This window comes from Oncorhynchus kisutch, linkage group LG14 (genome assembly GCF_002021735.2).
Source record: "Oncorhynchus kisutch isolate 150728-3 linkage group LG14, Okis_V2, whole genome shotgun sequence".
In the NCBI taxonomy this organism is placed as follows: Eukaryota; Metazoa; Chordata; class Actinopteri; order Salmoniformes; family Salmonidae; genus Oncorhynchus; species Oncorhynchus kisutch.
Window position 1 is genome coordinate 74,971,514 of NC_034187.2, and position 60,948 is coordinate 75,032,461.

The following is a 60,948-nucleotide window of genomic DNA, read 5'->3' on the forward strand; positions in this document are numbered from 1 at the left end:
ACGTTCTCATGAAACATGTCTAGAACATTAGTATCTTACCTTCTGAGAACAACCACACTTAACCACATTCTGGGTAAGTTTTATTTGACATTAAGGGAAGGATCTCTTGGAAACATTCCTTTCACATCACGGGAACATTTCTATGAAAATGTTAATTAATGACCTTATCTACAGATGTGGGAACGTTTGTTGTTAGCTGGCGTAGGCCTAGGTACCAACCTTGTCATGCCAAATTGGTGGTGCATCCCTGAAGTGTTGTGAAGAACAGTTTGAGTGAGTAAAGGCCTATTTGTTAAGGAACCATTAAGTCAGCGAATTACTCAATCATCCAATGGCGTGTCTCTGGGGCTACATTGTGCATACACATATGGTGTAAACATGCAGAAATAAAATATTGGTCCGTTAAACTCTAGCTTAATATCCATATAGCTCTATTAGGTGAGGGAAATTGTTATGTGCCAGTCTGAGTTGACTCACATCAACAAACGCTATAGTTAGGCTACAACCTGTTTAGATCCACCTGAATAAAATAACCGGTGACAATTGAAGAGGCACCCCCACTCCCTCATGTCACCAGCTCTGAGCAGCCGGGCCCTTCTCCCTCCTCCCCCCTCCCTCTCCCGTAGGCCCGGTATAAAAGCCCTCTCCCGTGCACCGTAAATAATGTTGATAAAGACGCCACCGAAAACGACTTTCACACATCGCCCGATTGATTTAACGTGACCTCCGTTTCCAAATGATATTGGAAGCCTATTTAAACAGATGAAGGCTTAAATTGTCTTGCTTGTATGTGGTTTAATTCCCCATTCATCATCATTACTCAGTGATTGGTCCATCCACGCCTCCCCTAGCCAGCCCCGCGCGCTATGACAAGGGCCTGTAAATTAGAATGTAATACAATTTAAACAGCAGCCGCAGCAGCCTCCGATAGAATGACTGTTTTTTTTCTCTCTCCAGTGGACAGCTGCTCCGCACCTCCCCTATCAAGAAGCTTTGTGCTAGTCAGGGATCCGACGAGCCCGGAGCCAATTCTCACTAATAACATCTTATAAGACCGATGTAATTGCTGTTATGTCCGCAATATAGCAGCCGTTCGGTCGTAGTCTATACTGTCTTCCAGCGATTAAATTGCGTGTTGATGGTGGATTAGTCCATTGAGTATTCAACTGTAGTGAGGGAGAGCTGGGGATCCATATGAGTTGTTGGTTAAATGTGGTTGTAATTTGTATCACTTTTATGTGTCTTTCCGGCAATGTGACGCGCGTTTGAAAATATGATCATATGGTGGGGGTGGCTGCTACTGTATGGGATAACCAAAATAAGATCCTGGCTGCTGCCCATAACTCACACTGTCACTGTCCAATGGGACACCATTTTGAAATGGCCGATGCATTTGAATATGTATTTCGTTTACATTTTATTTTACATTATTATTTTATTATGCAAACCAAAACTATTTTCGTTTCCGTCCTGCAACCTCCATATCAGGCTAAAATATGGCGTGATAGCTTACATAAATCTGCCTTGTGGTTTCGCCCGACCCGGGCTGTTTAAACGGTGTATTATTCCAAACATATGCATTTTAATCAGCTCGGTCACACTTACAAGAACTCCACTTAATAAGGCGATCAATCACACCTTCGCGCGTGGGGTGGAGGGTATATCAGGGGGGAGGGGGCTCGCGGGCGCGGTCTGATTAGGACGAACCTTTTACCTCGTGACACACGGATATGACCGCGGAATGGGAGAATCTAACGAGTAATTAGCCTACACATAATTTTTCTACAGATACAAAAATAGGTATGTGCTAATATATTTTAGAAGAGTGTGGTTATTGGAAAGGGAAAGGAAGGGTTTGGGCCGCAGGTACCCGAGCTGTTAAGCGCGGTTGGCCAGTAACCGAAAGGTCGCTGGTTCGAATCCCCATGCAGACTAGGTAGAACATCTGTCAATGTGCCCTTGAGCAAGGTGCTTAATCCTAATTGTTCTGGATAACAGCATCTGCTAAAACCTCATCTGTATCTCTATAATAAGGCCATAGACTATTTCTTCCTAAAATGGTAGGCTAAGTAAAACCAACCGTAGTGTAATCTTGTCTGGTTTATTCGTTAGATAACGATTGGAAATTAGTTAATTGGAGAACGATCATGACTTAATTAGTCTTATTTTAGCCTCATTGCATAGTTATAGGGAAAATGTATTGTTACTGCGTTTTACACGACATAGTCTATTGGAATGCTTTATCCACCTTCACTTAAATGTCACATTTTCAATTTTCATTTGCTGAAATAACTTCTAATCTACCCTTTCGACGATGTAAACGCCTATTAGAACCCTATTTGAGCTCGTGGTACTAGTCTTTTCCAAATGTGTCCCATTATATCCAGGAAGCTCTCGCTTACATTGAGCGCGCGCCTCAATTTACAAGTCAAATGCAGCCAATTAAGCTCGGACTGATTGGTGGGTCCGGTTGGATCATCGATCTTTTGCATTCCAATATCTTTTCGAGACAACTAATTCTGCTGTTGTCTATTAACCGGTGGAGGAATTATGACGGGCGTTAACGGAGCCCGGGGACCACTTAGCTGCCACACAATCTGCGCGCACATCACAAGACGAGGCCCAGCATCTCTGTTTTGACACCGGCCACTTCAGTTAGTTATATTACTTTAGGCCTTACAATGAGCTATGAATTCGTTCCATATCAAGAGAATAGGAATAACCTTTTGGGAGAATATTTTCATTTGATTTAGAGTAGGATTCTACATGCAGGTCTTCCTTTGATTCAAAATAGTAGGCCTATAATGAGTCATAAAATAAAACATTCGATAGATGTTGTTGTTTGAAATGCTGTTTATTGCAAATTTGAAGTCCAGAACAATCCAACAATTTATTCAGCAAAAATTACCAGAGTTCAGCACCTATATGAATTCGCTCTCTTGAGCCTTTTTACAGTACTACCCATAAAACATGACAGGGTTATTTCGATGAAATACTATGTCAGTAACAGTGCAAAGCGAGAAATTGACATAAAGAAATAATAGCAATTTCCCCAAAATATTTTAGAATGAGTAGGCTAATAAATATAAGGCTTATCTTTCAGAATCAGTCGTTATAAATGCATTAATCCAAGCATTCGGTATTATGAACATTGGCTGATGGTGAAGTAGGATGCAGAAGAATTGGGGAGGCAGGGGGAGAGAGGTGGCAAGTGTTCAGTCGAGGGTATATGGGTGAGATCAGCAGCTCGAGCAAACGAACTCGGCCTAATTTGCCTGGAGTGATTGTCCAATGGCTTCTCTCTTCCCTTTCCCTTCTATATCCTCCTCTCCGTTTCTCCCTCGTCCTCTTCTCAGACTCCCGTCACCTCTCCTCCTCTTCCCCGTCAAGCCAGCGCGAGCTAATCCGTTCCCCTGACGCCTTGTTACGGTTTGGCAGCAACGAACCCTCCACGGCCCCGCGCGCGCCGGTATTATCATTTATTCAACACTCAAAACCCATCCACCACTTACGTATAGGCCTACATCACTTACTAATTTTACCAGCATCTGCACATTTCGGCCCCAACACGTCAAAAAGGGAGGCTCGGGTAAGGGAGATGGAGAGCCATAATGAGACGGTGCAGTCTGTTAACACATCCCCTTGTTAAAAAGGAAGTTGGAATAGACCATTCTAGTGAAATTTACAAAACAGGTCCATTTGGAAATCTGAAGAGACTATAGATAGGCCTAAAGATAAATCGTTAACGCCATCCATCACGGAGATAAACGGTTGTCTGTAATTCCCAGTCCACCCGGGCTCTCTCTTTCCTCGCACCAAATTAATCTTCAATAAATCAAATGTGTTTTTTGTCCGATCTCATAATGTTTCATAGTCTGCATGGGGTTTTACAACTGAAATTATTATTTTTCAGTGGATAGACTGTCATGATGTGTGATATGATGTTGGTGCTAGAAAACATATAGCTTAAAAACAAGGTAGGCAAATTGTTTGCGCCTGAGCGCGTTCATCTCTCCTTTTTGAAGTAGCAGGTGTATGTAACAGCGCGCACTGCGGTATCTGTCGTTTATGCTGCTGCTTGTATGGAGTATGCTCCACGTGATCGTTGTATTCATGCTGTTTGGGTCATGTTCATGTTTTTTTTCTCTAAGTTTGATAAAAGATTATGGCCCTCTTCTGCTCTTGTTTGACCCAGTCCAATGAAAACATGTGGATGTGCTCTCTTCGTTTTATCTGTTCAATGGCACCTCCTCTCTCTGGTCCAAAGTCCCCGGTGAGGACTTGCTCAGCACCGACGGAGTAAACGTCAAAAACGCGTCAGTCCTGCTCGTTGGGGAGCACGGGAAATCTGACCCGGTAGGCCTCTGTTGAAGGCCGTTTGATTGAGCGGAGTGACAGGCGAGGCAGGAGCAGGGGCTCCCCCCGGGACCGAGGCCGTGGGCCGGGCTGGGGTACAGGGGCGGGTGCCTGAACGAACACAGAAGCTCCGGCCTCTGGTAGGGGTGAGACAACATCCGGAAACTGTCAAGGGACCTGAGGGGGTTGGAGAATGGGGTGGCGGAGGAGGCCGAGCCGGCTCCGACCCCAAGGTGGGAGTAATACGGTAATGGTAGGTGGGACGGGAAGGGGTAACCCAGGTTCCCGGTGGCGGCCGCGTGACTCATCATGTAGGTGTAGAATGCGGGGTCGGCAGGGTGAGGCCACGTCATGGCCAGACGCTGCCGCTTGTCCTTCATCCGGCGGTTCTGGAACCACACCTATGGAACACAGACATACAGACAGACAGGCGGGGTAAAATATTAACCTACATCAGTCTGTGACGAGACAGACAAGGGATTTACAGTTGTTTTTGCACTTTACGCAGGGTTCCAAATGGCCTTACAGTTGGCGAGTAGTGGCCAGACCAATAGGCATATGCAAATTCCAATTAATGAGTCAATACTTAAGCTCGACCCTTAAATGTTTTCGGTTTAATCATTAACAAAATGAATCAGCGTTTCATTTGGGTAAATGTTGCCTGCATCTACCTGCATTTACTGCATTGTTTTGAGAACACACATAAATAAAGTCTGAGTAGCCTAGGCCTCGATTTGTCTGATATGATTTCAAGCGAACATACATTGTTTTCTTTTTAGATTCGCAATTAAACTATGTCCTTTATATGGCCATATGTTCTATGGACAATAATATAGGTTTAGATGTAGTCGAGAAATTGTATTATGTTGTTGTAATATTGTTGTTATTATAGACCCTAATCTCACCTTGATAGTGGTTTCTGGTAAATTTAGTGAAGCCGCCAGTTCGCATCTCCTCGGCCTGGACACGTAATTCTCCCGGTAGAATTCCTTCTCCAAACGTCCGATTTGCTCCCGAGTAAAGGCTGTCCGGTACCGGCGCATCGCGTCAGCCCCGTAGGACAGCGAAACCTGGCCCAAACCCATCTTACCAGGATCCATACCGCTGTCACTGGGGTGGATGGGGGAATCACCGTTTCGACCTGGAATGGGTGCAAAACATCAATCTGATTGTTTGTTATCGAAAAGACTCAAATAAAGATACATTTGATTATACAATAGTATCCTACAATTGTACAGCGGTTTCTTTTGTTCGTTTTGTTTTTGTATAATTGACACTGCAGCCTGTATTTTTCGTTTGATTGAGGTTGACAGAAATCGAAAGCAGAGCACCATAACTAGCCAAAATGCATCTGATGCTAAATTAGGCCTATATACAGTAAACTAAACCATCCATATCGATGAATATTATACCTGCAAAAGGGACAATTATATTAATTCATAATTGTGATAATTGTTTACTTGATATCAGCACGATATTTTCATGAAATAAATGTGAAGAGATTAGCATAGGCCTATGATTGACTTGCCTAATTTAAATGCAGGTAAAATACATACAAATACATGTATAATAATCCGTCCAACATGTACTCTACTTTTTCCCATTCATTTGAAAACACATCCTCAAAATACATATGTTAATAAGCATTAGACAATTATTTTGGGGCCTATTTTTCATAAAGACATGACCAGTTTGATGTCAGTTCTCCAGGGGTTTGGTCCCCAGACAAATCCAATCAGTCTACCAACCAATTCATATAAACGTTTTTTTTTGGTCTACCATTTTTATTTGTGGTTTGTTTAGTACTTAAAATCTCTACTAGTAGCCTAGTTCGTGCAAATTGGTTAATTTGTCTGGCGCCGGGTGTACTCGTTTTAAAAAAGTGACACTGTGGTTAAAACCCTAGCTAAGGGGGTGTAACACTAAGAGAGATCTCTCATGGGTGTGGATGTAACAATGCATGAGTTCAGCTATAGTGAAATTCATTCATGTGACATTCATTCCAAATGAACGTTGTTATAAAAACATAACAATTACGTTCCGTAAGTCGTTGTCACTCCCTTTCCATAATACAATCATATAGAATTTCTTGCATATGTTACCCGATAATTTACTTATTCATTCTGGATGCTGCATGCACATAAATGGGCTACTGGCGATGTTTACACCGTGACATCTATTGCATTCATTCATTTACGTTGTCCAAAATCCCATCCATGCAATGTGTTGAAGAAAACGAAAAGAAGAGTTCCACGCCGTTCCATGCATTACCTTTCCGGTTGGGGTAGTCCATGCTTTCTGGCGTGCAGCTCACATCAATTTCTTCATAGAAGTCAGACTCTGTGTCCGAGCTGCTAGCTTCTTTGTTGGTGTGATCTAATCGATGTCTCTCGGTTGAAGAGGACATGCCAACCGACCTTATATCGGCGCACACGCGTCCCCGTGCGCTCTTCACCTCCTCGTCCGATCTGTCTCGCGAGTAGGGCGCAGAACCGGGGCTGGTGTAGTTCCTGTGGACCGTTTTGCCTTGTGATTCTCGCGCGGGGCTTCCAACTGCTTCCGACAAATTAGAGCCAGTCTTGCCAACTGCCGTGCCAAGTTGACCTCCTTCCTCCGGGAGCATCACCATCTCTTTTCTGTTTTCCATTACCGACGAACGAACAAACGAAAGCGCGTGGAATAAACCAGCGCCAAATCGCTACTTTGGAAATAGCACAATCTGGCTGGGACACTACGGGTGGCGAAGGGATTCAGTCGTGAGAGTGGAGAAAAGAGAAGAGGAATGGATTGAAATGAGAGAAGAGAAGAGAGGGGGATGTACGTTCTGACCCTGCGAGGCGAGCGCTCCAGAGTGCGGCACGAGCTCTGGGAGGGATCACCATTGCCCTCGCTTTCTCTCGAGCTGTCATTCTTAATAGGGCAGTCGTCATGATGGCACCCCTGATGACGCCCCGCATCGATTGGATGTGGATAAAACAGAGAACGTGCCATAGAATTAGGAATTAGAAATAGGATTTCTCTATGGAACGAGCAATCATGACAGTGTGTTTGGGGGGGGGGGGGGGGGGGGGGGGGTCGAGGGCTAATAGGGAAGACAAGCAGCTTTGGAACCGGAGTGTAGAAGCACATCACCACACGGCATGAGTTAACGAGCAAATTATTTTGTGCCGGAATCATGAGTATATAGCAGGCCCACTGAACATCTATGTTCTCAAATCCTCAATTTCCACAAGGAAACAAAATCATTATGATACATTCTGACAAATCTGCATGCATGCTTTCAAAAAATTCATTTGAAAGGTTCTACATGTAATTTTTAGGTGGTACACAATTATTAAGATGATGAACAAGATTGATATGTAAATTATGAAGATCAATAATTGACTAATAACTTGGACACCAGGTTATGTAGCCTAATCTGTAATGTAGTAATCCATATTATTAAACCAACTATTTCCATTTTTAACAAGGGACAAATTATCTGTGTTGTTAGTTGTGACGTGGTCAGCAAATAGCCTACAAATATATATATTTTTGGAAATATCAATATTCTTGAGGAAATATGATGTATGTTTTGTCTAAAACAAGTTATTTAAAATGTCTAATGTGAAGAAGAATGCATGATAATATTACATTATTCAATGCAAGCGTTTCAATCAAAAGCATCATGGCCTCCAATGCATATCTGACATCAAAATAATAATGTTGTTTTAGTACAACGTCCATGAGACCGCAATTCTAAACGGAAGTGAAAGCAGGTTCCATTACCAGTGAGGAGTAATAGAGCCGTTTAAAACATGTTCCATTTGGAACAACATGCTTCATGAGCGCCACGAAGCGCCTAATGAAATGAAATTGAGATGTTCGCTCAATAGTGCTCTGTCCAAGTGTCAATAGAACGCTGCGTAATTGGAACAGAACACGCAATCTTCGTCACATTTCAATGCCCCTATCCCTCTCCCTCCCCCTCCCCCTCCCCCTCCCCCTCCCCCTCCCCCTACCCAATCCCCCCCCCCCCTTCTAAAGTGGTGTCAAGTAAAGTGCTCAGAGGTCAAGTCCTGGTGGCCAGAGAGAGTTACGATTACTGACTTGTGATTACATTTAGGCTATATTAGTTTAGAAAACCAAGAACATGGGCTACAGGATAATGTGACAAGGTTTTTATCACAACTAAGGCCTATAATTTATGAAGCATTGTTTTACTGTAATTGTTTCTGTTTTTTCCAGCTATACTATAGCCTGCATTAAGGCTATGGCATATTTGAACAGGGAAAAACTTCATAAGCATAATATGTTTGTCACAAAAAGGTATATTAGAAGGCTACACATTACTGGAAAAGTCAACCATTTGATTATTGTGAAATTTAAACAAAACCATTTCTGACATTCTCTGTGCACAGGCGCCTGTGTTCTATGGGTGATTACGCACGCGCAGATAAAGGCGAGGCCGTGCATGTGCGGTGAATGTTTTCAGGGTGGGGGCCGTCTGTCTCCTAAACTCCCTTTGATGTATGTACTCTAGCGCAGTAAAAAGTCACTAAACACAGCGATAAAGGGCAAGGCTTTTAAGGCTATGGCCTTTGGGGGAGGTTGAACTTGATATTACCACTTTAAAGATTTCACGGTGTTTTAAGTTGAGCCCTGGAATCGTATTGGGGCCTGTTACAACTCTCTTTCTGTTTGTTTTCTGCTTACCCATTACGCATCCTCAGTAGATTATTCTGTCTATGAAGGATAGGCTATATAAGCATCCAGACCAAGCCGTTATTAGCTAATTGACGGAGATTAAGTATACAAGGTTGTGTGCGTCCCGATTTTCCACCCTTCTCCCAATGTGTACTTGCACAAAGGTTCTATCGGTTGCTTCATAAATGGAACCTTTAAAAGTTCTATATAAAACCCTCTGATCAGAACCCTGGGGGTTCTTCACTGAATCGAAATTGGCTCCATACAGAGCCCTGCATTTATTAATTATGGCTACTAATAAATATAAATATGTATATCTAAGAATATAATGTACTGAACAAAAATATAAACGCAACATGCAACAATTTCATTGATTTACTGAGTTACAGTTCATATGAGGAAATCAGTCAAATTTAAATAAATTCATTCTGAAATCTATAGATTTCACATGACTGGGAATACAGATATGCATCTGTTGGACACAGATACCTTGAAAAAAATGGGCCTCACAATGTGCCTCAGGATCTCACCACGGTATTTTTGTGCATTCAAATTGCCATTGATAAAATGCAATTGTGTTCGATGTCCGTAGCTAATGCCTGCCAATACCATAACCCCACCGCCATTATGGTGCACTCTGTCAACAGCGTTGACATCAGCTCACCCACACGTGGCCTGCGGTTGTGAGGCCGGTGGGACACATTGCCAAATTCACTAAAATACTTTGGAGGCAGCTTCTGGTAGAGAAATTAACATTACATTCTCTGGCAGCAGCTCTGGCGGATATTCCTGCAGTCAGCATGCCGATTGCATGCTCCCTCAAAATTTGAGACATCTATGGCATTGTGTTGTGTGACAAAACTGCACATTTTAGAGTGGCCTTTCATTGTACCCAGCACAAGGTGCACCTGTGTAATGCTCCTGCTGTTTAATCAGCTTCTTGATATGCCACACCTGTCAGGTGAATGGATTATCTTGGCAAAGGAGAAATGCTCACTAACATATGAATGTAAACAAATATGTGCACAAAATGTGAGAGAAATAAGCTTTTTGCACGTATGGAAAATTCCTGGGATCTTTTATTTCAGCCCACGAAACATACGACTAACACTTTTCATGTTGTATTTACATTTTTGTTCAATATATTTTCTTCTAAAAAAATAACCGCCAGTCAGAAGCATGCAGACAGCTGAAGAGGTAGCCTACGCTTAGATAAGCAGAAAAATAATATATATATATATATTTAACATAGAATTAAGCATAATGATTATGGCTCTAGATTGCAGGAAAAAGCTGTTTCAGGTGTTTGAAAGTCAGGGGCCCTAGCCCCACTCCAGACCACTCCTCAGCCATCCTCAGATTTTTGGGGTGCATACCACCCCTAACCAGGAGTACTTGCTACTGTGATTCCTGAAATGCAGGTTACTGGCCCAAAGCTCTAACCGCTATGCTACCTAATAAATTGTTTATAATAAGTCTTGGTGATTCAATAGCCTAGTTAATCATTAAATTACTTTTAAAACACTATCTACATTTGGCTCAGAGTCTGGCAGTAACTCAGCTATCAGAGGCAGAGGATCTCTCTTTCGGGCTGCTGCTGACAACAACTTCATGTCAGTTGTTATTCTACAACATAATAATTATGTCTGCATAGCATTTTGTCTTCATTTTGGCAGATGAACTCATATTGATTTCGAATGATTAACTCGTGTTTTTGCTCATTTTTTCTTGTCCTCAGGAACCAGCCAGGCAATATCAACACAACATGTAAAGTGTTGGTCCCATTTTTCATGAGCTGAAATAAAAGATCCCAGAAATGTTCCATGCACAAAAGCTTATTCCTATAAATTCTGTGCACACATTTTTTTTACATCCCTGTTAGTGAGCATTTATACTTTACCAAGATAATCCATCTGTCTGACAGGTGTGACATGTCAAGAAGCAGATTAAACAGCATGATCATTACACAGGTGCACCTTGTGCTGGAGACAATACAATGGCACTCTAAAATGTGCAGTTTGAATGTTAATTTCTCTATCATAAGCTGCCTCCAATGTCATTTTAGAGAATTTGGCAGTACATCCATCTGGCCTTACAACTGCAGACCACATGGTTATTTGTAACTGTAACTCAGTAAAATCTTTGAAAATGTTGCATATTGCGTTTATATTTTTGTTCAGTATATACATGCTTCTCATCTTGAAGATAACAGTGCTCACTGTTTCCCATAGTGGCCTTTTCCACATCATCTCCTATATTCCTCAGTCATGGATGGACATCAAATGCTGACTTGTATCACAGATGACCTGCCTGGGCATGTCAGCTAAAGTAGTTAGACCCTCTAGCTACTCTAACTGATTGGTAGCCTGAAATGACTTATTGGTAGTTAGTTATGAGGTTGGCAGATTGGGAACCTATCTGGCTAGTCTATTACAGAGAAACAACAACAAAAAATCGAAATATTTGTTTTATTTTTGAACAGGGCTAATCTGAGGGGGCATGTATGTGGCCCTGTGGGCATTACTCCACTACTCCTGGTGCACTCTTCAATTATTTCACTGTTGAAGCATTTCCTTTTGAAAGAAAACTCTCAGTTTTTTGACATAACCCTCGGTAGCTTTCATACAGTCTAAACATGAGATTGTCCAACGTGTGGGACTTGAAGACAGTTGCTATCCATTGGAGCACTTTGCCCAAAATTCTAGGTCTTAGCTGGGCTAAGATGACTGTCAAATTGATGGCTGGTGGCACCTTCAAAAAATGTATCTAAGAGTGTTAACTATGATTTTATTAAACACACCATTTCTTCTTGCTTCTAGCTAGCATTTAGTTTGCAACAGCAGAGGTTTGTATGAATCTTGCTGTTTGCCACTGACCTCGGCAACAATGTTGCGAAATATGAATTTGATCTCCCTCTGCTCGTGTCGGGAGAGACAGCTAGACATTTTTCTGAGCAGGGAAAATCATGCAGCAGCACCATTAATATGAATATAAATGTCATTGCAGAGTTTGACATGACTGTGTTATCTTTTATTAGCTGTTGTTGTCTAAAATCCACATTATGCTCTGGGGTAGGGATAGAACCCTGTTGGTTCTTTGCCTTCAGTAGGTAGTATTATAGTATAATATAACCTTTTTTAATTAATCTCTTCCATATAACCAAAAGGCTCTATGTAGAACGCCAAATAACCATTGTTTTTAAGAGTGTACCCATCATGGATTAAACAATGTAAACACCAATTAAATGCTTTTGAATCCATGATGGGGGTGTGCAAGTGCACACTTTAGGGGAAGGTTGGAGAATCGGGATGCAGCCATTGTGACAGTCGTCTTTCCCCACTCTTTATTGGGCTATCCAGTTCTTGGGTCCTCTGATTTCCACTGCTAGATTGAGCAGGTTTGGGATGTCGCATCGCATCAGACATGTCCACAGTTCAGATACATTACTGGGGACTAAGATGACATCAGGGGTCGTCGTGAGAAGGTGTGACACCGGGGATGCCGCCAGGCATTCTCGCGCAGCCATCGCTGTCCTCGTGCGCCCTCGCCTGTTGAAAAAGAGGACGACACACACGAGCCCTCCCGGATCGTCACAGCGACTCTGACTGAGTGAAATTCCTGCGCATACACTCTCTCGCAGTGCACACAGGTCCACCTTCTCCTTATCCTTCCGTTTATTTTTATTCTCTAGCTTTCCCTCGCTCTACTCTCACCTTACAATGACAGTTCTAAGGATATTAGATGCCGTCTTGTATCTCCTGATTCTCTGTATCGCTCTGAAACACACTACAGTATACTGTTAAAACTATACACGTTTTGGATGGATTGTGCTTTGATTCTATAGTATAAATAGACTAGCTATATTACTCAATAGGCCCTATTTGTATTAGAGTTGGTTAGAAATGGTTGTTTTCTTTATCTCCCATCTGACGATATTTTTGCACAATAGTTTCGACTCTTTACTACCAGCGTAGTGTACAAAAAGCGATTATATATTTTAGATGTCTTATTCTGTCTATCTTTGAAGTTTTTAAGAAATGTAGGCATACATCATTTAATCACTTTTAAGTCCTATTAGGCTACCGTACAATTCTTCCACTTGTGTTATAAAATTGAACCCTAACCCTAACCCTCCATGAGAACGTTGATGCTGTTAATTGAAATAGTCCAGGTCAAGACAAGCTCGGGAGACATTTATGATGTGTCCAAACCATCGAGTCACAATCGGAACCACAGTAATAGAATGTATCATTAGAACCTAACTAATATTTCACAGCAGACACAATTCCAAAGAGAGGGAAATTATTTCGGTAAGACATGACCGTTTCCTTAAGCCTATGTCCAGAAGACCTGCAACACAACAAGCTCTCTGGATCAGCCAACACTCCTGACAGAGTACGTTCCTCGATATTTTTAAGTTTGAGTTACCAACAAGACCTAGCATTCTATGTTTTCAAACTATCGTGAGTGGTTTGACAAACTTTTTGCAATTCTGGATTTTTGGTAACACTTTACAGTGTTGCGGTTTACTGTGTAACGTTCTACGTAACATGTAGGCCAATGAAATGACTTCACTGACACCATCCATGTTTGAGTGAACAATAGTTGGAGTCTATGGGAAGAAAAAAATCAATAATAGGTTCAAAATCAAATCAAATCAAATGTATTAATATAACCCTTCTTACATCAGCTGATGTCACAAAGTGCTGTATAGAAACCCAGCCTAAAACCCCAAACAGCAAGCAATGCAGATGTAGAAGCACGGTTGCGAGTGTAGGCATACTGTAAAAGCCTACCATGTTTCCCAATATGATGTTATTGATCATCGATAGCCTATATTATTGCGTGTTACTGTTTTCTGTTGTCCTAATGTTGCATTATTGACAGCAAAATGCCCTTGATATTTCTTCATACTATCTTGTGTGGTTTGAGAAACTTTGCATATTGTGGATTTAGGTACCACTTTGCAACGATGCCAGTTCTTATTTGTGTTCTTCTTAACATGTTGGGTCATCACAATACTTGTTACGCATGACTTAAACCATCCATGTTGGGTCATCACAATACTTGTTACGCATGACTTAAACCATCCATGTTGGGTCATCACAATACTTGTTACGCATGACTTAAACCATCCATGTTGGATCATCACAATACTTGTTACGCATGACTTAAACCATCCATGTTGGGTCATCACAATACTTGTTACGCATGACTTAAACCATCCATGTTGGGTCATCACAATACTTGTTACGCATGACTTAAACCATCCATGTTGGGTCATCACAATACTTGTTACGCATGACTTAAACCATCCATGTTGGGTCATCACAATACTTGTTACGCATGACTTAAACCATCCATGTTGGGTCATCACAATACTTGTTACGCATGACTTAAACCATCCATGTTGGGTCATCACAATACTTGTTACGCATGACTTAAACCATCCATGTTGGGTCATCACAATACTTGTTACGCATGACTTAAACCATCCATGTTGGATCATCACAATACTTGTTACGCATGACTTAAACCATCCATGTTGGGTCATCACAATACTTGTTACGCACGACTTAAACCATCCATGTTGGGTCATCACAATACTTGTTACGCATGACTTAAACCATCCATGTTGGGTCATCACAATACTTGTTACGCATGACTTAAACCATCCATGTTGAGTCATCACAATACTTGTTACGCATGACTTAAACCATCCATGTTGGGTCATCACAATACTTGTTACGCATGACTTAAACCATCCATGTTGGGTCATCACAATACTTGTTACGCATGACTTAAACCATCCATGTTGGGTCATCACAATACTTGTTACGCATGACTTAAACCATCCATGTTGGATCATCACAATACTTGTTACGCATGACTTAAACCATCCATGTTGGGTCATCACAATACTTGTTACGCATGACTTAAACCATGCATGTTGGGTCATCACAATACTTGTTACGCATGACTTAAACCATCCATGTTGGGTCATCACAATACTTGTTACGCATGACTTAAACCATCCATGTTGGGTCATCACAATACTTGTTACGCATGGCTTAAACCATCCATGTTGGGTCATCACAATACTTGTTACGCATGACTTAAACCATCCATGTTGGATCATCACAATACTTGTTACGCATGACTTAAACCATCCATGTTGGGTCATCACAATACTTGTTACACATGACTTAAACCATCCATGTTGGGTCATCACAATACTTGTTACGCATGACTTAAACCATCCATGTTGGGTCATCACAATACTTGTTACGCATGACTTAAACCATCCATGTTGGGTCATCACAATACTTGTTACGCATGACTTAAACCATCCATGTTGGGTCATCACAATACTTGTTACGCATGACTTAAACCATCCATGTTGGGTCATCACAATACTTGTTACGCATGACTTAAACCATCCATGTTGGGTCATCACAATACTTGTTACGCATGACTTAAACCATCCATGTTGGGTCATCACAATACTTGTTACGCATGACTTAAACCATCCATGTTGGGTCATCACAATACTTGTTAAGCATGACTTAAACCATCCATGTTGGGTCATCACAATACTTGTTACGCATGACTTAAACCATCCATGTTGGGTCATCACAATACTTGTTACGCATGACTTAAACCATCCATGTTGAGTCATCACAATACTTGTTACGCATGACTTAAACCATCCATGTTGGGTCATCACAATACTTGTTACGCATGACTTAAACCATCCATGTTGGGATGAATGTTAGGATTCGTCTGCCGTAAGTATGCAGTGTAACAATGAGTAATTACAATACTAAGGCTGTCATCTAAACTACGGGAGGATTTGTCTAATTTTTTGTTTTTCCCAAAATATTATTGAGTATGTATTCATTGGGTGTTTATAACTAGTGATTAACTGTTGTGTTCACAATATCGGATGAATTGATCTTTTGAAACGAATTGCATTTGATACTGTGTAAACCGAGCGTTCCATATTTCCCTTCCAAAAACCTCTCCTACTATGTTCCACTCTCTCTCAACTGTTTTTCTTCCATTCATCTGGGTTCATGGAAATGTATCGACTGGTCTGAGAACTCTGAAACTGATTTATAGCCCAAGGCTAAATATTTGTACAGTAGTATAATACCCACAATCACAGCCAAATGTACACACTCTGTTTTGGCAGAAAATGAAAGGATCCTTTTCTCCATAGGCCTAGCTATATACAGCATGTCTTAGTTATCAATTGTGCTATTCTGTCTCTCTGATCGGCTGATACTTTGTGGCATAAGCAGTACTTTATACACAATAGCTGGCTCTTTACCAACTCAGTTTGAAAACAGCTATTATATCTTTTCCATGTCTATTTCTGCCCGTCGACACTGTACAAATAAATATGGATCAGTAGAATACATATTTTGTCAATCCTTTGTGATGGATGAAATAAATAGAAAATAAGGAAACTGTTCTATTTGAAGGCAATTTCCAATTTCCTTGGTCTATAATTGTTTCTTAACGCTATACCAAGTAGACAGACATTTCGTGATATTCATGTTTGTTTGCAATATTTCGTGTACATCACACCCTTCCATTTCGTGTACATTTGGCTGCAAATGTTTAAGTTAATTTTCTCCATAGAATCGGGTATAAAAAAATAGAAGGTAGGGAATCCTTGAAAATAATATTTAAGTTGATGTCACACGCGCTTAAATGAATAGTTGTATGTTTTTTGTTCAATCAGTCCCTATAGGCTATGCTATTTTTCATATAGGCCCAATCTCATGACCTCTTGAGATATCCTTGTGTTTCACTCTATCCTTGTGCTACAGGATACACATAAGGATGGACTATAGAAGCCCTGGTGTTTCACTTGTGAGGAGTTATGCAGCGTACCAGTCATGACACATAGGCCTACTATCTTGTGATCTGTCAGCAGATAAGCCAACACTTACAATGCTCTTTTGCGCAATTCAAGGATGACCGTGTTCGTTTACAGTAGTGGCACTTTATTGTATGTGTTTTAGATTTGGTACTCGGAGGACACCAGATGGGGTAGGGTGACTCGCTCATTGTTGATAGTACTTTCACTCTGGTTTTCACTCAAAGTAGATTTCTAGTTGTGTTTTAACGGTTTGACCCACAAACGTCTGTTCTCCGTAGGCTATGTGTGGGCATAAGTGCAAGAACCGAAAGGCAGACGGACCGCAGTGTGTTATGATTTTGCTCTAGTCTTTGCAAGTGTCTAGTACACCGGTCGAACAAAGAGGGAAGCGGCCCCCTCAGCAGACCTTGCAGATTGTGCCGTTTGGGTTTTACTAGTGGGCACAACTTGAACTTGACCATGGAGTCTGCGCAGGGCTCGATGCAACCCCCAACTATAGGCTAGGCCATATGTCTCAGTATTTTAGTTTTGAACAAGAGTGGGCTATTCCATGAATGCCCACCATGGCAAAAAAATTAAACCACGTTCAATTTCACATGGAATGGTTTTGCTTATAGAATTGTCAGTAAGAAGGATACGCCAATGGAATAATATATTTGATGCTATACTAGCCCCTCCCCTCTCCTCTGCCACAACTTGGCCTCGAAACTGGATGACGCAGTCACCAGAGCTTTAATTGCGTTGACCTTGGAACGCGCCCGTAAATATGTCTAGAGAATGCGAGGTGACTTGGGCTGCCTGCAGATATCTTCTGTTGTTAAGTTCCCCTTTATCGCTCCTTGCGTCTCTCTATATGTTACTGCTAACCGTGCTTCTCACTAACGGAGGTCTTACCTAGGCACTGACACCTACATCACCCCATTAAACCAAAAACACCATTTGGTAGCCGTATAGGTTTTACCACAATGTCAACAATAGCGTAGCAAACCAAGACACCCAGCACTCACCTGGCGCGAACCTTTTAAACGCTGTTTTAATTTGGAGCATTATAACTTGGCTGGCCTTTTCATTTTAAAAGGACAGTATAAACGCAATCTCCATTGGAAGATGTACAGTTCGTTTCGAGTGTATCTTTCACCTTCTACCGCTATTCCTGTGTATAGTACAACAGTACATTCGTTCAAGGCCATATTTCTAAATCTGATATTTCATGTTTTTTTTTATTTTTCCTTTGTTTAACTAAGTAAGTTAAGTTAAGAACAAAGTCTTACTTGACGGCCTGGGTGGGTTAACGGCCGTATTCAGGGGCAGAACGACAGATACCCTCCTTTGTCAGCTCCGGGCTTGGATCTTCCAACCTTTCGGTTACTAGTCCAACGCTCTAACCACCAGGCTATCTGCCGCACCTCATATTGAGGTGTGCATGTGATATTGAGAGTGATGTTGTGTCGACAACATTTTTTTTGTCATTTAGCGGACGCTCTTATCCAGAGCAACTTACAGGAGCAATTAGGGTCATCAGGGATTCGAACCAGCGACTTTTCTGTGAATGGCTCGATGCTCTTAACTGCTAGGCTACCTGCCGCCCCATTGTAACCTCTTGACAGGATAAAATGTCTTGAACGTTTTGAATGACCAACTGAATGTGACATTGTGCAACGCTTTTTTTTTTTTAAGTAAACATTATTTGGTTTATGTGAAATCGAAGCTTGTTGTATAGGCTAATGTGACTTCTATGAAAAGGCATAATTTTCGTTAGCATATTAAACAAATGTGTTTGGTAATTTCAGAGTAAAATGTTATATTATATTATATCTAGGATACATGCAAATCGAGCATTGCGTGTAACCAGTGCATCATTGATGGCAGGAATTTCCTTTATATAAAAATATATATTTTCCTTTCGAATAATGAAATATGTAAGTAAATCACGAAGGGTTAGGGGTATTTCTTAACCGAGGACAACACAGGCTATACGTCACTAATAAAATGGAATTTCAAGTTCACTGGAAAAAAATGTCTATGTAGTATAATCATGTTTTACATTAACGTTAATAACGTCAATATAATATGGATTCGAAGTGGTTTTGCGCAAATTATGTTTATCGTTTTAAACCATGAGATGTAAAGTCTAAAAATGTTGGCTCTATGTTTAGGCGAATTGGCGTTATTGTTGAACTCTTATAGGTTATAAGCTATTTTGTTGGTGTTTAGCCTAATTGTAAACACTTTGACGTTCATTTATGTGTGTTGCTATACAGAGCTTTTTAGGAACCTTATTTTATGTTAATGCTAGTTTGAAATTATGCTTTTACTGTCGAGTTGTTTTGTTTATTGTTAATGACGAATCGTTTTGGCCTTACAAAAACGCAAGTGGCTATAGTGAAACATTTGTCCATAAGTGGTAAAGTCATCAGGAAGTCGGTGGACGAACATGTTGCCGAGTTTCCTGATGATTCGATCTGAGTCAACTTGATGGTTAGTGAGTGACTGGATATTCCCTATATAGCCTACTGCCGCCGTCTTGATAACATTTGTGTTGAACATAATGCATTTTCCTTTCTATGTTAACTTTAAAAAGTTCCACGGCCTCGTCCTTGGGATAATAATGTTTAGGAAGAGTTCATGTCACCAGAAAGATAGTTATCCTACGGGAGCTGGCTGGCTAGCCTAATCCGTCCACTCATTGAAGACTGGTAACATTCGAACATACAACAGATGTGGACATGGATCGTGGCTGAAGTTGAACTGCAATTATCTGTAGGCCCATATATTTACTGGGATTCCATTGTGCCAATAAATGATTTAACATGTAGCTTACATAGCTATAGTTTTATCAGCCCGTTAACAAAATGTTTAAGACTTCTACTTTGTGACACTTAGACTCAAAGCAAATGTATAAGAGAGCTGTCAGTCAGGGGCGATTCAAGAGCCACCCTGTTGACTCATTTTCCAATTTCCTTTTTATTTTATTCTTTAGTGCCACATCACGTTGCAGTCCGGAGAACATGGAAAAGTCATGTGCCAGGCCGCCCTTGTGGTTCACTGGCTCGACCGCAGAAACATATTTCTATTCCTCTGGCTATAGTTTTTCTACCACAGTTTAGTTTCACATCACACCATAACAAATGGATAAGGCACATATTGGTTTCACGTTAGGGCTTGAATAAAATATACGGATTGGAATTGTCCCCCATCTTTGCAACGTATTGTAATAGTCATTGTTATTTGAAAATAGTAATATGATAGTTCATAGCTTAACAAATGGTTTGGATTTTTCTTTAATGCGTTTAGACTTCTTTTTGTAGGCCCATTGTTACGTCGTATACAATTAAAATTGTTTTATTTGCCGCGCAATGACAATGCCAGTCGAAGGAAGCTAAGCATTTCCATGCTCTTGGTAATGACCTCACAGACGGGTCTCCCTAGCCAGTAGAATGTCTGGGCCAGGTTCATATGGGGCATGGCGGTGGTCTGTTCCTCGCTAGGATGTCTGGTCTGGTCAGACCACTGGCTCAAAGCAGACCGCATATGCGCGCGCCGCTGTCTCGGTGACAGCTCCTCATTTGTTTTGATTGCAGGCCCGGCGCTGGAAAACCAGGGTTTGAGAATGAACCTCGCTTTAGATGGCTATTTATTTGACTAGTTCGTGTAAATATTGAATCTACTATACTACAATTTCTAAAAGTTTGATTTTGGGACATCTTGGTGGATCTTTAACCCACACCAATGTGAGCAAAAAGAGAAAGTAATAGCGTTGGAGCGTGATGACTCACACCTGATTCACAAAGCCGTTATATTTGTATCATAGCTTCTTTGTTATCGGTTAATTAGTCCTCGTACACATGATGCCTATTGAACGTATTAAAACTATCTCTTATGTAAAATATATTTGATAACACTGAGTCGTGTCGTTTCACGATATGAATCGAGTAGCATTTTCAAATGGTGAAATACCAACTTATTTGATCACATAGATTCTCGGAATGTGAATTTGATCAAACATATAGAATAATCTTAAAATACCTCGCCAAATGGGAGGATAATTAATAGTTCCTTATCGTTTTAGAACAAAGCCTGTGGGATAGCTTTATGCTGTAGCACATATAAGCCTCACATATAATTATTAGTCAACGGGTTGATAAAAATAAAAAAAACTAATTTCAATATCGCAATAATAGATTGTCGTTTCACAACAAACCGGTAGGCTACAACGCCATCAATCTGTATCTATGTCTGACGAATTAAGGCTGGGGATGTCTTTTTAGTTTAATCAGGAAGATATAAGTGGCCTACTTTTTAAAGTAGGGGCCGTTAGACAAACCTAACATTTTGATTATTTTGGAACTGTTAAGCTGCTGAGACAGACTATCCGAACAGCCTGAGGGAGCCTATTAATGCGTTTTAAGATGAATTTTGAGTCCCGTTACCGCATCGCAGGGTAAACAAAATCTGAGTGGGCGACCAATTGCGTAACATAAAGCTACAAATAATATCTGTTGTCTCTCGTTTTAGCTGACGTCTGATAGGGTACGACAGTTTATTTAACTATTCTCAAAGTTCCTCATCAATCCAGAATATTCAAATAATAGGCAACAAAGAAAGAACTGGTCTGACTTGATAATTAATATGTCTACGTTTGTTATTAGGCCTACTGTTTAATGGATAATGTGGACTCTGCACGCGATCTAGCTTTAATATCGAATAGGCCTACTCAATGGTAGTATTTTAGCTGTGGCTGAGGGCTGAGGCATTGTTTGATTTTATTAATATTATTATGACGTGATAATAGGTAAGAATACCTACAGAAAATGTTTTCCTGAATTCTATATGAGTGCATCACAATAACAGTATTATGACGCGATAATCGGCAAGAATGCCTATGGAAAAATTATCAATTCTATAGGAATTAATCATTGCGCACTTTATTTTTGGTCCATTTGTAGTCTGAAACTAACTTTGACATTTGACTACTTGCATAATTTAATTTAGGCTTATCTGTGATACACCGCTGAAGTTCACAAACTACAACCAATTGACCATATTGTTTCTTGCGTTATACTGCAGCGGAGAAAATATGCTGTAGGCTTGTGTATTTTCTCCCGACGCAATATAATTGGAAAGAGAGCCCCTGGCCGTAAACACCACCAAGCAGACAAGCCAACAACACGTCTATCCTTCTTCTGAGAGATCACATCATTTTTCACAAGTCTTCGCTAAAACTCTCCAAAACACGAGATTGGCTTGCAAATGCAACATTCCGGTTACTTTTCCAATGCGAGACACATGATGCCTAAAACGGTTTCCTTAGACACAAAGAGAAAAACGTTTGCGAAAACAAAATGATAGTAAAAGTTTATACCCTCCAAAGCTTTCATTCGGCCAGGAATTCTCACCCCTCTTCTGCCCTTTTCAAGAACAGACCGGTCCTTCAAAGACTGAATAACCCAACAGACTCGTCCGCTAGACATCAACTTTCAACTTGACCTTGGCCTCTAGCCGCGTCTACCCAGTAGGCCATGTAAAAACCAACTGCGCCAAACTTGATAGCTATGTTCTGTCTTTGCATATTGTAAAGCGAGGGGTATGGTATTTGCAGTGCAAACTGACGTTCCGAATTCTCAATAATGTATTGAATGCTCGAACCTGTATCCATCCCTCTCACTTGAGTGATAAGAAAACGGGGCGTTTTGATTGAATCACCCATGGATTTGAGCCAATATATCTTTAGTTGCAAAATGAGATGGACGTTTTCCAAGTCTATATTTTGTTGTTGTTTTAATAAAGCCTTGTTCATTTTAATTCTCATCGTGTCTTTTGGATGAGTCATCAGTTTTCCCCACAGTGGTTCGGTCTGTTCAAACACTGTTAGCATTAGTAGTTCATCTCCATCGTCTTTTAAGGGATACTAGGAAACGTGTCCTTGGCGAATCATTCCTTATGCTATGTACTACTAGTCGAATTATGTGAGCTGTATTAGGGTTTGAATGGATTATACTTTGTGGAATTAATACAGGCCCACAATCTTCAAAATAATCAGCAATGACATTGTGTCATAGACATGATTACACGTACTTCCTTTATGTGCGTAAAAGCAACGTGTTTGGATGATTTTAAGTAGGTGAATCACCGCAGTCGTTTGAAGCAGTCTGGACAACTAAGTTCTTTTTATTTGGCTTTCCAATTATAAAAGAGGAACCTTTTCAAACAAATGTGTCCGTCACACAGTTAGGTTTGAAGTGTAACCTTTATATAGGAGTCATAGGAGAGGATATTTGTTGTTTGTTTTAGATTTACTCACGAAACCCTCTCGTTTTTGAGCGGCAAAAAGACAAGCCAAATCCCTTGATAGGTATGGTCATCTGACAACACCGCATTTTTCTACATTTAATTATCTGCACTGGGAGATGTTTATCGTGCTCTTTGCATATCACGTGGGCCCTTCTTGGCCAATGAAGGCGCGACCTTGGTTGAACCAGGGCACGTCAGAGTGGTTCACTCTCTCGGAATCAGTATCTCCTTTTTTCAGTCTCTGTGCTTTTTTAAAAAGAGCCAGAAGCCTCAATGTTGGATGTCGTGCTATGACAACGTCACTGCTCCTCCGTCCTCGCTGGGTCGACCCGTCGGTGATGTTCCTCTACGACAACGTTTCCGATGAAGTGAGCAAGAACATGGACGCTAGCGGTGGTGGTTTTGCGGGAGGCAACTTTGCGGCGAACCAATGCAGAAATCTGATGGCGCACCCCGCGTCCCTCGCTCCGAGCACCGCGTACTCGTCAAGTGAGGTCCCCATCTCCGGTATGGGTGAGCCAGCCAAGCAGTGCAGCCCTTGCTCGGCTGCGCAAAGCTCCTCCAGCGCGTCCCTGCCCTATGGATACTTCGGTAGCGGCTACTACCCGTGCAGAATGTCTCACCACAGTAGCATAAAGTCGTGCGGTACGCAGCCCCCCTCTGCATACGGGGAGAAGTACATGGACACGTCCGCCTCGGGCGATGACTTCACCTCGCGGGCCAAGGAGTTCGCCTTCTATCCGAGCTATGCGTCGGGGCCATACCAGCCCGTTCCCAGTTACCTGGACGTCCCCGTGGTACCAACTATGAGCGGGCCAGCAGAACCCAGACACGAGCCCCTGCTGCCCATGGAGAGCTATCAGCCGTGGGCTCTGACTACAAACGGGTGGAACGGACAAGTTTACTGCACCAAGGAGCAACCTCAGCCCGGACACATGTGGAAATCCTCCATACCAGGTACAACACAAGGAGCTAGCCCTCAGGTTTTTACGCAATAAACCAGACAGTCTTTTCAGTGTGTTTTTATAGTTATATGTACGAAATATTTTGTCCTTTATGTAATGCCTAATGTAACAACATTTTCGAAACGATGCATTTTTTTGTAAAACTGTCTTGTATGATAGCATTATGGCTAGGCTACTATTGTAACCTTCTTATACCATATCTATTTTGTTTTCCTTTTTTCTCCACCAGACGCAATGTCTCACATAGGAGGGGACGTGAGCTCCTTCAGACGTGGAAGAAAGAAGCGCGTGCCATACACCAAGGTGCAACTGAAGGAACTTGAGCGCGAGTACGCGGCCAATAAATTCATAACGAAGGACAAACGAAGGAGGATATCGGCCCAGACGAATCTATCTGAGCGACAGGTCACTATCTGGTTTCAGAACAGACGCGTAAAGGAAAAGAAGGTGGTCGTCAAAGTGAAGAGCATCAGCTAGTTCTGAACGATGGGAATTGAGTACACACACACACACACACATAAACACACAAACACACACACACTCAAAATGCTCTTCACGGTTTTTGGTTGGAACAGTTGACTCATTATATCCCACCGATCATGATTCACAAATGTAGGCCTATTTTGCCAAATGCGTTCCGGGACCTTTTTGGAACGAATATGCATAAAAACTCTGGACCTTCCACCTTTACTCCATGATGTAAAATATTGTTCGCGGTGAATGGATCCCAAAGCAGAAAGGGGCGTGTAATCTTTGCGACTGACATGCAGTACAGGAAAACAGACACCCTTCAGAGGTGTGTGTTTTAGTTTCTCATTTTATCTGCAACTTCACCGTGTGGAGGAAAAAAACATTTGGAAATCCACAGGAAGTGACGGCATTTAGGATTATAGCTTCCACGGTTAAATATTAATCCGTTCCATTTCCCCTTCAACACACCACTTATCATGTGCATCTTAATTTAAAGTTAAGCTTTTTCAAATGGTTCTCATGCTCTCACTCATAACGACTCCATGGTGCATTCCCTCTAGTAATGCATAGCTAATGGTTTGTGTGCCCATATGAACCATAGGTTTTATATTGTGTGTGTATTCATGTGGTTGTATAAGTAAACTATGCAGACAAAACTATAAAATTTCAAGGCATCTGTGTGTGTCTGTAAAACATGTCGGTGTAGAAGGATTGACATGAAAATCCGGCCCAATAAAATATGGACATTGTTGAATCAATCATATATATCCACGACTTCTGTTTTGAACATCCATCCAGTATATTACAGAGAAATGGTTCAGTTTTTGGTGACATTTTGATGTCAATTGTGTCATTTTGTCATAGCTATTCAAATGTGAAAGGATCAGTCATAGGTTGGTTGAAGTTATGCTTAGATTCAGAGGCAGTGTAAGAGGCTCGAGTAGGTCTGTTTACGGTGTGTAAGGAACATGTCGGACCGCGGTGATTTATGCGTCACTGCGGAAGGTCCTCGTTTAGCCATACTGGGTTACTCTGGGCTGTCGTTTTTTGTACGTTAATTCCATGTGTCGCCTGGTTGTGATGGTATTACGAAGAGTCTGAATCTATCTATTGAGTGCATCAAAAATGTCTATTTCTGGAGAAAGATCAAATAATGGAAGTTGGTTTTGAGTGTATGTGCAGGACTATAATGCCAACATCGCCATCTACTGATGAAATCGTCTCAAGCGCTACAGTTGACTGTAGCCAGACTGGCATATGAATAGATTCTACCCTACTTAGCCACATCAACTAGGCTATAATAATAATAATAATAATAATAATAATAATATAGTTACATTTATATGAGATCAATATGGAAATATGTAGCAACAATACCTGGACAAACAGCCTATTCGAAGCGATACTTGCTCCAAATGTTCTCTATTTGTTTGTCCTGTTGTGTTTACTGTTACATGTGTAGATCTCAGTTGTGAATGTTCCGTTATTTCAATTATTCTCATTATTTTACATGCTTTCACAGGCATTTTTGTCAATTTTCACGTCATAACACTATTACTGTGATGCAATCATATAGAGAATGCAGGAAGCATTTCTTCGATAGGAATTCCTACTTATTATTACGTCATAATAATATTAGTGAAAACGTCAATTCGATGCACTGTGTCTCAGCCACAGTTCAAATATCAGAATTTCAAAGGTGTATTTAACCGCTTCTGCGTCACAGAGGTGAGCATTTTGGATTTTGAACATTAGTAGGCCCCCCCATGTGCTGCAGAAAACACCCACGCGTGGTTTAGGCTATTGTTGTTTTCGATTTCCTTGAGGTCTTGCACTAACCTGCAATAATATTTTCAATTATGTATTCAATGATCTCGTCATCCCAACGACAAAGTCTGTATGAAAATGTTTAGCATTTTGACATTTCTTAATCCCCTATATGACTGATCATCTTTTGTTGTAACAGGTGAGCGTCTCGCGTTCATGTCTGCTGATAATATCCATATCACACCAAATCACAAAATGAGAAGCGATTTCAAATGCGGGATATTATTGCTGCAGGTCTAGATTGTGATGCAGGTCTACATGTTTAATTCTAAGATAGTTTGGATTGAAAAGGTGCATGGGTGGCACATTATATTAACCGCAGTACTAGTCTAATCCGTGAAGGAACTTTATAATGAGCTAGAAGCCTATACAATACCATTTTAGCTCAAACGTTTTTAAGATTTTCTTGGAAAATAGACTTAACAATAAAGATGTTGGTATTTAAGACACCTGATACTTATACATTGTTATTACATTATGCACATCTGTATGCAGGCTAATATGAAGTGCTAACCCGTGAATTTAACATCGAGAGAAAAGGCCGCAGCCTTTTGATTCGCTGATGCTGCACTATCACGCCACCAGCCGTAGCCTACAACTATCCTATTATTCCCATTCAGAAGTGGTTGAAAATGTAGAATTTATAATAGAGCGCTTTCTTAAATAATATTCTGATTTGCACCATGTACTACTCTGGTGACTCAAGATAAAAATGTATGTTTCTCGTTGACAGGCCTACCACTTTGGTTCTATTACCGTATTAGTGGAATCATATCCGTTAAGTCTCAGTGTACTAGGCTTAGGACTGTATCATACATTTTTTACTGTGGCACAGGCCACTCTTCAAATAAGAGAAGAACGCGGACATGAAACTAGCAAAGCAAACAAACATGGTGATTATATAGGGGAAAGGTTTTGCACTTACAGAACCCGTAGCAATGACTTGTGTTTTTATTGTTGGATGAAGTTCAAAAGCTCCTTGTCATTATCTTCGTGAATGCCAGGCTATGAACATTTACCACAAGCATTTCACGATCAAATAGAAACTTATTATAATTGTCAAATAATTACGCTAATGTATCCTGTGGTAACCGAATTCTGCAAGAAAATAGAAAAACATACTGCTCCCACGAATCAGAATGCAGAGGCCTTGGCATGTTTGGCTACATATTTCTGTTTGTTTTCTGAATAAATATGCTGAGTGTAGGCTATGTTGCATTGCAAAATCAGTCTTCAACGCGGGAAGCAGCAGAGCAAACTCATATCGTCTATACAGGTAAACATACCAGAATATTCAATGTTTTCACCCTCTACTACTTTAAGTTATCCATATATCGTAAATATATTGATTCAGTTGCTGCAGGAAAATATATATAATTTTTCTGGCCTTCTCCGTGGCACAGGGAAATAACAAGACACATTATGCTTCTAGGCTGTGCCATTGTCTTTTGCTATTTTTAATCAGTGATCTCGCACACCTGTGGTGCATGGTATTTTTCTAGCAACATCCGGAATCACACATTAATACATTTGAAATTGAAACGGTCGCGTCCTAATGTTTTTGCTGTTTCAAAAAGTTGCTTCTATAATGCTAACGATTAAACACCGTTGTAGATGTTATGTTCATAGTCTATAGGCTGTCATGAAGGCAGTATAAATGTGCTATCACATCAAAATATAACATTATAACATATCTAACCTAAATAAGGCTAGAATGTCTCTTGATTATAAACAAGTTATCGAAATAAATTGTTTTACTATAGTACTTTTGTATTACTTTTATATTAGTAATACATGCATGGTTTATGATGTATAATAAATTGTGATTTGCAGTTTAAAACAGTTTTTTAATTAGTAACAAAACATGTAGACCTAATCATGTAATAACTATTTAAGCAGCATAAAGAGCTGAATTTCAAATTAAGTGTTGTCAGTAATTCGTAAATAATTATAATGTAAAATTATGCAAATGATATATAATGACTTTTAACTTCTTAGTTTCTCAAAACGATTATTTATTAGGCATTACACTAAATCCTCTGGCAGACAAATTGAATTCAGGGTCAAGTATGTCTTAACCGAGAGCACCGTCTGCGTGCAATGTCTCCGTCCTTGCGTACACGGTTCCGACGCAAACACACGCGAACGCGCACGCCACCCATGGAGAGAGATATTCAAACTGTGGCTGGTAAATAGAGCATGGCAGGCTGGACTGGATTCTAAATCTGGCACACGCCCAGCGCTCACTGCAGCATTGCTGGAGTCTTGCTGCCACCCAAAGGCAAAGCCAGACATGACAGCTCCTAAGTAATCCAGGCAGAAATTCAATTTGGCATTCCCTGTTGCATAAAATGAATGATATACATACAGGTTCAGAGAGCTCAACATAATTCACTGTCTTACTGATTCGCGCTTAATGGCAAACGGGCTAAGTGAAGTAAGAAGTACATGATCGTCTGTAAATCTTTTTTGCTGCGCTATCAAATAGTCCAGACGTTTTAAGGGCTATAGAATTTCACTATTCCATTTCCATTTCATATCTGCACTGAAATATCTGCTTTTATTGAAACGTCCACAAAAGGTCATATCTTGTTTTTTGCCTTTCTCTATGGAGAATACATTTTTGCATCAGTTTTAATGGCTGTTGGCGGTCAATCCTAACAGAAAAAAACACAAATACAAAAAAGCTTTCAAACTTAACAAAGAAAAAAAAAGTAGGCCTATTGTAGTAACCGTATTGTTGTCTGGCGGAGGAGCAGCCTATGGTATGGGACCTATATCTGAATAACACAATTAAATCAATATTGCATGTGTATGATTTAGGCCTGTTTGTTGCACTGTGTTCTGCGTGATAGTTATTTAGGCTAGAAGATTAACGGAAAATATTTATTATTATTTATTTATTTATTTTACCTTTATTTAACTAGGCAAGTCAGTTAAGAACAAATTCTTGTTTTTTTTTATTCTTAAATATAGCTCATATACAACTCAATGTGGACAACTAGGGATCTTAACATGAACCTGCGCCCCGTTCACACTGCGCCCCGCTCTCCCAACTCTGTCATGCGGGGAGGAGGCCGGGGCTAGTGTTGTGCTCTTTACTTTGACCTTCGCTGTCTACCCGGGTAATGGAGAGAGACTATGAAGAAGGCTGCAATCTTCAACTGGCTGGCCGAGATATACTGATGGTGTTTTCCAGAGGCCTACCCCGCTAGCCAGGGTAGCGCATACAGATGTGGTTTAAGCTCACGCAGTATAGCCTGCTAAAATACCTTAGCCCGGTAGACACAGTGGGATACGGTCGTTTTAACAGCGGTCAAGCAGAGGCACTTGACCGAGGATATGTGCGTCACACCTCCGTAGGCTGCGCTCTCGTGCCCTGGCCTATGCGTTTACTAGTTCAAGTAAGTCGGTGGTATTTTTTCTTCGGCCCATACAATTCAGTAGGTCTATTCTCAATTTCTACGAGGAAGGTGTATTGACACCAATGATTTTGTAGCCCAATCCAAAATTAACCTTGTGTGCGGGCAAAGGAGTCCGGCTGCAGTGTAGTATGCTATCTTTTTCTTCTTCGGTAGGCCTAATTATGTCTTAGTTACACACTTTTTTTCGTTATTTGTCTGTTTTTATACGATGCTATTGTGCTCCGATTTGCGTTTACAGAAAAGGAATAGGCCTATAGACGGTGTGCCTTGTTATTTTGAACGGCGTGACATAGGCATCCTTATAACGGAAAGATTCATGAGATTTCCATCTGAAATTAAATGGAAAAAGATGAAAATATTGTACAGTGTTATTTCGTTTTTATAGATTCAAGAACACATTCTATTTGTTCTAATATAGACTATTGTCTCATCATATAAAACTTCAGTAAACCTACCATTATAAGGCCACGTGGTGCATTTTGGTTTCATACCGTTCCCTATATATTTCATTTGTACTCTGAAGTTCAAAACATTACAGTAAAACAAAGTATCACTTTTGCATTTGAGATTCAGGATTTTAGTTTAGTCTAAAGCCTACTATATGTTAGGTTCATGTTTAGTTCCCTAGTTGTCCACATTGAGTTGTATATGAGCTATATTTTCCGTTAATATTCTAGCCTAAATAACTATCACACAGAGCACAGTGCAACAAACAGGCCTAAACAATACATACACATGCAAATTTCCTTTCATTGTTTTATTCAGATATAGGTCCCATACCTAGAACCGGAGAAAAATATCCTGTCATCGTCGACAAATCAAAATCCTCCCTCACCCGACTCATAAACAAACAAAAATATATGTTATAGCCTGTATTTAAATATTCTTATTGGGGAAAATACTATGAGATGATTTTTTATTGAGTAAATTTCTATGATGAGTCCTTTAATTTAAATTTTACCTTCATTTAACCAGGCAAGTCAGGTAAGAACAAATTCTTATTTTCAATGACGGCCTAGGAACAGTGGGTTAACTGCCTGTTCAGGGGCAGAACGAAAGATTTGTACCTTGTCAGCTCGGGGCTTTGAACCCGCAACCTTCCGGTCACTAGTCCAACGCTCCAACCACTAGGCTACCCTGCCGCCCCAGGGTAGAAATAATCTATCTTCTGACTGAGCTAAATGTAGAATTGATCCAAGTAACACAGTGTACTCGTAGTCTTTACACTGTTATCACAGCTTTATATGGTTAACTAATTTTTGTATTTAAGCGAGCGACGTCCATAAGAAAATCAAGTTCAAAAGCACGAGATGCGTCAAGAAAAAGTAGGCCTGTTTTCGTTGCTGTGTTTCCGTCGTCCTACGGTATATAGGAAAATGATTTGGATAAGCATAGGGTGCTGATATTGGTGGGTCTACTTCACACTATATTACATGCCCAACACTTCCGTGACTCCTATAGAAGGCTATAAAATGGAGAGAGAAAAAAACGCAGTTTTGTTTCACAATTTATTAAGCTATTGCCATTGCAACATTATGTACACAAGTCAAAGGTCCTGGTGAAATTTTTTGAAATGTGTCTTTTGCATTATGAAGTTATTTTCTCGCCAATGTTTAGCTACATCGGGAATGATTATAATCCATATTCCATGCAACACACGGTTAGTTGCTATGTTGTTGCGGTTGTCCACTCCGTCGCTGAGGTCATTTTACTCGTTTTGTGTCACTCTGTCATTGGGAGTTCAATGCGAGACTGATGTCAGTCGTTTCCCTTGAATTGATGCAATAGATAGTAAGGCTAAAGACACGTCCTCCCATTGACCAGGGAGTTGAATAGGGTTCCCACTATGGGCTCTGTTTTTCCTTGTGGTCCCTCCTCGGTTCCTCTCTCGTCCGCCGTCGCCCTCTCCTCACATTTCTGTCACCTGTGGATAAATAAACAGTTCTTTACTGATTAAAAAAAGCTGGTATCTTCGTGTTTGTTCATTCGTATTAAAGTATATGTCAGGGCTTTTTGGTCATGTTTCATATGACTATATCTGTGTGGTAGTAATCGCCCTCGTCCGCGCCCTCTTCGCTTATAGACTTGATTACCGCCTACAACTTAATAACAGCCAAGATGAGATATCATTAAAGTTCAAAAACACACGTTTTTTTCACAACTGTGCATAAAATAATCGCAAGATAAATGTTTAGTTCTAGTCTACTTTTGACGAATCAAAATATGGAAATGAAGCACATGTTTTGTGTGGAAATGCAGAGCAGTCTCGTCAATCGTAAAGGCGATGCGTTTCGTGTTGGGTCTTTGCGTAATTGAGTATAAGTCTGCAATTTAGCATCACTTTTCGTGGAATACACACGCGTTAGCAAGATTACATTAAATGTTTATTGAACATGAATCGATATGTATTTATTTTGTATATTGGAGGTTTTACAGCAGACCTAATGCTTTTTTTCTGGCTTGGGGTTAGAATGAATTGTAACGTGAGAATAGGTGGCTATGCAATAGGCCTATATAGCCCCATTCATGTTTATGTTGAACATGTATATACCAATTCAGTTGACATTGTTGAAGATGTGTAAGACATCACCCACGTTTTTCGTTTGAAAACAATAGACTTTATGCCAAAGTGCAAGGTTCATTTAAGTAGCCTAGGCCTACGCCATTTTGTTTTCCATTCATTGGCTTTAGGCTGAACAAATAAACGGTACACAAAACATGGTACACACCAATAATACATTGTACACATCACTTTCTGAATGGTAAAATCGTACTGTAGTCAACAACAACAGTCTAACGGATTTTTGTATATCAATAATCCTTGGGCTTTAGTAGTAAGTCTAACGGTAATTGAAGAACAAAGAAACAATCAATGGAAAAACGAAGGACATTTTAAAGACATATCCTCAGACAGCAAAGTTGAATTGTTTCGTTTTGTAAAAATACTTGTGCCATGTGTGCCTATTTGTCACCGACCAATATTCCAGAACAAGTTATTGACTTGGATAAGCCTAAAGAGTTAGTGTTAGACTTTTACCTTCATTCATCCTTAATGTGGCAGCCCTATCGCCCTTATTACCATCAGTGGGACTAAATCAATGCCTATTTGCGTCCCTTTGTTGAGATCTAGTGAAGTGAAAATTTTTCTGTGCGTAAAGTTAATTGTTTAATGTACCAAATGGAGTGGACTATAATCCATGGGTTTTTGGTAATTATTTTTTTATTCTGTTTTTTATTTCACCTTTATTTAACCAGCTAGGCTAGAAAAACATTACAGTTCTATTATTTAATATCAGTGTAAGTTTACTGGTGTCTAGTTCTCAAATTAAAACTACACCAACAAATCTGCTATTCCAAAGTCTAGAAAGCAATCCACGAAGGTTAAGTTCATTTTTAGACGTCACTTCATACATGCAGAAATCGATCTGTCTTGTAACCTAAAGCAACCTTTTCTTTTCCTTAACTCGCAGTGTTGTTGCCAGAAGCTGAAAATGAATTTGTAATCAGGGAAACTTCATCCGGGGCATACTGTGCCCTTAAATGGCGTCTGCACTCCCTACTGTAAGGGCCTACCCCGCGGGCGGTGACCCTCTCCCTCCGCCGAACTTGAAGTCGACCGCACAGACAACGCTATGGCGTGGGGGGCTTTTACGCAGAGATGCCGTCTTATTTTTTGGCCACCGAAGAAAATTCACAAGACCTTAATTAAGAGAGATGTCGTAGGGTCGACATGAATCAAGTGTGTTATGAAGCGTCTTCCTCGAACATAAAAACGGTTTACATGTTGAAACTTAAATGTCTCTCTTAGCTTGTTTCTAACTTTAGTGAATGATTTAAAACTTTTGGGTCAGTATAGACAAATAGTTTACGTAGCTCGTTTTTGGAGCTAATGCATTTTTATAAGAGTAAGTATGAATCTTACCTGTCTTTGTTAAGTTTTAGAATGTCTAGTTTTCTTTTGTCACTGGACTGCTTCGGCTCCTGACTTTGTCGGTGTAGGTGGCGACTTCCTATCACGCCTGGTCGGTTTGATGGTGTCTGGCCGAGAGAAAAAAACGCAGTATAATACTATGGGAGCTATAAAAACTCAGGTCTGTGCCTTTGGTATTCCTGGGCACCCTGTGCTCAATTACGGCTTAAAAGCTCTAGCTCAAGTCGTAGAATTTGTCTGGATTGACGAAGAGGCGGAGCGTGTGGTTTCGAAGGCACAGGGTTTGTTTGTGTCCCCACAATCATTTGAATAGGAGGCAATGCATGAACGGATGACCCGAGATATTCTAATGATTCTATTTGTTTCTATTTTGGAACAGGGGTTTAAGCTCATAGCCTACTTACCGTTTCTTAAGACATGTTATGTTTTCGAGGTCATATTACAGTACGTGTCACGTTGGCGCATTCTGAAGCTCGGTGTGTGTGGAGTTTAGGCCGGGCGGATTTGGGTAAAGCGAGTCCCCGCGGTCCTAATCCTTTCTCAGGTCGCTCGTTTACAGAACAGTAGAGTTAGGTTCCACCAGCTCACAACACGCAAAACCCACCACTGTGGTCTATCTATACGCAAAGAGACGGATATCTTCATTGTCTTATTGATAGTAAAAATGATAATACCCTACTATCCTACATAATCTAATTGAACATGTATCATCACATGTAGCTTATTCAAAATGTATCATCCAAAAACAAACTCGAAAAGGATTCATCTAAATATGTTATTTTGTATTTCATTACAACAAGTAAATTGTATAACCTAATACACTTTATTCGGCTGTTAAGAATTCATAGGCCTATGTGTTTGTAATTATATTCAATAGATGCGAAATGGGTACAATACTCGTGAGGAAAAATGCAATCTATAGTATTTAGCCTAATTATGAGATATAACTATATATACTTTTTAAATGTTTAAACATGAACCTTTTTTGACTAGTGTTCCACCTTTGGTTAGATTGTCTATACATCATGTGCTAATAAGGAAATAAATGTTTACCCAACATAATCTTTAGAATGAATAATGGTTTCGAACATAATTATTGCCCATAGGCCCATGGAGCCCATAAAAGTTGTTTAAACGTTTCTCGTGGAGTTGGGTTTAAACGAGGACAACGTCTGGAGAAATCTTTCAAAACAAATCGGCTATTGATTCAACATCAATGTATTCCACAACGCTGATAGTTGTAGTGTGTTGACGCTATTTCAAATATTGTCTGGACTAATGTCTGGGCCGCTGAAGGGGTGCGCAGTCTGTTAAACGGAATTGGACTGTAAAACTGAATTGCATTGTTGTTCACAATGTCTTGCAGGTCATAGAAATAGATGTCTATTTCCTCATTCCATTTAGAAATAGGCCTATCTGTGCGTAAAACGGCACTTTACGCATTGTGCAATCTGGATAATATTGCTATTTACAGTCGGTGAGACCTATATTCGTATATTATTCATAGATCACGGAGTTCAAGTTGAAAACAAAACAAATTTTGCAGTTGAGGCCTAATTATGCAACCTAACTAGCAACGAACTACAATTAGTTTAATATAGGCCTATTATGATTTAACAAACGTCCATTTTTAACTAGCCTATTGTTGGTATAGCGCTGGGTGTTTATAATATCCAGACAGACACCCACAATCAATTCATGGGCATTTATCTCTATCTCTACCTACTGCGCTCAAATATGAAGTATTGATCCGGTGCCTCCTCAGTTATCGCTGTCGTAAACAACATTGTGCAATATTGGCAACTTTTTTAAAACCGCTTACAAAACGTCCGTCTTTTTTTATGTGGCGAAATGCAGGTGATGTACGGGTTTGGAGTATTTTAACAGCCAAGCGTCGATATGAGCTGTCTGGTGTTGTCTAAGTGTTGCATGGCCTAAAATGTCTGTTTGGTCGTCGCGTCGCTGACACCTGACCGGAGGCAGGGCCAAACATCAAGGCTTACTTGAACATGACCCTGATTGACAAATGTTGCCGTGAAGCCAAACGGTCATGATATAATGTTGTAAATTATGAGCACACACCTCAGTCACAAACATCAAACATAGCATGGAAATATGTTATTTTTCTGTCTTTGTTTTTGCAAAAGCATAATCAATAGTCTTGGATTTTACTATTGAATGAAATGTACTTACACGTTTAGAGGATACAGATATTGTTGGCAAGCCTCAAATGTGTAATATTTCCAAAGACATCTTCAAACCCTCAGGGATATCATAAAGCTTACAAGACGCATGGAGATTCAACCAGTACTACCCCCCCCCCCCCCACCCCCCCACAGATTAGATGTCGAAAGGCGCATAGCATATGTGAAATTGATATTGAATCAGATTAGTTATTCGATAGAAATATGTCACTTCCCTACATTTTAACAACCAATGCAATTATAGTTTTCCCTCTGACTTGCTGCATGTAAGGGAATTCATTTTAGACCGACATGGCGATAAACCACCAATGTCAAGCTTCAGGACAACTAGCAGTATGTCTCTCTCACTCACTCATTCACACACTCATTCACTGAATAAGTCCTCACTCTCCATGATGCACGCGCGTGCACACACCCGCACATACACCCTCTCTCATAGCACACACACCCTCGACCCTCTCTCCCTCACTCTCTCAATTCATTTCAATGGGCTTTATTGGCATGGGAAACATGTTTACATTGCCAAAGCAAGTGAAATAGACAATATACAAAAGCTAAATAAAAAATAAACCGTTAACTCTCTCTCTCTCGCGCACACGCACAGGAAATCTGTCCATTTCTGCTGTTGGTCACGTGACCCACGCCTCCCCGGAATGGATGGAGTTGGCTCTCCACGTCAGCTTACGTCTCAAAATTTCTGCCTAGCGAACCAGCTTCAAAGAGGCACGAGCCAGGGCGCTCCAGAGCCATGTTAAGGGCGGCTATAGAGGCATGACCCAGATTGTGGTAGAGTGAAGGAATTATGGATTTTGACGAGCTGGTCCCTGTCGGTTCGAACATGTATTTGCCCAGTTGCACCTACTACGTCTCGGCAGGGGCAGACTTCTCCGGTCTACCCTCATTTTTGTCCCAGACCCCGTCTACTCGCCCCATAACATATTCGTACTCCGCTAACCTGCCGCAAGTCCAGCCTGTGAGAGAGGTGACGTTCAGGGACTATGCTGCCATTGACGCGTCTGGTAAATGGACACATCGGGGGAACCTGCCCCAGTGCTACCCCACTACGGAGGACATGGTTCACCGGGACTGTCTGTCGTCGCAGCCCACCATGGGGGAAATGTTTGCCAAAAACAACCCTGCCGCGTACCACCACCACTCCGGCGCGGGCTCTGCAGCGTCCAATTTCTACGGAAACGTTGGCAGGAATGGGGTGCTGCCCCAAGCCTTCGACCAGTTTTTCGAGACAGCATATGGCAACGCCTCGGAAACGCCGTCGTCTAACGACTATTCAGGGAACACAACGGCCACGAAACAAACAAACTCCGTGGCAGAGCACGCTCCACCGTGCCGGGATACTGAGGGGAATGAGCCACGCGAGGAGACCAGCAGTCCAGAGTCCTCTTCCGGCAACAATGAGGAGAAATCGAGCAGCAGCAGCAGCAGCAGTACGTATTAAGTCAGCACCCTGGTTATGAGAGAAAGTTTGCAATCTAGCGCGCTGCTGTTAAATTCTTTATATGGTGTTTTATAAGCTTATAAGGTTTATAGAGGGCCTGTAGATTTCCCCAACAAAACTTTGTTATAAACTTCAGGATCACGTGCTTGGAATTGAAATTGGCCGTGAAAGAAATCAGAACTAGTGATTTTTCTTAACACTCCCTAAAGTTTTTAAAAAGCACGTAGTTATTACTGTGAATTGTAATGTAGACCTAATATTCCCGGTCATACATTAATCATAAATGTAGCCTAGTTTCACGGTTTCTTAGCATTAAAAGAGCACTTACTTGCGTGTAATGAGGGGATGCCTCTGGTTTAGGGGTTAGCACATAGGAGATCGTGCGTTAACGCAGTCTGGCAGTGTGTGTGTTGCACTAGTATGCTATTTGTCATGTTTCTGATGTGAGAAATCAAATGTAATCTATTGATGTGGTATTACTGTTGATATTATTTTATGATTAATTGCATTTCGTCTATAGTACATGCACGCTGAAAACTGTCAGTTATCATGTATAGCATATGCAGTGTTCGTATCCACAACACTACATATGATATTTAATGGCTTCATATTGTAATTGAAATGACTGCATAAATAATATATAGAAATTAAGAGGCAATAACAATATTTTTCGTCGTTTTGATTTGGACCACATGCCTAATTATAGACTACCCAAAAGCCTATAACAATGCCTATAAATCCTAGAACATAGTCATGGATAATATGAGCTATTTGTAAATTTTGGTGACCGCCATTCTCTTCTCCCCTCTCTAGGTGGACAGAGGACTCGTAAAAAAAGATGTCCTTATACAAAATATCAGATCCGAGAACTGGAGAGGGAGTTCTTTTTCAGTGTGTATATCAACAAAGAGAAAAGACTGCAGCTCTCTCGTATGCTGAACCTCACCGACCGCCAAGTGAAAATCTGGTTTCAGAACCGAAGAATGAAGGAAAAGAAATTAAGCAGGGACAGATTACATTATTACACCACGAACCCGCTGCTTTAGGAGTGACTTGCCATATGCGTTTACAGACTTATTGACTCGCTGTGGTCTCTTATCTCTGACGTTTGTGGCAGCAGTAGCAACAACACAACAACAATGTCTGCAGCTGCAACACGATGCTCAACTGTTAATTTCAAGTTCGAGGACAGGTAGCAGAATCTCTCCTGATTTCCAACAGTTTGAGAACGAGCATGATTTAAGTTGACACACTGGCGGCATTTTGGCCATCAGACTTTGTTTTAAAAATATATTTCTGCGGATTTTGTCCTCACCAAGACTATGTTTCTTGTGTATCCTAATAATATTGTGCCACACTAGGTCTATTGCCTTCATTTTCGCCTCACAGCGCGGACAGCCTTACCAGTCTAACAATGACTGAGTCGGGTTCATTTTGTAATCGAAAAGCCTCTGGTAAATGAAGTTTTCTGTTAGTAAAATCGTACGAGTGGTGACGTGGTATAGGTTTTTTGTTGGCAGACAATATGTGCTGTTGTGCATTTCATAAATGAGGCTATGACTTTAATTCATTAATTGGTGTGACCAAATAATGAGACTTGGAAGAGCGCGATTGTACATTGTCTCTGTTCGTAAGGTTGTTTATTTTGCAGCCACTGATTTTATATCACTTTTAAATACCAGCTGCGAAGCTCTATCAGCAAAATAATAAGGACCCGGTGTTACATGGTGTTGACCCCAAACCGTGACTAGGCCATTGTAATAGTTTCAACACAACACATGAAGTAACATCTGTTTATATTTTGTATACTTGATTACCACACCTAATTTGGCTTTGAATTTGATGTTAATGCACGGACAAACCCAATGAGGATAACATTAACCCTATACAGACAGAACCTGATATAAGCTTGTTCAGCCTCATTGTAGCCTACGAATTGTTGCATTGCGACACGCCTGTTGTTAATATAGGTAATGTATGCAACAAGGCCGCAGTCTTTCGATACCCAGATTCAGCCAATATGCATCCAGGTTTTGTTCAAATAGGACGAAATATTTGTTTCTATTATTCACAGGTCTTCTTGTTTTCTGTTGCAGTAACATGAACGTGAAAAGCGTTTTGAAATATATTGTCAGGGACATAATCTTGGATCAACTGCTTGGTATGCCCTAAATATTCTGTATTATCCTATATTTCGAAATTAAAAATGAAAAGATTTTTGAAGGAGTGTACAAATGTGACTGGTTATTTTACTCAGACTGGAAACTATTTTGAAAGCTGTTTTACCTTCACACAGGCCTTTTACGCACAACTCTTAACATTTTAAGCACAAAGAAATAAGACTAAATGCTATTTAAATATTTCAAACTGAGAGTTACTTACTCGAATGTGAAACCTTATTCGTGGAAACGATATTTGTGTGAGCGATTGATTGATTAACACCAATATTTCATCAAGCTACCAATCGTAAATGTTGATATGCACCTAAACGTTAGGCTACTATTTCTTATGTGTGTCAGGTTGTATTTTCTAATGACCTTTGCTCATTGCAATTGTATAGGGTGACATGCACATCTAGGCACTAATCGTTTTGAACTCACTGACGTATAGGCTACCATCATTCAGGCTTATCATTCAATGGAGTTCATTTATTGGCTTTGAACTTTGAATATGTTTGTCTCAATTACCCACAACACTGTGGTAAACAAGCCGAATACAGTCACCATGTGCATCTCCTTTTTCATTCACCTACACGTGTCTCTCATGGATTGGATTAAAATCATCCCTTCTTCCACAACATCCTCCTAAGCGAGCATCGCCATATTTGCTGTTATTATCACTCTGTTTATGAGCGCCAGCCGCAGCGCAATGGCGTTCATATATGACAGTCAAAAGGGCCATAAACGCAGGGAGAGAGAGGCTGAAGTTTATGGTTGCCTCTCTCCGGCCTTACCTCGCCTGTCGCATCCTTTACTGCGCGCTGGAATTCCGTCCCTAATTACTGGACATCCTCCCCGTTGCCGCAGCAACGCGGCCATAAAATCTGTCTCAGAGTCTGGAGCATTTGTACAGTTGGAGTGCAGTGCAATAAACCGTCTGAGACCCAAGGTTATCAACTCTTTTACAAAGGAGGCGAGTGCGAAGACAGGGGAGAGGACGGATAGGAAAAGCCTCTGCTCACTGGCCGTTTCGACTTCATTTGAGAAGGTTTTTCCCCCTTCGCAGGTTGTCCTCCTTGGATCAGAGTAGCGGCCATGGGGCTTGTGCTCATTTGGAGACGCTGCTTCTTGCCACAGTGCGGCGCTGTTGAGATCAATGTCATTGTCGTAGATATTTTTGTTTGCAAGAACTCGAACCCAGCACAAGAAACCTTCAAGATTCTCGAGGGACACAATACCTTGCAATGCAGGTACATTTTCTCGAACAAAGAACAAAGCCTCATAATATGTGAGAGAACTGGCTGTTCCTGATTTCAGAAGTAGATTATATGAACAGTTTATTTAAGTACAACTGTATTGTAACGTTTCTTTCCTTTAGCTGTTTTGATCATTAGGTTGCACATTCAATATGGTGGTCAGCAGTAGAGCATGATTGGCAGTATAATTGTAGAGGGCCTAGGTAAGATATTACATCTAGTAGCCTAGCAACACGTGCGAGACTGAAAGCCTTATTTTGTGCTCTGCTACATTTGTTAGGCTTGTATATTTTACTTGTATAAGCATGGCCCAAAAATATATCGCAAAATATCTGTCCCAAATATCCAATAGAACAGGCCTACTTTAAGATATCAAGGTTATTACAGGCTGAAAGTATTTGTTCACAATCATGGAAAGAGGGGAGTGAATGTCTTATCTAAAGTAGTTCATTATCTATTCATTTCAGTGTTTTATATAAAATAAAATAAAATAATGATCTGGATTTGTTGGCCCTTCTAAATCACAACAATCACTTGTGAAATCACCACTCTCACTGGGCTTTTTGGAACCAATCTGCATTTGGTGTCCTTCCAGAAGGCATTACTCTCTGGGTCGTGCCAAAAGTATAAATGATGGGATTGAAAAAGTAGGTTTGATTGTGATACGCCAGACACGTGTGTCCCTTTCCTTCCTGTTCTAGACGCTAGAAAGGGGATATTCGGTATCATTCCAAGGCGCGGATGGGGTTCGCCACGGCTCTTGAATGCGCGTGGACACCCCTCTACTACTCCTTTGTCTCTCGTGAAAAATAAATGCTTCCGCTGGATGTAATAAAACTCTGCATTATTGTTCATAACTGCACTCGCGACGAACATGATCCGTCCGAAACGGCCTCCCCGGCCACCATCATATGAGGTTGATCAAAGCGTTGTTCAGAGTAAACTGTTTTAGGGGAAATGATAGCTGGACAGCTGTGAAATGAAGATTTAATAGCCGCAATTAGGCTAATAACTGTAACACGGAGATATAACTGATAGGCCTAGGTTACACGTCGATACAGCAGCATGGGGTGTGTGTGCTGACTACAACTGTTTCAAAGCTGCATGTGCACATCATTAATTAACGTCAACATTATTAAGTATTGAATTTCGAATGGCTGATATTTTATAAGATCATATATATATATATATTTGCTGATGGTGTTTTTGCTGATTTGTCTGGTAGTTAAGTTCACTCGTAATGGAATGCACAATTCACTGTTCAGTTTATAGAACAGGCAAATAATGTTAGCTGCACGGATCCCCCCTCCTCATATATACAGTATATATAGTCAACCCCAGTTATGCACCATATAAACATTTTCGTATCTTATACTTTAGAATTTATATAACTATTACCAGTCTCACTTTTATGTTTAATTGGGAGACATAATGAATAAGATGTCATTTTTCGTGACAGTGCAATGTTGTTGTTTTTTACCATCGAACTATTATCCCACTAGACCCAAACCACAACTATAAGCCTATAGTAACGATGCAGAAATTGCATTTAGGTCTACATTTAAGGCCACGTTTGTGTTTTGGGGGGTTAAATCACCATGTTTACTTACTTGCTCAGGTTATTCCCATTGTCTCGTTGGGGTATTATAGGGCCTCAACTGGTCTCCCTCCATTTGGATGCGTCCATTCCTCTCTCTCTCTCTCTCCAGGTTGAAGTTAATCTGGGCCAGTTTTGACCATTACCCGTGCCAGGTGGCTTGTGGACCTCCGGCTCTGTTTTCACTCTGCGGTGTCCATCTCAATGCAAAATTGAGAAAAATGTATTGTTATTGTTGAAACAGCATGTCAATTAGATGCCCACAAAGGTATTTTATACTTGTGGTGAATTGTGTGAATAAAAAAAGCGTAGGTTCATATAGGACATGGCACACCTTTATATTTGATGAACGCATAATGATTATCTGCATCCATAGTTTGCTTTTACAATGCCTTTGTAACACGCTATTGGGCATCGAGGCTACACATAGGCCTATTTGTAACCAAAAACATCAGTTGGCGTTACTGCATCATCCTTCGACGCTAAATTGACAATGATATAGATTTAACCAGACTCGCCAAAATCATATAGTGCTGCTATTTGGTCGGATATACAGTCTGTTTTGATGTCCCGATATGTATATCTTATATAATAAATAGATCTAGAAGAAACGAATCGTTTGAACACGGAGAAAATTGCTGTATGTAAAAGCGTATAATGTTCCTGCCAATTAGGCCTAATGCCTTCATCGGTGTTTTATCTCTCTTACAATCCATTTACTTGTCAATTAATTAGACCTACGCAGTGATCTATTTTATATTAAATCACTGTAAAAGAATGTATAGCCGTCTTGTTACGCCCTGTTTACGGTACCTGTTTAAACCTGAAGGGAACCTTAATGTTGGCTTACAGTTGTCACTTACAGTTCGGGAGGATTGTCGACACTGTGTGCGCATGAAAAGGTGTAGGCTATAGGCGCGAATGACTTGCGAAGTGGTTGTTTATTTGATCTGGTTTAATATGAACTAATGCTGGTTTTACTTTTCCAACGTTCATTTTAAATGAGCTATATAAGGAGTACATGTAGCCTAGATGTATCTAGTCTAGTATCGATTAAACAGCATCTGAGGGCTGTTAAACCTTGTAAACCTCTCATTTTAGTACAGGAAGAACGCATAGCCTTATCTGCAGTTGATGGATGTAACACTTGGAGTCTCTAAACTTTTGCAAAGTCATCTTTAAAGGTCACTAACCTACAGTGTAAAATAGGGTTTCCAATACTTTTTCTAATTTTTATTTCATATTAATTGTGTTATGATGATGAGGTGAACACGTCATTATTTAGTAGCTTATATAGGCTTTCCTTTATTGGTCCTGTTGTTGCGTCTGTTTTTAAAACGAATATGGTTTCCATTTAGTCTTCTTTTGTGATATATACGCATATAAAGTATCAACTATAGGGAGCCATAGGGCTTAAGACAAATTAATAATTATTATTAATTATTATTTTACGCACAGTTCAAAATAATAAGGGATAAGACGTACTTCTCTTAATGCTGAAAACAGAATTGGTAGTTGATATGGAACATATGCTGCCGAACTCCCCTTTGCGCATGCATGGGTGCGCATAGACTACTTTTTATTTTCGAATGTTTGCATTCTGCACATATGGCCTCGCCCCGTCGGCGCTACGGTGGTGCATTAAAGCGAGATGAGAGAAACGCACTGATTGCTGTGCTTTCTCCTTTCTATTCCTCAGACCTTCGATGGCCCCGGCTGCTACGTGGTCGTGGATGGGGAGGGGCCCTGCGTATCCGAGCCTTCCTATTGGCTCCAGAGTCTGCACAGTGGAGAGGGGGGTACATCTAATCATATCCAGCATGTTTTGCACAAGAAATGTCAGCCAGAAAGGGCTATCTTCTCCCCTCGCCAAAATACACTACAATAATGTCATGCTCGGACAGCCCCGCAGGAAACGCGTTTTTTGTGGATTCTCTGATCAGCGGTCGGACCGAGGGTGCAGGGGGACACTACTACCCGGGCAGCGGCGTGTGTCTGCCCCATAACACCGCCTCAGAGGTTCCTTACGGACTACAGAACTGTGGATACTTCCCTGGCATAGGCAAGCGGAGCAACGCAGGTCCCCAAAACATGATGTCTGCCGCGTCAGGCGCGTATATGTCAGGCATGGAGATGTGGATGGACGCGCAGAGGTCGTGCAGAATGGACCGAATGGACCAGCAACAAACTGTGGGTCCCCAGGTCGCGCCCTGCTCGTTCCCGCAGAGCATTAAGGAGGAGAGTGCGTACTGTCTCTATGAACCGCAGAAGTGCCCTAAAGCCTCCACAGCCGAAGACCTGACATACTCGAGGCTAACCACAACAGGCTCCGGTTCAGGCTCGTGTACAGTCACCGACGGCGGCGGTGGTGGGGGTACTGTACCTGTGCCTGGCTACTTCCGCTTGTCTCAGACGCACGCACGCTCTCATAAAGTTTACCACGGTGCCCAATCGAACCCCTCTCATTCTCACTTTGGCCTACACCCCCCTGCACCAACTCGTTTCCACACCTCGACACCCCAGCTGTCCTCAGCTTTAACCTGCTCAGCCACGGCGGAGCACAGGAGGAGAGACACCGAGGAGGCTCTGTCCTCCGGTAACGCGCCCGAGCCCCAGCAGACGAACGCCCTACTGGGGGACAAGGAGACGCGAGCGTCCTCCGACGGGGAACCTTCCTCTCCCGAGGAAGCTGTGGTGCAGCTCGAGAAGGAAAAGTCAGTGAAAACGACTAAAGGTGAGCTGAAATCATCAAAAGGTGTTGTCACTCACTCTGCCACGGTTGGTTTTATTTCATACTGTATAGTGAAGCAGGTATGACGACAAATAAAAATATTATAACACTTGCCGAGAGACGGATTTCTGCTTTAGCATTCAGAGGTCATTTAGGTGTTTGTTTTTATTCAGGGATAATATATGGTCTATATGAGGCGACACCATGCATTAGTTGAGAATATTTTAATGCCTTAATATCAAGCGGGCATGAAAGGTTTGGAAACATAATAGAAGCAATTTAGTAAAAATGCTGTGGGGAAAAAAGCAATGTTTAAAAAATACATGTAATTATTTGTTTCAGTTTAGGCTATAGGTTAATCATAGAGTTTCCATTATAGGCCCTTGTTTCTTTGGACAAAAAATTACTTCACTGTCACTTCAAAATAGGCCTAACATTCGTAGGCTATGTCTATTCACTATCTACTAAAAGCCTGTTTTTATTTTTGTCTGTTGATATTTGTTCTTATTATAGTAGGTCTAAAATGATAGAAAATGCTATACATCTCATAAAATATCTTTGAATTATTACCTGCACATGTTTTAAGTTCAAGCAAAGTACACAAGGCCGTTGAACCTTCCTTATGGAAAGGCCTATATCAACCCATTGACCTGCACAACACACACACACACACACACACACACACACACACACACACACACACACACACACACACACACACACACACACACACACACACACACACACACACACACACACACACACACACACACACGCACACACACACACACACAAACACACAACCACACACTCACACAGAAGCTTGCGCGCGGCCTATCTTACATCCCAAGCTGTCAGCCTAAAAAGCATGTATCTACCATTTCCTTTAGGAGACTCAAAAAGTGAGAGCACCGCCAACTGGCTAACAGCAAAAAGCGGCCGGAAGAAACGTTGCCCATACACCAAGCACCAGACACTGGAGCTCGAGAAGGAGTTCCTCTTCAACATGTACCTGACTCGCGAGCGTCGCCTAGAGATCAGTAGGAGCGTGCACCTGACCGACAGGCAGGTCAAAATATGGTTCCAGAATCGCAGAATGAAACTGAAGAAAATGACCCGGGAAAACAGGATTCGGGAGCTCACGTCAAATTTCGGTTTTTCGTGATTACACTGAATGTTTTTAATAAGCTTTGTATTAAACGAGCTTTAGTTATAATGCAAGTTGAAAAGGGCACATATTTCTTAGGCCTACAGGCAAGCCTTTGCATCGTCCTGTATAGCTACTGGTAAAACGTGAATGTTATCGGTTGTTTCTTATTTCTTCATATTCTGTCACATCTTGGAATAGGTGTCTTGGGTAAAATAATGGTTGACATTTTATCTAAATTGCAGCTACACATATAAATCACAATTGAGTTTTACAAATATATTGCATATATTGTGCAGTTTCTTCCCCCTTTTCCTGCATTTTGCAATGTGGATCACACAAGACCTATCTATCAACAGTGAGGGAATAAGATGAGTCGACCTATAAATGTATTGTTCCGATATATTATGATGAGTTGAGGATCATTTTGTTGTGTAGACTCGAACTAAGGGAAATGTACATGAGCAGTCTACATTGTGAAAATGTTTTTATTGTGTATAACATTATGTACATATGAGATTGTGTTTTGTGTATTGCGTAATAAATTATAAATTCACATATACTGGATTAGACTGTTTTTTGAAGTCAGTGTTTATACCTCTGTATTTCTCGCCATTTTTTTCTGTAAAATAGTATAAGCATTTTGGACAGGTTATTGAATCCCATTTGAAGTTGTACATTGCTTGGCTTTTGCCTGTCCGTTCAGAAATGTTTTTAGGATCCGTGGAATAGCTCTCGGAAACTATTTACATATGACACCAGTCATAATATGTCTAGGCGGTATAGGCATGGGCCTATAACGCTGCAAGGCGGCATTTGTAGAGTTTTATGACTTGCTCGTATATGACGATTCTCGCTCTCCCCAAAGACTGATTTCAGTCGAGAGAGAGACGTTTAGCCGGAGAGGAAGCAATAGACAGTGGTAGAAAGTAATATTGCGTTTTGACATTTTTGGACCAAGTCTTCCATTCAATTTGTGATTGGAATAGTGGAATAACTTCGATGAATGGGTAAGTCAATTTGTTGTTTGCGATTTGTGTTTTCTGGACTCAACATGTAATAAGAAAGACAGTTTCCAGCGCAAGGATTTAATAATGAACATGAAAGAACATGGTACTTTCAATACAGGCTCGTTATGAACAGCATTGGTGTTTGAAATCGATATGAAAACCGAAGAAGACGTGGCGTTATGCACAGCGTGGCGTTATGCATTGGCTGCTGTGCGTCTTGAGGCCTAGAGCGGACTGTGGAGTGGTTTAGGTAGTTTCATGTTGTTGGGATCTATTTTCTACCTCTACAACAAGAAACTGTCTGAATTGGCCCAGTTTAATACATCGAAACTTCAGTCAACGTAGTCTGGGACACGTGCAATCTGATTGAATTGTATGTAATAGGATGGAGTGTTATTTGTTTTTACATAAATATATGAATAAACAATAGGACATTTCTTATTTCCTTTAGCTGTTGAGAAATACTTACTGTCGTGTATTTATCTTAACATATCGTCAGTAATATTTATACAAACTCCACTTGTTATTTTCTTCGTCAAATTAAGCCCCTGAATTGCCTGCGTCCTATATTTATCTTGGTAAAAGCTCACCCATAGGCGAGTTGGACTTGGATTTAGCGTATAGATAAGCATGTTTTCTCTCACTCGTGACGCAATGACGCCAGACAAGGCCTCGGTTACGACCACTGCATTGGAATGGAAGGGGAAGTTGAGTGTGCAACAGCGACCTCAGCGGCGCGCCGGTGGGCAATTGAACCGGATGCTTCCGCTGCGCAATACAGCCCGGACACAAAAGAGGGGAAGGGCTTTATGGCGATATTTAGATCCGCCAGACAAGCTGTTATCTGCGGGAAAAATAAGTGAATAACCCCTGCGGTATACTGGGTCCGTGTTAAACACACCCTGATTTAGTTTACAGCCTTAAAGTGCCATTGCATTCATTTGTGTGTCCTTTTTTTCTTTTGAAGGTTGCTGTCTGTGCTGTGTTTAAGTGCGCATAGCCTTTATTTATCCACTAGCCTCTTTATTTTGTTCTAATGTCTCTAATGTATTTTCACCAAGCATTATCTGATTATGCACAATGGTAGGCCCAATGCTTTCCAGGTAGATGAATGCCTATCTTTTCAGTTATTGGTGTGAGTTATACCGGTTTTTTTTTCAGTATGGGAGAACAGGCTGGAGTGGATTATTTAGCAGTAGTCAACCGCCTGTGGCCTGTAAGGTGTTGGCCTAGCTTTCAGTTTTATTCGACGGTAATAAATAGAACAGTCATTCTGTGGGCTATCCTATCACGGTTCTCTAAAGCTATGGTAGGGCAAGGTTCGAGAACATGTCTGTGAAGTGTTACAACGTGTTACGCCGACATTTCCTCTCTTCATACTAGTTCAGATTTTATCATATTGTATCCAGACTTAGGTTTGCTGTTGGTTTGTATTGTATTTGCTTGTCCATTGTTGTTCGGTTTTTGAAAACGAGTTTTATTTCTGCTTTCAAATTTGATTAGAACGTGATCTATGTGTCTGAATTATGAAATAAACAACCCCATGTTTAAACTATCTATTTAAATGATCTATTAATTGGATGTTTTTCTCTCGAGGTATCTCACACTTTTATGAGGAAACTCAACGGCTTCTGTACATTATGTTGTATTTGTTAGCGTATTATTTTCTACTTAATAGTGTATAATTTTTTCATTAGCCATAGTGGCTTCCATAATTGGCACTGCTGTGCTGGTAGCCTATTTGTAATAGTGCTAATGGTAATTATGGTTAGGGGCCTGTGTTTTGGTTGATTATGTCATATGACCTGGATTTGAACAGAAGTGAGAAATGAGAAATGAGAATTAGAACACAAATACTAACAATTGTCTGAGGATGATGCTGGACCATCTGACATAAAAATAAAAGGGTCAAATTTGATAATATATATATATATATATTTTAAATAAAGGTTAAAATCGAGGGAAACCAAAACACAGGGTCTTAATTATGATAGTGGCCTCATAATAGGCTTATAGAACTCCTAGTAATAGTCGGATACAAACAATATGTGTAGGCTAATTCTTAGTAATAGTGGTAAAGTATTTGTATTTGAAAAATAAGCCAGCTCGACGTGCACTACTATGTGCATACTATTTTCTATGACGAATATCCATAATTGTCGCTTATTTTGTTGAATCTTAATTGTTTAAATATGCCACAATTAGGCCTATTTCCATGTAGGTTATTGATTGAATTCATATATTTTCTGTAATAGAACATTGCTGTTTAATTCCTCGGTTTTGTTTAATAACCAGAATGTAGGCTATCCTGGATATTCATGAATATAGAATACAATATTAGACTAGAACAGTAAAATGATCCTTTACATTTTTTTGTTTTTGTTTTAAGGCAGCAGTAAATACATTAACTTAACCGGGTAGACCTACTAATATGCCAACACACATTTCTATTCTATCTAGACATTTGTTTTCTATAAAAAAGAACTATACGAATTAAAACTTTTCCATATTTTGCTGCTGAAAATAATATTACTTTTACTGAGAAATTATATATATTTTTTCCAAATAGGCAATATAATAACAATGTCATAGGATGTTGATGAAATAACACATTCAACTAGTCAGATATTATTCTCAGCAGGCTTGTGGTTCTATTAATCTTATATTATATTAGGTTATTATTGTATAATACCAAACTAAGGCTTCACATAATAGCATGATATAGCACACCTTTGAAAGCTTATGTTTAATGGGGCGTGAACGTAAAAGCTTTTCATTTTGGAATGTTTCCTGACAATGAAAATATGAAAGGTTTGAACATTTTGACAGAAGATGAAAGAGGTTACATGCTACGATGGAAAGCTACCCAGAGCATTAGTTGTAAGAAATAATATCTGAATAATTGACGTTCCTTGGCGCCATAGAAAGAATGCAGTTTATGACATTTGGTATCGTTAATAAGCCCCAATATGGCGGCGTTATCCTGGTTATGTTCACCTCCTGTATGTTTTGTTGTGAGTATCATTGGTAATGCTTATTACCCTGTAACATATGTGTAAATATACTCCTTAAATGTGTGTTTTGGGAGAATTATTTATTGGATTTGCTGACCTATACTAAATGGACAGATACTTCCAATGGTATTTCAGTTTAGTCTACTCTACCTTAGTTTAGTCTACTCTCCTTTTCCATAGCCCTACATTTATATCAGCAGTAATTGTATAAAATAATAATAATTTGCTTTTAAAACTAGACATTGTTACGTTTTAAGACAGAGACCCGCGAGCATTTAATAGCCAAAGGGATTGATTTATCCTTTATTGTTCAGCCTTTATGATCACGTGCGCTTGTCACCCAATCGAATGGCAGTCCTGCTTCCCAACTATTAGTCGACTGTAGATCTTTGTGGTGCCAAGTTGCTATACTTGATTTCTTCAGATTGTTATTTTGTAAAAGTCTAGTTTAGTGCGTGTGTATGTGTGTGTGGTGTGTGTGGCACGCTTGTTTTTGTATGTATCTGTGTATGTGTGGGTACATGTGAAAGTCTCTTTTACCATGTCGACATCTGGAACGTTGACTAGCTACTACGTCGACTCCCTCATCTTGCCGGAGAGCGAGGAGCTGTCCGCGCCCAGATACACCTCCGGTCCGGGGGGGCTCCAGCATGCGAGGCAGCTCACCTCGCTCACCGATCACACCGAGCTTGGGCCCTGCACCTTCCCGACGAAAGCTCCGGTCTTCAGCCCGTCCTGGGGTCATGTATCGACCCAGTTTCCAGGTGCCGTGTCATCCGTGTACCACCACCCGTATGGGCATCACCAAGGCCCGGCTCCAGGCGACTTGGAGGGTCGCTACATGCAGTCCTGGCTGCTTGAGCCCATTTCAGGGTCCTTGCCCTTGACCGGATTACCAACGAGTCATCATTACGGGATCAAACCGGAGAGCCTGGGCGCACGAGTGGACAGCGCGCTGCCTGGATCCCACACCGCACTGCTCCTGTCCGACTTCACCAACGGGACAGTTGCGACGGCGTCCCCGGTGGACAAGAACACACTACCTGGCCAGACCGCAAACCTGAACGGGGAGATAGAGGAGAAACCGGCCCTCGATCCAAGTAAGTGCTGCTTCATCCTTTGACATTTGGTAATGCTATGTTCTGTAAAGCTGCGGGGATGCAGGTAGAAATGTGTGAGGACTCGCGTGGTTGAAAATATGCCATTCGAGGCGTGCCATTTATCGGGACTTGATAATAGGCTATCTTTCTCTCACACGTTTCTATGTTCTGATACTATGTGTTTCAGATTTTAAACAGCAGCAACAGTCAGGTATAGGAGTGCATTGCTACTTTGGATTGCATTTAGATTTTTATATCCATAATTGATTTCCAGGGCTTTTGTTATCAGCCTCGTCCCTTGTGGGTCATGTGTTTTTATTACATCTGGGCCAGCAGCACCGGGCTCACACCAGTCTCGTTTCGCACCCCCTCTCTCCAGATAACCCGGTATCTAACTGGCTCCACGCAAGCGCCACGAGAAAAAAGCGCTGTCCATACTCCAAGCACCAGATCCTTGAGCTGGAGAAAGAGTTCCTCTTTAACACGTACCTCACGCGGGACCGTAGGTTCGAGGTCGCGAGGCAGCTCAACCTTACCGAGAGACAGGTCAAAATCTGGTTTCAGAACCGCAGAATGAAGATGAAGAAATGTAATAAAGATTGTGGACCAAAAAATGATTTATAGGTACCTATGACTCATTGAACGAGAACGTAAAAAATATCACAAAAAAGGGATATCTGTGAAAATACTGTATTTTTTAGAAGTCTTTGTCTTATTGTTTTATTCCAAACAGAAGCTGTTATGTGTCTTGTAAAAAGCATGTCCGGCTCTACTCGTCGGTTTGATGCAACTACCTTTATATTGCACAATTTAACAGTGCGCATAATTTGTTGCTATTGTTATTAGGATGTTAATTAATTAAGGCCTCGGCTGCAAGTGTCATTGTGTAACACGAGTATTAGTAGGCCTGTTCTCTGTGCTCGTTTGTGTTTGGATGTTTGTAGCTATGTGTGTGTTCTCTGGTTTGTAGATATTTGTATTTCCGGTTCAACTGAATTTAGTTTTAAATGTGATTACGTTTTTTTGTTGTTGTCATTATTTCAGTTACTGGTAACGTTGGAGTGATAGGCTAACTGCTAACGTCTGGCTGCTAACGTCTGGCTGCTAAGCTGCTAACGTCTGGCTGCTAACGTGATGGTAGCATTTTGAAGGGGGTGCATGAGTATCAAAAGCCTTTTTAAAATGCATATAGGCCTATTGATACTATTCATAGAAGGTACATAACAATCATTTTGTGTTGACTACCTAAACGTCTCTCAACTACCTATAATTGCAAGACCTATAATTGCAAGAACCTATTTCATTTTTACCTGACTCCGTTGTGAAGAAATATAACGCTTGTATAGGAAACTATGTCTGAATTTCAGGGAGTAACATTTAGAGGACATATTGGTTAGAAAGCGAGAGAGAGGACATTTTAAAAACACTGTAGGCTACGTAATGAATACCTCATGGTCTGGAGACGTTCGGATGTTCGGTTCTCAAATGTAATTTGTACTTTATTTATTGAATAAAACAAATTATATCTGCGAATGCAGCCACATTGAATTCTTATCATTTGTTGTGCTTTTACATTTCACTGTAATCTAAGAATTAATTCAATAAATTATCAAATTCTTAAATATATTGACAGTCAAATGTATTGCATCCTACCAAATGTATTGTGTAGCCTATATGCCAACACTTACATTCATTTGCACTTATATTTTCTCTCCAACAAAATATTGGAATAATACTCTAATACAAAACTATTCATGGAGTAATGTAAACCAGGTAGTAATGACAGTCGACCATTTATTTCATTTTCCGTGAGGAAATTCGAGTCTTTGACTTTGAAATGTCAATGGCTTATCAAATAATGTGAGCACGCACTCGGCATTCTTTCTTCAACACCGCGCGCAAAACACACACGCACATACACACTGTATTTGTGTGTGTGTGGAGTTAATGAGGGGGGGGGGGGGGCTCTGCCTGAAGTCTCTGTATCAGGGTAAACAGGCAAGCCCCGAGCGTCGCTCGGTGCATGCAGCTCTGCTCTGGTCCGCGCCTTGGCAGAGGACATTGTTAGTTGTATACAGCCATAAAATACAATTACCACTATAACCGTTTATGGGGTGCAAAGCGCTGCAAGGCGAGAGGACACAACACAAGAAAGATGTCGAAATCTTCGACAGCTGGTGCCTGTAGGATATCTGTTCTTCAGCTATGATATGACACCACCGCTCAGCTAAGACCCCGTGCTTCTGGACACATCATGGCCGCCATGTTTTAAAACCTGCAATATGTGCAGGGAGAGAGGTCAAAGGTATTGAGCGTTCAACGAGGGGACTGTACTACATGGAATTTAGCTGTGGTGTTGGTAATCAAATTACAATCTATTTGATATGAACTTCTAGTTAGAATGAGTGGTTGAGGTGGACCTGCTTCCACAAGCCTTTGGCCTATAGGCCTAGAGGAGTTATCTTAAATCTGCGGTGTACCAAATAATAACAACAGTTGAAATTATAGAGACATGTGGAATAGGCTACAACTGGACCTTGGCAAAACTAAATAATTACAGAATCACAGAAACACCCTTCGTTTTTCAGACAACATCATTCACATAATGCATGCACATATATTTGAATATACACAGGCCTGTAGTAGTTGTATGGAGCCATATAGCGGTGTTGTGACGCGCTCGGCCTCGAGGACGCAGATGGACCCCAAACATCAAAGGCTGGGCCAGAAAAAGAGCAATAAAACGCCTGGCCTGCTATACTGTCTGGCATTCCACATTTAATGGCTTTATGGCCGTCCAGACACAATTAGGCCGTTTTCAGAACTCGGCACCCATTTGTTTTCTCTCTTTCTGTAGGACTGCAGCATGGACAAAAGGCCTAGCGGAAATGATCAGCTTTATTGGCGTCTCCCCGAATGTTGCTCGCCGGACTCATGGTCATCTCGAGCGCCCCTTTGTTTCTACCTGGCCTGGGAAACGTTCTCGCTCGGTTTCTCTGGTGGTAGCTAGTGTTCTGTTGACGTGCTGGAGGAACAGGAAGGGCAATAAAACAACAGCATTATATGAGGCAAGACCTAGTCTCAGTGTATATGAGGCAAGACCTAGTCTCAGTGTATATGAGGCAAGACCTAGTCTCAGTGTATATGAGGCAAGACCTAGTCTCAGTGTATATGAGGCAAGACCTAGTCTCAGTGTATATGAGGCAAGACCTAGTCTCAGTGTATATGAGGCAAGACCTAGTCTCAGTGTATATGAGGCAAGACCTAGTCTCAGTGTATATGAGGCCAACATGGACATTTGAGATATACTATTCTCGATGCTAATCACTGGACCTCTAAATCTGCATTCCGTCTGGAAATAGTACCGCGCGCAATGAATGCCACAGTTCCTACATTAATCACATTCCTTTATGTGATTTTTTTTCTCTATTTGGCCACTAAGCGGGTGGCTGTGATTGCAGTTCTGTGCGCATTGCACCTTTTCCACCCTGCAAGTTTGTGTAGTGACCAGAGGATGGCGCTGATGTTCCATAACAAGCCTCAGAATGGCCTCTTTTGAATTCTTTCCCTTTGTGATTACTCTCGCAGGAACAGTTTTAGAGTGCAACAAAATGATTTCACACGCTGCCTACGGTTTTACAATGCAAGTCTAATACCACGTTAAGGAATGTTTACGAATACAGTGCGCTCATCAGGAATACAACGTTTAGACATGTTTAGGCCTAATATGTTGATGCATCCTTTTCCTGCATAATTTGCGTTCTATAACATTGTAATTCTAATTGTTCTTATGCAGATTATTTTACCTTTATTTAACTTGGCAAGTCAATGACGGCCTAGGAACAGTGGGTTAACTGCCTTGTTCAGGGGCAGAACGACAGATTTTTACGTTGTCAGTTCGGGGATTCAATCTTGCAACCAGTTATTAATCCAACGCTCTAACCTTTAGGCTACCTGCAGCCCCAATATTATTAGCTATTGTGGTCGTAAGCACATCCAGGGCAGTATTTTTTAATTTTTAATTTATTTTACCTTTATTTAACCAGGTAGGCAAGTTGAGAACAAGTTCTCATTTACAATTGCGACCTGGCCAAGATAAAGCAAAGCAGTTCGACAGATAAAACGACACAGAGTTACACATGGAGTAAAAACAAACATACAGTCAATAATGCAGTATAAACAAGTCTATATACAATGTGAGCAAATGAGGTGAGAAGGGAGGTAAAGGCAAAAAAAGGCCATGATGGCAAAGTAAATACAATATAGCAAGTAAAATACTGGAATGGTAATTTAATAATATAAAGATTTATAAAAATATACGAAATAGTAGTCAAATGAATTGACAATCTAGATAATTAAGTACATTTTACTGGGCAAATAACGTTGAGTGTTTGGTTGTCTTCAAAGAAAACAGGCATTTAGTAGGCATAATTATTATAGTTAGAATGCGATTATTTTTATCTTTAGGTTAGGCCTATAGGAAAAGTTAGCATAGGTAGTGTTTGATAAACAGAATTATCATGCAATATCAACATATGATTCAGAGTACAAGATGCAATTACATTTTGTAAAGTCAGTGGAAAACTATTTTCCACTTTTTTCTGAAGTATTATTCATATTCAACATTTGCAATATGATTCGTTGAATCCATTTAGGAGTACTATGATATGGCATATTGTAAAATGTGATCGGCTTTGCGTTTTAGAGTATGTTTGGTGATATTTAAATTTAGCCTAAGTGTCTATATGATCACTAACTCCACACACAGAATTGCATTTTTTAGTTTTGATCCCTCCTGTGTTTATTTCCAGATAACATTGTGGAATACGACAGAATAGAGATAAACTTGACCAAATTAGGCCATAGCATATTGCAGATAAAACATAATAAATTCAGAGTTAAAGAAAGAAAGCTCGATAACACAAACGTAGTAGATGTCTAAATGTAGGCCTACAAATAAATGCGGCTCATTTTGATTATTCAAATTGACTTACTTAATTTGCTTACCTAACTTTTATGTTTTTAATTAATCACTTGCTTCATCTAGCATTGGGTTACCACTCAAAATAATTTTCTCTAATATTTCAATAACACTTGCTTCTTGTACTCATTACAACAAGTCATTTTATATATAAGCAATAAGGCCCGAGGGTGTGTGGTATATGGCCAACATACCATGGCTCAGGGCTGTTCTTAACCACGACGCAACACAGAGTGCCTGGATACAGCCCTTAGCCTTGGTATATTGGCAATATACCACAAACCCCCGAGGTGCCTTATTGCTATTATAAACTGTCTACCAACTTAATTAGAGCAGTACAAAGAAATGGTATTTCAGCCAATCAGCATTAAGGGCTCGAACCACCCAGTTTATAATCTATTTTTGGAAACACGAGTTACACAACAACAGTAATTCAAATAGGAAACAATGTATAATGGTTACAATTGTAAATGGTATTATTTTAATCACAGTAATATACAATAAATTGTTGTAAAGTTAATTATGACAAGCAATCAAATGTAGCCCATCTATATTCTGACTATATGTTGAACGCATAAAAACAATGAACTATGTACATGTCGTGCTCTTTTCTTTGTGTACTATAATCAGAATGTTTTGATGTTTGTTGTAGACTCTCACATATAGTTCCGTTTTAGCACCTAGACATGTAGCTATTTGATGGAATTGAAGAAAAGCTTTTAATGAAATACACAATTCAGTTTTATATTCTTAGTTGTGTATAAATGACAGATGTTATGAGGGGGTGGGAGCGATGGTGTTATGCTGTATTATGGAAAGTAAGGTATAACTGCAACAGGACAGCGGTTTTCTTTTGAACCAATGACATTGTATTTTGTGTCATGTCATATGTTCCCACAGTGTTTACTCTGTAGTCTGTGTGTGTTAATCCTACTCTGCAGTCTGTGTGTGTTAATCCTACTCTGTAGTCTGTGTTAAATCTACTCTGTAGTCTGTGTGTGTTAATCCTACTCTGTAATCTGTGTGTGTTAATCCTACTCTGTAGTCTGTGTTTGTTAATCCTACTATGTAGTCTGTGTTAATCCTACTCTGTAGTCTGTGTGTGTTAATCCTACTCTGTAGTCTGTGTTTGTTAATCCTATGTAGTCTGTGTTAATCCTACTCTGTAGTCTGTGTGTGTTAATTCTACTCTGTAGTCTGTGTGTGTTAATTCTACTCTGTAGTCTGTGTGTGTTAATTCTACTCTGTAGTCTGTGTGTGTTAATTCTACTCTGTAGTCTGTGTGTGTTAATTCTACTCTGTAGTCTGTGTGTGGTAATCCTACTCTGTAGTCTGTGTTAATTCTACTCTGTAGTCTGTGTGTGTTAATTTTACTCTGTAGTCTGTGTGTGGTAATCCTACTCTGTAGTCTGTGTTAATTCTACTCTGTAGTCTGTGTGTGTTAATTCTACTCTGCAGTCTGTGTGTGTTAATTCTACTCTGCAGTCTGCGTGTGTTAATTATACTCTGCAGTCTGCGTGTGTTAATTATACTCTGCAGTCTGTGTGTGTTAATTATACTCTGCAGTCTGTGTGTGTTAATTCTTCTCTGTACTCTGTGTGTGTTAATTCTACTCTGCAGTCTGTGTGTGTAAATTCTACTCTGTACTCTGTGTGTGTTAATTCTACTCTGCAGTCTGTGTGTGTTAATTCTACTCTGTACTCTGTGTGTGTTAATTCTACTCTGTACGCTGTGTGTGTTAATTCTACTCTGCAGTCTGTGTGTGTTAATTCTACTCTGTAGTCTGTGTGTGTTAATTCTACTCTGTAGTCTGTGTGTGTTAATTCTACTCTGTGTGTGTTAATTCTACTCTGCAGTCTGTGTGTGTTAATTCTACTCTGTAGTCTGTGTGTGTTAATTCTACTCTGTAGTCTGTGTGTGTTAATTCTACTCTGTGTGTGTTAATTCTACTCTGAAGTCTGTGTGTGTTAATTCTACTCTGTAGTCTGTGCGCCATAATGATATTTCTGGCCCTGCTGGAGATTGGCTACTGCGGTCACAGGGCTGGATCACGTGGTTTGGTGTAAATCTAGGGTGTATTGCTGTAATTTATCACACTACCTCGTAAAAACGACACTGAAGATTCTGACCCAACAAATCACAAGGAAAAAATATGAGCTCTTATTATGTGGATGGTCTTTTTAGCAAATATACGGCGACCGGTTCTTTCTTCCCAAATGCCGACCGGGGTTCGTGCGCTCTTCGACACAGTGGAGAAGGACCCGCATCTGTTCACAGTGCCGCAGCCCCTGCCTTCCCAACGTCCTTGTCCGGACTTTACAACGTCAACAATGCTATTTACCAGAGCCCCCCGATGTTTACTCCTGCTTATGACCAGGGGCCGGACGTGCACAGTCTGCACTGCAGCTCTTTCGACCAGAGCCGTCTGTTCGGGGACAGCTGCATCCAGCCGGTGCCGGGTCCACTCACCTCGCCAGAGGACAAACACTACCGGATGTACCCCTGGATGAGAACATCAGGTATGATCTTACATGGGACAACTTACTGTTGTCTTAATTAATGGTGCAATTAATTCCGTGAATCCATTGGTATTGCATGGAAAGAATCAGAAAAACGTTTAATTAGTTAGTTGTGTGACCATAAATTCATTATCCCTCCGCTTCTGTAGTGTTCATCGCGCAGGGATATTGCCACTGTTTTGGTTGTTGTTGCTCTTCTACTGTATGTGGAAGTAAAATACCAGGCTATAAGTTAGTCATTGCTCGTGCGCTCTGCAGTTCGCCCTTTTGATTGGGCTCAGAATGGCAGTTGTGATTAACATAATCAGTTTCAGGAACCTATTTGTACACAGGGATATAACTTAACTATAGTGGTGGCTGTAAACAATATCAGTAGACCAGTCGGAGCAGTGGTATTGATACTAGTGTCTGATTAGTACGGAATTGGTAGGCAGGACAGTGTCTAATAAAGACCATTGAAATAGCAGTAGTAATTGCTTATGGGCTGTGGGTATGACCTAGTAACGGTGGACTAACACATGCTTCTAATTGGAGAGGCATGCCGTGCATTAGCAATAGGCTACAGGCTAGAATCCCAGCTGGAATATTTGTAACGGACGGAAGTCTGAGCCAAAACAGCACTGACAGTCCGAAAACATTTTGAGAAAGAAATCTTAGCAAAAATGGCACAGAATGACAGACTGTGGCACGTTTTTTAAAATTATTTTATTTACTATAGAAAAAAAATCCAAGAATCCAAGATCACATAATTGTCATGCGTGTCATTATCAGTATCAAGTTATTATCGGAGTTATTGCATATGGCATGCTTGTGTAGAACATGGTTTTAGAGCAATTTGCAGGATTTTTTATTTGTGGGCCTAGTGGGAAAATGCTATGTACAAATGTAGGATCTTAATTTGAGCCCGTTTCCAACATCATGAAAATAATCCTGCAGCAACAGGAAATGTGAATTATTATGTGGATTATAGTAAATTAACATTTCTTGTAGGGCTTTATGCATTTTTCGTTAGGGCAAATCAAGCCTGGCATTTTAAAGTGGAAATGACCCACTTTAGAAGCCTTTTAAAATCTCAAATACTCTAGGAGTTTCAATTTCCTGCTGCGGTAGGAAAATTCTCAACAACAAAAGAGTGATCAAATTAAGATCCTGCATCTGTACATCGATTAAAACCATTCTTTCTTTCAGATCCAAACAGAAAGCGTGGACGTCAGACGTACTCCCGATACCAGACACTGGAGCTGGAGAAAGAATTCCACTTTAACCGGTACCTGAACCGCCGGAGGCGCGTGGAGATTGCACACGCGCTCTGCCTGACTGAGCGCCAGATCAAAATCTGGTTCCAGAACCGGAGGATGAAGTGGAAGAAAGATCACAAGGACGAGTCTTCGAGCTCAAACCTCAGTACCAACTCAGAGAACGTAAACAAGGATGGTGATGGTAATCCGGTAAACAACGGACAGTCCAAGACCCAGGAGGCAGAGCAAGGAGACTCCCCGTCTGCGGGTGTGGCATCAGAAACCCCTACAAGAGAAGGAGATGGCGACGTAGAGGCTATTAATGAAAGAAACACTCCATAAATGTTTGTATTTGTCAAATGTTAAAGATGTATACTCTCATAGAATCGACACACTCTGTTCATCGTGTTTCTTTATCAATTTAGAGATTAGTAAGGATTGGTGAAACGACTTGCAGGCTGAAGTTGAGAAGCACTTATTTATTGTACTGTATACAAGCTAGTGAAACACTGTCTCTAGCAACAAAAGGCATACGTCTATGTTCACATGAAAAGGAACGGATACTACCTATTTACACTATAGTATTATTATGAAAACTCAATTTGATCTTTGAATGTAGAAAAGGCATACTGTAAAACTAATTCAATAATACAAATTATTGGTTGGGAACTATTAGATATTTTACTACTGAAA

The 60,948-nt window shown here is 40.6% G+C and overlaps 5 protein-coding genes and 1 long non-coding RNA gene across 8 annotated transcripts; 4 read left to right on the forward strand and 2 right to left on the reverse strand.

The window, feature by feature from the left end:
• Positions 1-4,106: 4,106 nt before the first annotated feature.
• LOC109903267 (homeobox protein XHOX-3-like) lies at positions 4,107-7,003 on the reverse strand. Its single transcript, XM_020499904.2, has 3 exons — positions 6,628-7,003; positions 5,262-5,497; positions 4,107-4,757 (listed from the first exon to the last, which is right to left on the reverse strand). The coding sequence occupies exons 1-3, from the start codon at positions 7,001-7,003 to the stop codon at positions 4,230-4,232; spliced, it is 1,140 nt and encodes a 379-aa protein (XP_020355493.1). The 3' UTR covers positions 4,107-4,229.
• Positions 7,004-23,449: 16,446 nt separating this feature from the next.
• On the forward strand, positions 23,450-25,421 carry LOC109904647 (homeobox protein Hox-A13a-like). Its single transcript, XM_020501827.2, has 2 exons — positions 23,450-24,181; positions 24,419-25,421. The coding sequence occupies exons 1-2, from the start codon at positions 23,515-23,517 to the stop codon at positions 24,664-24,666; spliced, it is 915 nt and encodes a 304-aa protein (XP_020357416.1). The 5' UTR covers positions 23,450-23,514; the 3' UTR covers positions 24,667-25,421.
• A 5,990-nt stretch (positions 25,422-31,411) lies between these two features.
• LOC116353422 (uncharacterized) lies at positions 31,412-34,237 on the reverse strand. The gene is made up of 2 exons (XR_004202904.1): positions 33,835-34,237; positions 31,412-31,836 (listed from the first exon to the last, which is right to left on the reverse strand). It is a non-coding gene; the product is annotated as an uncharacterized LOC116353422 (long non-coding RNA).
• A 2,418-nt stretch (positions 34,238-36,655) lies between these two features.
• LOC109903334 (homeobox protein Hox-A11a-like) lies at positions 36,656-39,730 on the forward strand. The gene is made up of 2 exons (XM_020499969.2): positions 36,656-37,492; positions 38,317-39,730. The coding sequence occupies exons 1-2, from the start codon at positions 36,850-36,852 to the stop codon at positions 38,547-38,549; spliced, it is 876 nt and encodes a 291-aa protein (XP_020355558.1). The 5' UTR covers positions 36,656-36,849; the 3' UTR covers positions 38,550-39,730.
• A 731-nt stretch (positions 39,731-40,461) lies between these two features.
• LOC109903333 (homeobox protein Hox-A10-like) lies at positions 40,462-46,955 on the forward strand. Of its 2 annotated transcripts, XM_020499967.2 has the most exons (3): positions 40,462-40,912; positions 44,215-45,249; positions 46,137-46,955. In XM_020499967.2, exons 2-3 carry the CDS (start codon positions 44,352-44,354, stop codon positions 46,409-46,411), a joined length of 1,173 nt encoding a protein of 390 aa, XP_020355556.1. In that variant the 5' UTR covers positions 40,462-40,912; positions 44,215-44,351; the 3' UTR covers positions 46,412-46,955. The 2 variants fall into 2 exon arrangements, with proteins under 2 accessions (XP_020355556.1, XP_020355557.1); XM_020499968.2 differs by lacking the exon at positions 40,462-40,912 and having other exon boundaries at positions 44,131-45,249.
• A 778-nt stretch (positions 46,956-47,733) lies between these two features.
• LOC109903328 (homeobox protein Hox-A9-like) lies at positions 47,734-60,402 on the forward strand. 2 transcript variants are annotated; one of them, XM_031788973.1, is made up of 3 exons: positions 47,734-51,517; positions 58,876-59,017; positions 60,206-60,402. In XM_031788973.1, exons 1-3 carry the CDS (start codon positions 50,959-50,961, stop codon positions 60,279-60,281), a joined length of 777 nt encoding a protein of 258 aa, XP_031644833.1. In that variant the 5' UTR covers positions 47,734-50,958; the 3' UTR covers positions 60,282-60,402. The 2 variants fall into 2 exon arrangements, with proteins under 2 accessions (XP_031644833.1, XP_020355551.1); XM_020499962.2 differs by lacking the exons at positions 58,876-59,017; positions 60,206-60,402 and adding an exon at positions 51,897-53,100 and having other exon boundaries at positions 49,359-51,517.
• The last annotated feature ends 546 nt before the right edge of the window (positions 60,403-60,948 follow it).

Excerpts from the sequence above, each read along its gene's own strand:
- LOC109903267 (XM_020499904.2), bottom strand. The coding sequence starts at position 7,003 with ATGGAAAACAGAAAAGAGATGGTGATGCTCCCGGAGGAAGGAGGTCAA. Across the intron at positions 5,498-6,627 it reads GGACTACCCCAACCGGAAAG|GTCGAAACGGTGATTCCCCC; the intron begins GTAATGCATGGA and ends CACCCATTCCAG. Across the intron at positions 4,758-5,261 it reads TACCAGAAACCACTATCAAG|GTGTGGTTCCAGAACCGCCG; the intron begins GTGAGATTAGGG and ends TGTGTTCCATAG.
- LOC109904647 (XM_020501827.2), top strand. The coding sequence starts at position 23,515 with ATGACAACGTCACTGCTCCTCCGTCCTCGCTGGGTCGACCCGTCGGTG. Across the intron at positions 24,182-24,418 it reads GTGGAAATCCTCCATACCAG|ACGCAATGTCTCACATAGGA; the intron begins GTACAACACAAG and ends TTTCTCCACCAG.
- LOC109903334 (XM_020499969.2), top strand. The coding sequence starts at position 36,850 with ATGGATTTTGACGAGCTGGTCCCTGTCGGTTCGAACATGTATTTGCCC. Across the intron at positions 37,493-38,316 it reads GAGCAGCAGCAGCAGCAGCA|GTGGACAGAGGACTCGTAAA; the intron begins GTACGTATTAAG and ends TCCCCTCTCTAG.
- LOC109903333 (XM_020499967.2), top strand. The coding sequence starts at position 44,352 with ATGTCAGCCAGAAAGGGCTATCTTCTCCCCTCGCCAAAATACACTACA. Across the intron at positions 45,250-46,136 it reads GTCAGTGAAAACGACTAAAG|GAGACTCAAAAAGTGAGAGC; the intron begins GTGAGCTGAAAT and ends CATTTCCTTTAG.
- LOC109903328 (XM_020499962.2), top strand. The coding sequence starts at position 50,959 with ATGTCGACATCTGGAACGTTGACTAGCTACTACGTCGACTCCCTCATC. Across the intron at positions 51,518-51,896 it reads GAAACCGGCCCTCGATCCAA|ATAACCCGGTATCTAACTGG; the intron begins GTAAGTGCTGCT and ends CCCTCTCTCCAG.